Genomic DNA, 72089 nt, shown 5'->3' with positions numbered 1-72089 from the left:
GATATGATGCAATAAAGTCTGATTTTTTTTAAAGTATAAATTTAATATTGACAATGAAGTACATGTATTTTTCTTAATTGTTATTACAATATATGAAAAACTGAAAGATCAGGGTTTTTTTCTCGATGATTCTTAATCAGCTGAAAGTTCAGTTTTTAAATGAAATAATTATTTTTTTTTAATACATATCATCTCTGAATGGCACATTTAACACCTTAAACAAAACAAAATACAAGCACATTAAGTTTGCCTTATTTGAGAAAAACCATTACATTTAAGTTAACCACTGTTCTATAAAAGTAACCCTTAACTAATAAAAGAAACAAGCACAACCTAACCTGTTTAAGAAAACTGTTGTCTTATGTCCTATACAACTTAACCTTGACCTGAACACACACATACAGTTTCTGAGTTGCTATGTAAGTCAATCTTGACCAATTGTTAAAACCCTTGCTACAAGAACAAGCGAAAATTATATTGTTCCAATCAGCAGATTAGAACTTTACAAAAAATCTTTTGTACCTGACACCATTCAGAAATGGAATTCTCTCAAATTAGAAGTTAGGGAAGCAACGTCTCTCAACATATTCAAGAAAAACATTACTGAAAGTATTCCTCAACCTCCAAAATATTTTTCATTTGGTAAACGCACTATAAATATATTACATACCAAGTTGAGACACAACTGCATTTTGAACTATGATCTGTATAGAAGAAACGTTATTGAATCACCCAATTGTATTTGTGGTAAAAAGGAGGATGTTTATCACTTTTTCTTTGTATGCAAGAATTATGTAAATGCAAGAAACAATCTTTTTGAATCACTTTTTAATAGGCTTGAAGAAACAATTTTAATTAACTCACATTTGCTTCTTTGGGGTAGTGACAATTTGTCTTACAATACAAACTGCTTTATTTTTTCAGCAGTTCAAAAGTTCATTAAAGAGTCTGGAAGATTTAATAATTAAATTCCTTTTTGCTTTTGCTTTTTATACTGTATATTAACATTATCTACTATATATTTGCAATTACCAGGTACTTTGTAAATGTATGTCTATGAATTTAATTATTATAAAGTCAATAACTATAAGTAACATGTAATATTACATGTACTATGACAATTGTATATATTGTATGTATTATCATTAGGAGAGGAACTTGTAAGTTGTAAGAACTTGTTTCCAATCCTTTTGTGTTATTTACACAATAAAATATGTTCAAATACAAGAACAAGAACCTTGACCTGTTCAAGTAAAACCTTGACCTGTTAATAAAATTCCTTACCATTTTTAGGAATAACCTTGACCTATAGATGTAGAACCTTGAGCGTACCTATGATTTCTTTGGACACAGTTGGTGTTGTCCCCGTTTTCTTCTTGTCCCCGCCCCCTGTGGACTTCTTCTTAGATTTACTCTTGATTATCGCAGGTTCTGGGTTAGTCTCCATTGCCGTCACCTGAGTCTTGTTTCCACTGTCAGCAGGGGAGGCTTTACCGGACGACGGGAATCCGTCCTTTAGAGACTCGTAATGGAGGAGCTTCCGTAACAGACACCTGCCGTGTAAAGTCTGGCATTCAGAATCTGATGTGTCAACAGTGTGGCCACCATGTTTACCATGACATATATATTAATGTTTGATTTGCAAAAGGAAATCTTGGGGATAAATATATTAATGTTTGATTTGCAAATCTGGAGAATAAGAAAGCTCGTCTGACAAACTAAAAGGATGTCTTGAGAGACTGATAAAAAAAAGGATATTAGATGCATGGTCAATATTCTAATAAAAGGAAAATAATAAAACTTAAGAAAGACTTTTGTTTGAATATTTACTCTAAAATCTGCTTTTACAAACTAACATTGTAGTCAACTGTTTCTTTCTTTTGCAGATTTCAAAAACGCATAACCTCAATCTAAGAAGTTGCTTGTAAAAACACATAACCCTTGTCGTCTAAGAAGTCATACCATGATGGCATCTATGCAGTTGAAAATAAAAAGAATAAATAAAGAATGCTAAGACATAAAAATTAATGCTTTATTCCATGTATATTGTTTATTGTAGGGACCATGATAGAGTTTACCTTCTCTCTTCTTTAGCTTTAGCAATCTTTTCTTCAACATGGATCACTTCATCACAAACAGATGCATTCATCTACAACAAATGATAATATCTGTGTTAAAATCTTTTAACTATAAAACAAATAACAATATCTAACAAAAGTATAAAAACTGCCTTTATCCATCAGCTGTATGAAATACATGTACTAAACATCAGTCTCTTGAATATTCTCTCTACATACACAAAATCACAACTCATTTTTGTTTAGGTCATTCTGTGAGGAACCTTAAGAATACTACAAACTCTCTTAATTAAAGAGCTGGTGTTTCCTCCCTTTGTGTATCTACTAACAGTGGCAAATCTCCTCTATGAATCTCTGAATTTAACAAGAAGTGAACCTGCATTATGGCAAGCATTGCATTGTATTTTGTCCTCTATCATGCTTGACATCAATCTTCTTCTTTTTTTTTTTATATTGAGACTCTTTTACAATTTTACATATATGGTACATGAAAAATTAATATATAACATAATATTATGCAAAAGAGTTATATATGATAGAGAAAGAAAAAAAGAGAACAAAAGACAGACAGGCAATCACATCATGTACATCAAACATAGATCAGCTATGTATATTTTACTTCTATTAATAACTGTAATAGATTTTGGGTTCATAAGTTCTAAATAATATCTAATATATATGCTACCTACAGAAAAACACAAATTGCTTTCCATTCTCTTTCATATTCTAAATATTTGCAGTTTTTTAATAACATAAATTTCTGAATAAGGAATCTGTCAGCAATTATGATACTTAAACTAAAAAAGTCAAGTTTTTTCAATCTTCCTTTTTCAATAACCTGAACTAATGCAACAATTAATCAGCAGATAAAACCCTGTACTGTATCTATGCTCTGATTTAATGGTCAGTGTATGATGCACATCAATGAAGATAGAATGTACACCGAGTCCAAACTTTATACAGTACATGTACTTACAAAGTCCAATCTTTATATGATACTTACAAACATCAGGTCTTTCATGACTCTCTTGAGCCGCTTCCATCGTTTGTAATACGGATTCACTGGGGCTGGCCTTGTAACAGTTGTTGCTTTTCCTCCAACCACGACTCTTCAAATATTCATATACAACTGTGTTAATTTTTCTGCCAAAGTGACTGATTTACACAATTACACAGCACAGCGAAACCATGGTAGATTGTAGATTTATGAATTATTGTGAAAACCGGGGGATTCTACATTTAATAATTTGATTAAAGGTGGCATCATGCAAATGGGTGATTATGATACATGTACTTATAAAGATACCTGGTTGCAGGAGATTTTTTGACAATGGTCATCCCCTGTGGTTTTTTGATGACTTGTGTGAGTTGAGGGCGACTGGTCCCTGCCCCACTAACCAATGGTCCCTCTTGGGACGTCTTTAACAAAGAGGTTCTAGACGCATTTCGCAACTTAAAAAAAAAAAAAAATTAATATCATTTGCTACATGAACTGCTCATAATTCTAATGAAAATAAGTTAACAGTTATATCCCTTTGTGTATCCTAAACATATGGATTCTAGATTATTATCTGACTATCAATATATATATGTTTACATTTCTCTGTGGTAGAGGTAAATGTGTAAAGACTGCTACAGTTTCCTAAAATAATTTTTTTATAGTATAGTTATTAATTCTACTTGTACATTGCTCAGAAACAAGATGATCAAATCTCTCTTATTCTACAACATTGAATTCGAAAGTCACTAATCACTATTACTATATGTAAATATCTCATTATTACAGAAATTGTAATAATCAAGTATAGACAATATATGATTAGTGTCTAAATATATTGGCAACATTTGAGAAAAAGAAAATACATGTAAAGCAATGTTTTCCTTGCCTTTCTTCTTGTCCCAAATATTGCTTACCGGTATTTATAAAGTTTCAAGACAGTGATCATTTGTTTTGTTCCTCCTGTCTCATACATAAGTATTGTTTTTTTTTTTTTACTTTTTTCATAAACACAAAGGCTGTCGGTATGATATATTCCTTACATGATTGGAAGTAAACTTAATATGGTTTTAATATGTGCATGGTCAGTAAATTTCATATGGGGGCTTCAGCTCTTCTCTCACCCCGAATTGGATTTAATGCATGTATAAACCATATTAGGTTAACTACAACCCATGTACATGTAACTAATGGTGAGTAAAAAATGGCACCTGTTTAACAGGTAAGAAACTGCAACTGCCTGGTTGTCCATCCAATTTTTTTTTCAGACTGGGAGCAACAGACATGCAGCTAAGGTAGGGGGTATAAATCATGAAAAATATACATAACTTTATGTGCCTGTGTTTGGAGAGTTAGTTAAAAAAAATGTTTTCAATTTTTCAAATAGGCCACTTCGAACTTTTAAGTGGTCTGCAGCTTTTGAATACTTATTATATAAAGGGGTTTAATGGATGGTGTGCAGGGACATCTCATCCGCTTGGTTCTTTAATACATATATATAAAAAGAAAACGGGTGTATTTGTCATACATTGACAGAGAACTGACTGATAAGATGTGGAGAGGAAAGAGCAACATGGCATCTGTAGTAAAATTTTGCAATACTGAGTATATATCATTGTTCAGTCTAGACGGACTCCCAAAACGGAGTCAACGGAAGTGAATTTCTGCAAGCATTTTGGACTCCGTTTTGGGAGTCTACGCATGCGCACTGGTACAAAATATGGCGATTTCTCGATGAAAACATGGGGTCAACAAGAAATCGTCTTGCAAAGTGCTGCATGTGTTGGCAGACTTCTAACATGTTTTAAAAGACCCAGGATATAATTTACTATCGATCGTATTTGCACGAAATAGGGGTTTATTTGCACTTAAGAAAGTTATTTCTCTTCGAAGTTGGACGTTTGGACGATGCTTAAAAAGTGATATTTTTGTGTTTTTCATGGAATTTAATCGTTAATAAAAGGTAAATTGCATTAAATTTTACTTCTTTCGTATTGTGTTACAATTTATAATCACCAAACATACAAATTGATAAGTGCGTAAACGAAAAAAGCTTCGAATACTAACAAAAACTGGTTGCTCTAGCGATGATTAAAAAACGTCTTTTTAGTATCTAAAAAATAGGATCGGTTGTTTGAAAGCCCAGAAAATAAAACAAATTGTCTCTCTAGATTCAATAACTCTTTAAATTGAACTGATAATTATCATCAAAACAATTATAATCACTCGCGGCATTTGCGATGTTAGGAAACCATGTTAAATACATAATCATTCAAGATAATTGGATAATTTAGCATGAAAAAGATTAAAATGAGACTATACTTTTAACGAACAATGATAAATAAACATATCCAAGCGTTAAATTTATTTCAAAACAGTTATAAATGTGCGTGATCGAAGTTTTGGGTGAATTTTTCATTTTAAAAATTAATCTTACGTAATACAAGTAAACGGTTATGAACATATGACATTAACATGACACATTAACGTTCAGACATGTTTTTGAAAGTTTAGATTTAATTTTTGTCGTGTTTTTGGCCAATTTTAGAGATTTATTTAGAACTAAGGGGCATAACTCGCACGTTGTTTACATTAGAAACGCCATTTTACCGCAATGCATGATGGAGCCAAAGACTCCGTTTTGGGAGTTAACTCCGTTTTGGGAGTCCCGTCTAGACTGTTGTTCCTTACAAGCAATAGATTTTACATATTGTTTGCTTGTATCCAATTGCCTGTCTGAGCAATCATTTTTTGTTTAAATCACATTGCTTCTTCCTAGCAATCAGCTTTTTAGTATATGCAGAGGAGCAATTAATTTTATTGAGAGAGTCAGTTTTAGTGTATGAAAATATGAAAGAAGTTAGTTCATGTTTATTTCATTTTGGATTTACAAGTATTGTGCTATTCTAAAGCAGATTTTTAACTGTAAATAAACTTTAAACTTAAAATTTAAATACTCCTGGAGTATTATTTCAAGAGGATATATAGGAGAAATGAGATAGGAAAAAAGAGATTCACAGAGAGTTATTTCCCTTAGACCTTTGGAAAGAAGTTACATATGCAATGGCCAATGAGGTAATTATCTGGAAATAGTATTAGTGTTCAAGGACGCTAAAGCATATAAATTGAACATCAATAAGCACAACGCTACACTCGAATTTCCTCTATCTCATAAAAAAAAAGTTTGCGGGTCATGAGATTCTTTACCTGGGCGGTCTTTCCTGTCAAGAGACTGATATGTCGGGATACATTTTCCTGTGAAGTTTGCTTGCTCAGATCGGCCTGATACTGCTGAAGAAACGCTGAATTCTGACTGAAAATCTTATTCGGGTCCATTTTAAAATACTCGGAACTTCTCTAACTTGCCACAGTCAACTCGTGTCCATACCTTTTCGTACCCACTCCGATTGACGTGCCCAAAACGATGTACCCTGACATTAACACCATTAATATCAGAAAATTGTTTTTTCATCATCTATTTGGTTGTATTATACATGTAATTGTATGTCCTTCAATATATCTTTTCTAAAATATACATATTTACATGTGTACTAGTACACATGTATGTTCGATGTATACAACGTAAAACCGGCATTTATAACATATATATCTTTCAATAAAAAATCTTATTGTTCACACGAGCGTAAATCTTAGAAACGGAAACCCGACACAAAATGTCAATTCTTCCATTAAAAGCAAAATACTTACAATTTATTGAGAACCAATATAACCAATATTTTAAGTAAGTTAAGTCTGTACAAATTCAGATGGAATATCATATGATCCGACGAATCCGGCCCAATCAGACAACAGACAAAAATAGATTAAAAGAAGCAGATACATATTTCACTAATTTAAATTACATCTTCAATTGTTAATGAGTGTATGGTGTAAAATAATTAAATGTTAATTTCCTAAGGGAAATGACACCAATCACCTTTGTAGCCAGCATGTGCAAATAAATTAACAGAACTTACACTAACAGTATAAATTGAGGAGCTAGATCCCAGCTATTTGTCGGACAAACAAATTCACGAGTGACATCAAATCTTTCAAAAAAAAAACTTGGCATTACTTGGACAGGCACAGAAGATGTCAGGAGTACATCGTTAAAAAGCGTACACAAAATATGATATAGAATCCCACCACATTAACAGCATATTAAACTTTCCTATTTAGAAAGAGAAAAGCATTTTACAACAACAATGCAATCGATGTTTCAAATATTTTTAATTGTTTATTGTATCAATTTCTTTTTTCTAAGAATAAAATAAATTCTGAACGAAACTGCAGCTTTGAAAAGAAATTGCAGTGTTTTGCATTTCCCATGTCTATCCGAGAGTTATTGTCCTTGATATATTTCTTTTGCGCATGCAGGCCTGCATGTGTATGTTTTCTTGAGTCATTATAATATTTAATTCAAGTGTAAAGCATTCGAATACTGTTCCCGTCCATGGGCGTGAAATTTTCAGACAACAAACAGATACGTATAGATAGAGCTGATAAACATCAATTCATGCACCGATTACTGACGCGTAAATTTAATAAAAAAGAAAATGAGATATGAATGCTAATTCTGATTGTGAAGTAATCGATTTAAAACAAATATATTTTATATTCATTCTGGTTAAAAACTGGTCTGAACTTTTTTTAAAGGTTTTTTTTTCGTTTAAAACGTGACTTAAGAAATTATACAATAAATTACTTTTTCTCCCAGCAAACATTTGTCTTAAATTTAAATATTGAAACTTAAATTTTGAATGGGATTGCCTCCCCAATTTTTACGGGGCATGAAAAAAATGTAGTGAAATATAGAAAATTAACATTGGAATAGAAGTTTTAGAAGTTTTAGTATTACCCCCCCCCCTTTCCCCCCAATTTGAAGGTCAGTGGATTTAGCTTTTTGGTTTAGATAACTTTTTTTGCTGTCAAGATTTCGGGTAAGTTTTCCCCCTCCCCCACTTTTAAAAACGATGTTACGTGTCTGTAATTGAATGTAACGTACTCGTATATGAAGTGAACATATTTTGTGTATCGTAAAAAACAAAACAAAAAAATTATAACTCATTTCAGTTCTTATAACTAAAAAGTTCTCTTCATTACACGTACATGATTGGTTTGAAGCTGTTTTCATTTCCCATGAAAAATATGATACAAAAATGAAAAAGGAAATAAGATTATACATAAATACGAATACCAGAGAGATAGTTATGTAAAACGATACGATGTGAAGCAGTTAGTTAACGTACTGCTGGTGTTCATGTACAGTTTTAATTCCATAAAAGTCAGAGCACATATGAATTCCACATCCAAAGTGTCTGGAAGACCGATCCCCCCCCCCCCCCCCCCCATGCTCCATTAACAGTATATGTCTTCTTTCATAAAAAAAAAAAATAATACTAGTCTTTGATATTTCAAATGTGTATGAAAAAATAATATTCAAATTAGACAAACAAAATTAATGTATTTGAAAAAAATAAAAATAAAAGATAATAAATAAGTAGATAAATAAATATATTTTATGATTTCATTTGAAAGAGCACTCTAAGTCTTGGATAGTCTGTCATACAGTACACCTTCACTAATTGAGCAATTTTAAAAACTACACAAAAAATTGCAATAAATCTTATTTCATTGCAAGTGAAATAAAATGATAGAAGAGAAATGAACAGACAACAAACATCCGTCTTCTTTAGAGCCTGGAATAAACCAAATTTATATCCATGATTTCAATTATAAATAGTGACACCCCGATATGTCGAATCGGTCGACACCGGGCCATGATTGATATAAAGATAAGACGGCAAATTTCCTCCGTAGTCCTTGGCTCGTCTTTAATGGCTGCTGATTTCCGAAAGCTAAGTGAGAGTGAAATATACACGAGCAGCCGGCATTTCTCGCTGCTATTATTTGTAAACTTTTCCGGATTTTGATGGCGCTTTGATGACAAGCATCAATATTAATGTGTAACTTAGTAGCCGGTCCGCTTCCGATTTCCTTTGCTATCATCTGCCTCAAGTTTGTCGTTTTATTTGAAATTTTGCAGCATATTTATCGCTACATGAATATTTGATAAATTTTCTGGCATCGGTATTTTTTAGTGTAAATAATGGAATCGTGGACACGGCAACAAATTACATCGGACTATCTGAATATATACATCATTTCTGATGAGTGATCGGAGGTACACCTTTTGACTTTTGTAGTTAAGACACACATCAACCTTTCATTTAGAGTAATTCAAGACTTCTTGGGAAAATCTCTTGATTGCTCTCATCAAAAAATACTCTTTAAAAAAGGTTTGCATGAAATAGTGAATGATTTCAACTATAAGTGTTTTTACGATTTTATAAAGGAATTAAATCGCGGTGTATATTTTAAAAAGGTTCTTTTTTTAATGTCTGAGAGAGAGAGAGAGAGAGAGAGAGAGAGAGAGAGAGAGAGAGAGAGAGAGAGATAACAAACGTCTAGCAGCGAACGGACGCAATACCTGATGCAGAATAAGCACGGCATAAAGTATAGATTAACATATGGTATATATTGTATCAGTCCTTTGGCGTAAACACTCCAATGCTCATATCTAAACTCAAATAAACTTACAGAATTATATCATATTAACAATGAACTGACGATATGTTAAACAAACATTTTAGATATTGTATACGGAAAACGTTTATGAACTTCAAGTTATCTAAAAACACCTATGTTTACGCAATGCAATAGTTTATGTGAGAAAAAATTATATATATTTTCCTCCCCCCCCCCCCCCTTTTTTTTTGCAATGACAATGCACCTAAAAAATCAGACTTGATTTCTCTATTCATTTTTACATCTAAGCTAGTGATAGCATTGTCCCGAATGTTTTACGACGAATTGCCTTGATCAAACATGAATAATTCCAGCAATTTCAGTAATGTAATATCCCAGTATGGCATTAAAAATAGACCCTACCAAAGCCATAAACTCCTATTAAAGGATTGAAGATTAAGAATGCAAGATCACGTGATCAAGGCGCGAAATTACTCGGAACTCTCTTAAACATTTTCCTTGATCAAATTAATAAAAGAGGCAGGGATATCATAATCAGAATGGTTAGTTGTTTAACCCAATAAGACAGCCATTACTGTGTGCTAACAAAACACAAGAGAACGCCAAAGTTAAGAATCAATTACGCTTCTCCTCTCTGTTAACACTTAGCCATTTTCTCTGCCATGGCCCAAGGTGACAATTTGCCTCAGAAACCGTTAAAACAACTAAAGACATACGCCGGGGCTTTTGCATTAATGACCAAGAAGTAGAACTTACAATTTCTCATCCCTCTGCCAGGTGAATGAAGACCCTTTTATGAAGATACTAAATTCAATTTTGGGAAATGACAATTTTCTTCATGACGAATTTAATGTCCGAATTGGAAATGACGGCAGGCCATTTCCTGGAATGGGAATTCGCCGGCAAAGAATAATTTCGTAATACCCCGTAGAGAGTTAATAAAGATCTTCTTTCCTTCTACCATTAAATTTATTTCGATGCTCGGAATACAGATAAATTGCAACACTTTAACGCAAAGTTAGATTGATACCCAGTTTCTGGCGCGATGCTAGTTAATGCTGTGGACCCCGCCTCGGCGATTTATTACGTAAAGTGTGCTTCTCATGCATGTTCATCAATTCATGGGACCATTTTTTGTTAAAATAACTTTTCAATATGTTTGGTATAAAAAAATGAAGACAAAGATCAGAAATACCGATAGAAAGTCGACGGATTATATAGAATTAACATTATTTTGATCAATATGAAAGGCGTATACATGTATACAAGACTTATAGAAGTATAAGAGTTTTTTGATTGTTTATGACATTTAAATACAATAATACCATTGATATATGTTGATGTTTTACCTCATTGAGATAATGTCTAAGTCCATCAAGTATGTTGCATAAAAGCTAGAAATACCATCAGTTAGGTCCCATGGGAGGGTAAAATTTAACTCTCAGGGTATGTTTTTTTTTACGAATGAACTTTTTTTATCATATAATGTAACATTACAAGTTTCAGATTTTTAAAGCGATATTATCAGTAAAAATTAGCCGAACTCCACGTTATATTGAATATGGAAATATTCAGCCATTAAAGAATTCTTTTTTTAAGTGCAAATTCCCAAAGGAAATTTAACTCTTAAAGTTTTTGGTTTTTCTCTTATCTTAGAATAGAAAACGGTTTTAAGCTGTTTTTTCTCAGAATTTCCTCGACTCACTGGCTCGTAATGTTATCATTAAATTTCATAATTTTACTTTTCAGATTTTATCCTTAGAATTGTTTTGTAAAACAAGTGAAACTTTGTACATGTAATTATCTAAAATAGCTAGTATAAGAATTTAAAACTATAATATCTAAAATGGATTTTTTGATTCTTCATTATGAAAATTAAAAGATAAGAATGATCATCCCAATTGTAACTGTTATCGAAATGCTGCATTCAATTCCTTCATATTAAATTCTATAATTTAAAAATTCTAAAACAAAGTTGTGAACTAAGCGTAAACGTGTGCAAAACTGCGTTGCTATTTAGGCGCGGGGGTGCGCGAAAAATAGGGATCCGCATTGCCAGTACTGTAAACACCGGTATAAGGAATATTACAGAGGCTGGAGGGTCAACCAATATATATCAGAGTTATCTTACAATTTAAGTCATAGTATGTTTTTTAGCCCTTTATTTTTATAGAGTTAGAAAAATCCCCATAAAATGCAGTCAGTTTCCCATATCATTACACAAACTCTTCTTTTCAAAAAGATTAATACAGTCCAGGAATGGTCACCACCACCCAGGCCTTTTAATGTGATAATCAGTTTCACGCCATCTTTAAACTCGGTTAAATCTTACATAGACCTGGCAACTGCTCTGTTATGTGGCACCAAAGAAGAAAACAAATTACTATTTGTGTGATATTTTAGTTAGAACCAAAATCTATTACGAAACAGTTTCACGGGGTGCGCAAAAAACTAGGGTCTCCATGTATTGTCTGCAATCAACAAAACGGTAAACTGCCTCCAAAGTTTTCTGTCCACATATAAATTGCAATGTAGTCTGTTGTCATAAAAATTCTAAACTTTTATCAGTTAAAAAAGGCCCTTACACCACCCGGTGACAGAGGGAAATGTAAAATGTATTGACAGACGCACACAGAGGGGTGTAGAAATATATCGAAAAATGGCATCATTAAATAAAATGCCAAATCTAAAGCATGTTTAATTATTGAAGTAAAATACAAGTACTCGTAAATGTATGTTTATATACTTTCACAAAATCTTCAAACAGTCAAACTCACGATAATCAGCGCGAAGTATTTTTATTTAGTGGAACAATAGATTATTTATAAAACGCAAAGACACTTCTTCAAACATGCGCAATCCTAATTTATAATTGAACAATAAAAATCGGAAAGACGAGATTTATACCGCACACAAATGTTATTAAGCGTCATTTCATTTTATGTAAGCGAACACGCGGAGCTCGCTTTCACTTTTCCAGATCATAATTAACTTCTAGAAAAATAAACGACATTGATTTTGTTCATTTTCAATTAAGAATTATCTGAAGAGATGTTTATAACCGACAGCGCCTGAGGTGTTCCGAAGGCGACCCTAGATTTCGGCTGTTTGCGACTTCTGCGGAGAAAACCCAGATGAAGCGGCCGGGGATCTGTATCTCCTCAATATAATTTAAAGGGTTTTAATAGTCGGCACTCATGGCAAATTTACAAGTGCTTACGATAACGTGATTGAATGTCCAAGGGCTTATTGATCATTAAAGCTGCAAGTCAAACAGATGTCCAATTAGTCAGCTCCTATTGAGAGTAATCTTGTATAGGCGGAGCCTGTCTTAGACTTCAGAGTCGGGCACGCTCCTGGATGGCGTTTAAGGGCCATTGAATGAAGTTATTATTGGGCAATCTAATATGATAGAATTTGACGGACCCCGTTATTCGTACGTTAAGAAGTTTATAGGGTTATTGGATTGTGTCTATCAATTTGGCAATCACGGTCAACTCTGTCTTCGAGAGACCAAGAGATCGTGAGAGGATGGATCTTGTCACTGGGCAAAAGAAAAACCAGAGCCAAGTCCGTACAATGAAGATGTACTCAAAAGTCCCGGAATCTCGGGATAAAGAAGAACAAAAATCCGAGAACCAAAAGGATGGCGCTAAAAGTGACAAGTCCAATGTCATAGAAAACAAAGACGAAAATAAAATAACAACCGTCAAACATTTACGATTTGGAATTGAAAACATTTTACAACAAGAGAGTAAGGCAGTGAAAACAGAAAGACAGATTCGTGAATCAGTGAGCCTCGGACTTAGCGCTGTGTCCGGATTCTATGGTCAGCCATTCTCCCTACAGAAAGGAGGCAAACTAGGCACGTGTTACCCGTACTGTTCGGAAGTTGTGTTGCCATGGAGAGAAACCGGAAGTGAAAAGACCACCAATTGTCAAAGTAAGATTTATCTTTATCTATCGAAGTTGTTTAAGACTCAAACTTTGTTCACACTGATATACATGTGTTTGTTGACATTACATTACACGTATAACCTTTAATTCTAATTTTTTTAAAAAATTATTCAAAAAATTTATCTCTTTTTAAAAATATAGTATACAGTATATTTCAGCCACATGCATACCACAGTTTGTTTTATAATCACGATTACGCGTGAATATGCATGAACATGATATCATTTCATCAACCAAAATATAGACATAAAGCTTTTATATTGTTTGGATTATGAAACAAGAAACCGGCAATTTTATGCTACTATTTATAGTAACAAGAAGGGTGGGGCACCCCTACCAGAACCGGACACCGCCCAAACGGAAGAAGCCGCGGACCTCGTTCTCACGGATGACCATCATAGAGCTGGAGAAGCGCTTCGACCGACAGAAATACCTGGCCTCATCCGAGAGGACAAGTCTCGCCAAATCTCTGAAAATCTCGGACTCGCAAGTAAAGACGTGGTTTCAAAACAGGCGAACGAAATGGAGGTTCGTTTTCTTTTTTACTATTCATTGGAAAAAAAAATATAAAATGTAAACATTTGCTATGTTTTGCATAATTGATACTTTATATTGATAAAAAAATATTGATGCTTAAAAAAGTGACCGTAATTTTCAAAGAAAACTATGTCAAACTGCTGTAGATATACAAACCACAACCTGATCATGCATGGACATACATGTATCCTTATTTACCTAAATTATTTATTTTATTACTGCCATTATTTTTTAATCAGGTAGCAAGGTTCTGTATTGTCATACTGTAAAATTTAACTTTGAATTTGGTGGGTTGGAGTAAATTCACAATTCATCAAATTTCGTATTTTCAATACCTATTTTACAATTTTATGCAAAAAAAAAAATTCCTCAATTTGCGTATATCCGTGAGTTAAAACATATTTTAGAAGAAATTTGTCGACGTTTTAAAGCTATGTTTTTTTTAGGAGACAAGCGGCGGAGGAGAAAGAGTTGGAGAGACAAGCGGCCTCGCGTCTGCTTCACGTGGCGTCCGCCATTAACGGCTTCAGCGCTCCTAGCCCCTTCGTCTTCCCAGAGAAAAACAAAGACAGCAGAACCTGAAATATCAACCACACACCGGAAGTACATGTACTTTTGGCATTCTAATATCGGACTCGGCAAAGAACAAACTTATCATCAACGTGACGTTTTATTTATCTGTGTTCTACGTCGACCGGAAGTGAACATACATCGAGGCATCTCACGTTTGTTGTCTTGGGGTTTTATCACTAAACGCCTCTGACAGCGAGTCTGAAAAAAGATTTTTGAATTTTTTATAGTGAAGTACCATTCAAACGATGAAATCGTGGTTTATGTACTGCGCATTCAATACATTGTTGTACTCACTGAGTTTATCCTGAGACAATACAGCTCTGTTTAACCTTTTGACCCGACAAGGGTGTGTTTAGTTTACAAGTTGCAAATTGTACAAATTCTTTTTGCAATGTATGGAGACATTGCAATGAAATCCGCTGTGGTATATAAATAATTAATTCGTCTGGTATCTCATCTCTTTGCACCTTACAATATAACACAGGAAGCCAGGCCTAGGAGAAGCAAAGCAAAGGAAGATATATACATATACAGTACATGTATATATATAATGTGTATCTAGATAGAATACAAAGCAACCAGGAATGAGTTTGTGCAAGATCACTTGTATATATAAGCTTATTTAGACCATAAAAATACTGTTAAATGAAACATCAAATATATACCGAAGTCAGTTTGTTGGAGCTGGTATTTGTAAGAATTGATACTAGGATTATTTCCATTTTTTCTTTCAGCAATTTTCTGTGCATGGTACCCATTATGGCGGAGTTGCTCGCCAATTTTTGATGACACTAAAATGTTTTCCATCATAACTTAACCAAATTTGTATTCATCCAACTGAATACAATAGCTCAAAAATCAATGAAATCAATCAAAACTATAAACACAAAATCCCGGAATAAAGTGCGAGCTGGTTTTGGTTGAGATGTACATTCGAGTCATGTTAATGGATGGTAATTTTTTGAATAAAAATACACTGCCTAATTTCAGATCTTTTTTTGCATTCTTATTTATAAATGTTTAATATTATTACTCTAAATCAGGCATTATGTCGATTAAGAACGTTTAAGAGATACACATGCATTACGAAACACAGAAAGAGAGAGAGAGAGAGAAAAAAATGCACATGGTTACAATGAGAGTACTATAGTATTCTGCGATATGCGGTACATTTTATCATAATTAATTCTTTTTCTTTGAAGAAAAGGACAACTAATAAGTAATATATATATATATATATATTTTTTTTTTCGGAATTAAAAAAATAATGTTTAAATTATACCTCAAAAATACAATTTCAAAAATGCGATTTAAAAAAAAAGCTATTTGATAAAACGGAACACGTGCACGATCTTAGATTTCACGCTCACGCAGCTAGAAACATGGATAACCAAATCTCATGAGCTACAAAGAAGCCTAGTCAGGGCCCCGCCCCCTTCCCGTCATGCCTCGGTCCCAAGTGATCAGCTTGTCTTCGGTCCGTGTTAAACGCTCCCCTCGGGTCTCTTCTCTACGTTATCCCCGAATCGACGATGTCTGCAAATTAAGTTACCCCAAGAAATTAATCAGTCTCCCTTCCAAGTGGGGTAATATTGGATCGGCCGGACGGAGAGTATCTACAGCCATTTGTCAAGATCAATTTGAATTAGTTGTATACATTGCCGAAAAACGTTCCCCAGAGATCGACATTTAATTTTATATAAAGCGATTTGCTATATTCAAGACATCCATTAGATTTGCGTAAAGGTCCGAAAGTGTATCAGGACTTACTCGCCGCAATATTTGATTTTAGAATTCTCCGAGGGAAAAAGTAAATCATTCTTTCCTAAATATTTGTAGAGTATAGATATCAGATAAAGCGAACATTTTGTTGGGGACTAAAGGCGCGAAGTCTGTAGACTTGAGGTCACAGACGAGTGAAAAACAAAACAATCAGTTTAGCGACCCTTTTACTTCAATCTTCAACCCCATCTATATTTAGAAGAATAAATCTAAAATTCGGTTAGGAGCCTTTTTTTTTAATAAATCGCATGCTTCTTGATAAAATTGACAGTCCTGTTTTCTTCATCAGTGTTATTACAAATCTCTCTAAATCTCTCTCTCTCTCTCTCTCTCTCTCTCTCTCTCTCTCTCTCTCTCTCTCTCTCTCTCTCTCTCTCAAAGCAGTTCAGTATCAGCTGTCCCTTGGTTTTGGTGATTAATTAAAGCAAAAATGAGTTAAAAGGTTCACAAATTAGGGAAATTATGAAACCCCTGGAAACTGGAATTAACGGCAATGGAATTAAGGGTGTGAAACTGTTCTGTCTGTGCAGAGAAAGGAACTGGCAGATCCTTTACTGCTCTCGCTTCTCCAAAGATAAATCGTCTAAAATGGAATTAAAAGTCTAAACGTTCTTTAACTATATATAGATAATTCGATAACCGTGGATTTCTTTGAATACAGCCTCACTTTAGATGGGGGTGATTAACAGAAGTACCCACCAGGGGGCGCAGAGAGGTGTCAAACGGGCCCCCGGATATCCCATACAATTAGTTTGTATCTTCTCAAACTCAGTTATTCCGTTTTATGCTTTACACCTTTACAAAGACAAAATTTGAAAAAGGGAACAACAATTTTTTGTTATAATATAGATAATACAGTTATACAAAAAACCCAATATATTTCATTCACAAAGATGTTCTGTTCAGATGTCATAGATCATAGAATATATAAAGTGCTTGTCACTTATTATAAAATTCACTTTTTATACACGGTTATACACTTTTGTATAATTTAAGAACAAAAAATTAGTTACAGTCAAAAGGAGGGGAAAGAAATGTCAAAGCTCTGTAGAAAATTAGAGGGAATATCTCTATTTTAATGCTAAAATATTTGTCTTCACTAAATTATAGTTTATAACCAGAAATATCAACTACATAAATGCAATTCATTTTGTGAATTATGCTTCTTGCAAAAAATACATTCACGTTAACGCTTTTTAAAATGAAAAATAGAAAAATATATTCCGTAAAATTCCACATGCTATTTTGCATCCATCCATATGTAAAACCCATTAGTAGTACATGGATCATCAACAAACATTAGACTGAATCTTTACCTACTGTCCTTTGTGTTTTGATAACCGCTTTCTTTTGGTGATCAAAAGTACCATGTGTAGCATTTTTTGGGGTATATTCTATCTAAATCCTCAGCAATACTTAGTAAAATCTACAGAGAAACTGTCGTCATACATCGGCCGAACCACCTTTAACAGTTTAAGTAAACAATGACTATCTGGATTATCTTTTTTACACGAGGATAAATAGCGCGGGACGGCGTGCTCGAGGATCGTGTGTCAGAGACCAACGGGAGATCGTGAGGGGCGTGGTCCAATGCCGAGTCACGTGGTAACGCCAAATGTTCACAAAATACAACTTTAAAGTCATTTACTTATCTCTGAAAATTTGTTTTTTAGATTGCTATCTAGCGAGATAACAATTTCAATTTTTTTACGTCCAGAAAAATTTTTTTTATTTGAATAAATATCACTTGGGAACATGCAAAAAATATCACCATCGAGTAGATATTGATTTTCATCAATTGCTACTGAATTTGATCAATCTATCAATATTTTTATTAAAAATTAATTTGCTTAATACAAGAATGAATCACACAGAAAGAAAGAAATTCCATATCCACACACCGGCGATCAGTAACCCTGATCCAACGTCCGTGGGGTCGACAAATGACGCATGCGCTTCTTAATGAAGTTTAAAACGGCTCTTGTTGCCTTACGGAGGGTAAAAAAAGTTAAGTATCAATTAAACAAATAGAGATACACGAGAACGGTCGTGCAACAATTTAATCGAAAATTGGGGAATCCCCGGGGATCAGAGGGACAAATTGTTGACGATTATAGACTTTCTCCACGACACGCATTCCTATAGAAGAAGCAAGAACTATAGATTTGTCTTAAAATTCCCCGCGAGACTTTGTAAAAAAAATCCTTTCTTGCGTGTAAATGAAATAAATACATAATAGATCGTCTGAGAGTCCGTGCTAGGATTGCGATCTCGTTTGTCTGTTTATGAGTCTTTGACTTAAACCTTTTGCCTCTCTGTACAAAGTCAATTGTATAAGGCGTCAAATGCTTTCCGTTCGTGCAAATGAACCTATCATCGAGGTGTTAAAGTGCTTCTTACTGGATGCCACCGAGACTTTTTTCGCAAAATGAACAATTGTAATCATAAAGTGAAAACACTAATAGCCATCAATTGTCTGAGGAGAGATCGCCGGCCGACTGTGGCGGGAGATTGGTTATAGGGGCCGCGGCGGCCAGCACTCTGATGCATGACCACAGCAGCTAGGGGAGGAAAACGGAAAGAGATGGACACCACGTGCCACGAGTGACCGCTCGCTCCAAAGACATTTAAAACGCCCAGGAGATTTAAGAGAAAATAGAACTGTAAAGAGGACTCGGTCCCGGGGGTGAACAGTCTCATTGACTGTGATTACGGGGTGACATTGAGCGTGATTTTAACCCCATCTGCACGGCAAGAACTTAAAGAAACTCCATTATTCAATTAGGAAATGGCAGGTATAGAAATAGTCTCATGAAGAGTTCGTTGTTTCATTTCCTCTTTACTTCAGAGCATTTTCTGTGCACCTCAATTCCCATATCCGAGCAAAAGTATTTTGAGATACTATATTTTTGTGCCGATCTTTTCACAATTTAAACAAATACAACCATTGTAACACAAAAGAAATGTCTACTAGAGTCTTGATACTATAGAAGATATTTACGTATAATGCAACAAATGTTAAAACATTACTGATTGTTTACTACTGTAGCATATGGTTTAATTAAATACTAATGCAAGGTACATAGCTTTGTGGAATGTACTCTTTGAAAATTAAATTACAGTGCGATGGTGCAATGTATGTAAAAATATCATATGAAAAGGATAAATTTCGTATTAATCTTTTATACATCCGAACATGCAATTAATTCAAACAAACGTCCGTTGTATCCTATATAGGGGAAAAAATAAATGATATTATAATCTGTAGATACTACCTACCATGTGTATTTAGTTACTGTTATATAATCCTGGATCTATTTTTATCAGTAAAGGTAATTTTTTTTTACCACTTTCCCTTTGATAAAATGTTAGATATGAATATTCTTATGTTTCAAAACATAAGTAAGTGCTTGAATGAAACTTAAATTAATTGAGTTGAAATTAGAAACCCGTTTATCAGATTTTATTTCATTATTGGGGTAAATTCCATTTTATATGCCGGCCACAGAAAGTTGGCATTACAAAGCATATGGATACATGTATATATAATAACAACAAACATGTTTTTACTCCAAATTCTAGATTTAAGTCTAATTTGGATTATATCCCTTGACTTAGGTAACAAACTATACAGTGTATAATAATTATGTGATAATGTCGGACACAAATATCTTTGGTGTGTTCGCGTTAAATATATAAATGTCAGTCGCGATAGCCGGAAAACACGTGTAACGATTTGGTTGACACCTTATTTCCAAAGGTCCGACCTATCTCTTCACGTCTAATTACTTTTACCACGTTCTAGGCGGAGTGTGAGAGTCTTAGCCAATCAGATTACTTGTAACTGAAGCTGGTAATCTACCTCAAGAACATGAAGCCGTTAATGAAGTTTTAAAGTAGATATCTGCTTTCAAGATAATATGATTGAAATGCATCTTGAGTCTCAGACACCTCGCTTAATTGTTATTAATTGTTCGGATCCTTTTTCATTCACTCACGAATTTCTTAAATCAATGTAGCTATTAGAGCAAAATGGACGCTGAAAAAGAACGCTTGTCACCTGCGATGGCTGAAAAATCTAAGAACAATGTTACAAACAATAACGAGTCGTCTAAATCCCGGCCCCAATTATCGTTTGGAATAAGTCGGATTCTGAGCGACTTTGGGGAGAAAAGTGAGAGCGTGGATTCTGACTTGGAGTCGAACGATGACACGTGTCCAAAGGGAGACGGTGAGAGTGAGAAACAATCCGGGCACTGCCCACCCTTTCCTACCCAACTTTTACCGGGTGCCTTGTCAGCACCCCCTGTCGGTTACTGTGGGTATTCCGGCCAGTTGTCCATTCACCGACCGCATCCCATAATTCCCATGTTGACTTCCTATGGCATTTCCGGGTGGCTCGATATGCGAAGAGACAGATTCGGTGGTGAGTGAAGAAAGTTAATTTTCTCATTAATTAGATTCATCTATTAGTTAATTTTGATAACTTTTTATTAACAAAATGTGCATAAAAAATTGGTAATAAAAATGCTCTATGTAAAAATTTGAACTTTTGAATATACCGAGATCACACTGGGTTTTTTTTCGACTTAAACGCCCGCTTAAATTGTTTTTTATTTGAAGAAATTATTATTTTTTAAGACAAATTCAGATCTCTATAAATATGTTTGAATTGAGGAAAACTAAGAAGCACATTAATTTGTCATTCAATGCAAGCTTTTGACATGATGTTGACATATTGGTAAAGATACCCAATGTTGCACCAGTGTGTTTGTTTTTATTTTCCGCGAGCTCCACGCACTTAAAGTAAACACGGTGGCGCGTTTTGAAGGCCCCGTCGTAAACACACGACACATGGAGCGGGTCTCGGCGTGAGACGTGATGGGGTGTCATAGCTCACTCGCTTCATCTAAAGATGGCTGCCGAGTGATGTCCTGATATAATTCAACCATTGTCCCCCTCCACCACCGCCGGTGGGAACCAATTCATTTCGCTTATGAATTAGCCTCAGACTCTGAAGTTTTTAAGATACACGATATATATAAAAATTCACGATCTCAGCATTGAAATGTTAAATGAGATTTATTTTTACATGTATTGGAAATGCTCTTATTGGTTGTGAAGTTTAAGAACATCTTCTCTTTTTAAATGAAGGGGTTGGGGTGTTTTGATGTTCTAGTTTGAATATTTTATGGGTTTTTAGGACGATAACATTATGGTCAATATTTCTAACACACATTTTTAACTCAGGTTTTTAGAGCTCTATTATCTGGTTAAAGAATTTAAAAAAATGTGTTTACACAGTATAAAACTGAATTTTACATAGATATATATTTATTTAAACATAAAAAGGACCTCGTTAGGGTTAAGGCTACTAAATTAGATATTTGAAAAATTGGAGTTAAGTTGGTTGTTTATGCCCAGTACTAGAAGTCTAGAAGGAATGTTTTTCTCGCCTTGAAAACATTTGTTATTTAATACTTCATCAGCCAGATTGCGCCATTAATTTGCCGTGATTTAACTATTAATTCTGATTAACACGGGGTGTTCAGGTCGGTAATCAGATTTTGTCTGCATAAAGAAGTGTTCAAGTCGTCTTCTCTTTTTATTTAAATGAAATTGCCAGAAAAAATAAAATTACCAAGAAAATACGGTAATCTTAATATCCATAGAATAAATTAAATACATCATTTCTTACTTAAATCTTTTTAACGAGGTTTTCACGACACAAATTGAAGTTAAGATTTGAAATTAATGTGAAAAAATTAATGTAAAAAAATTATATATTTTTGTATAATTCTTTAAATCGACCAAAATAATTAAAAATATATAAAATGCATATTTTTCTTATCACATATTCTTGCCCGCTATTTTGTTAAGCACACTCTGTAAAAAAAATTAACATTTGAAGATGAATATTTTTTCAATCAAATTGAAATATTATAACCCAGCAAGTTTGGAATATAATTATCACATGTATGTTGTCTAAATTATCTTTTAACAATGAATTCTGTTCATTGAAACGTTGTGCAGTCGTTGCCCAGTACAAAAACTTATTCATACATAAGCGTGATGAACTGTTCTAAGCCTGTCTTAAAGATCGCCCCTTATTATTGAGTTGACTAATTAATCACAATTAATTAGAGGGCCCCAGAAAATACATGTAGCGATTGGTTTCTTATAAAAGAGGATGTTCTGCATGATGTTTGGGCACGCCTATGATTTATTTGATAACTTTTGATAAAATGTTTTGATTTTCCTTTTGGAAATGTGCAACACTTTAATGTAACTGCCTTTAAGCGACAGATTGATTTGAACCAATCAGAATGAACTTGTGGCGGGGTACTGGGTGACGTCATTTCAGTTCATTCACCAATTAAAACCTTATGAATAATGAGAGGCTCAAAACGTCACCATGTCGTGTACAATGAAGTACTTAGGTGCTACTAAGATATCTGATGAGCGACTATGTATAGGAAGTATAAGTACACACTGAGGGGACACGAGTAGAGAAGGATGTGGCCACTTGTGTCCCGTACTAATCAAGCTGTGAGATGATGGACTTTGTCCTCACCATACAATTGATAGTATTGATACTTAGTCTATTGATTTATGTACTGGCGGTCAATGGATCACTCAGGAAACATTCATATTTCTATATTGATATATACTGCATGTCTGTTTAAATTTCTAATAAAAAAAATGTATTGATACATGTTAAACTCATCATGTTAAATGTTCAGACCTTTTTTTCATAGGCTCCCTGTAAAATATAAAAATTGAATACATATAGCTCGAAAGCACATGTTAATCTAAAGTTAAAATGTTAGTAATTTAGTAATCCGAAAGTTGAAATTGATGCATGATTATGGACGGTATGGTTTGTTATATTAAAATAAAACAGATCAGTTTGAAAATCAGTTAAATTGTTTCTAACTTTTAACAAACTGTAGACCCCCCCCCCCCCCCAATAAAAAGAAAACCCTCCAAATTTATAAATACGGCCATTAATTTGTGTGAGCTACAGTGTATTAGCTTCTTCTGGATTTAGGAGAGTTAACATCTGGTGGATTAGGATTTAATTCTTGTTTTATCGTAAAAGATGGCTGTTGATCAATTCAATTATACAACGAACCAACATTTAGAAGTGACGTTAAACGTTTTTAGCTGTTTTAACTGAAAAGATCGTGAATTGAAGGGAAAAAAAATCTTAAAATTTGTCAGATCTACTTCGTTGTTTGGATAAAATCAAGTAACTTATCTTAAGTGAAGAATGAAATCCATTGCTACAGCTGACTTAACTTATTATCATATTGTCTGGGTTGGGACAACTTTTAATTAGCGTCAGAGATTTTTACTTGATAATGACTGATATAAGACTCAACTTACATATGTACATGTAAGAATCCCCTTTTTGCTTTTATTAACGCATGTTCACGGGTAAAATAGGCGTGTTTGAACTCCGGGCAGATTTATCGAAGAAAGAAATCTTCAAGTTTCGCGCAGGCAACTTTATATATGTTACTGTCCTTTCCGATATAGTTCATTTTATCAAATAAAATATACAACATGACTAGTCATGGTGTATATGTTGTATATTATATTTGATAAAATGAAATATATCGGAAAAGACAGTACGTTGAATAAATAATCATTTTTGTACGCAGAAGGCCATACGAGTACACTTATAAAAACACCAACACAAACTAAATATGCATGAAGTTAAAATTATGTACAAAATACAGTGTGTTAAGGAGGACAGACAAACTCATAGATTATTAAGATAAACAATGACATACAAGGTGTTTGAAGTGTTTAAACCTTACTGACATAATTAATTATTATCATTATTGACTTAATTTCATGAAAAATATAATATGAGGTCTTGTGCACTACCTACTGTGCAGATACCATTTACTTATATTTGATAAAGCACTGCATTTTAACATAAAATGAAATTTGTTTGCAATTTTTGGTTCGTAAAAGAAATCTTTCGTTATATAAGATATTAATCCATTTGTCATTCTCTACTTGAAGGCGGTAATTTGCAGTGCGAAATTTAATAATAGTTCTGGAATTTTTAGGCATTCTAAAAAAATAGTTTTCAAGTCCAAAGTCTATTTCAAAAGCTCTTGAATTACGTATATAGTATTTTAGATTCAACGATTGTAGAAAGCCATGCGACAAGGGGCGGTGAAAATGGGAAGAAAACAAAGATAGGGTGAATAAATGGCGACCGATTTATCACAGCATTACTTAATTTGTGGAACTTTGAATGTAAACAAATTTCAATCTTATTGCTTGTATGTTTCAACACGTGGTTTCATGAATCAGTCAGGAAAAATTACCCGTCCGACTCTCCTAGAAGTTTATACGCCATAAACTAATTTTTTGTGAAAAAATCCTTTTAATGTTTTACACTTAGAATTTTAAATGTTTTTGAATAACTCTGTACACATCTTGATATCATCTTTTCTAGTGGATTATAAGAGTTTTAAAATGCAAAGGAAAGTGTTTTCCCTTTTAAAACAAAGTTTTACTCAAAGAAAAAAATTTAAACTAACAATATAGTGAAACAATTATTAACAGAAAAAAACAAACCAAAAAACCCATAATGATTTTGTGGTGAATTTTTTTTTATAAATACATTACATGTAGGTAAACCATTAGGTATATTCGTCAGTATGCAAGGGTAAATTCCTAGCATCTGTTGTTATATATTATGTCTCTTTGATGTAAATACCTTTAGATTGAGCATGCATTATTTTATTTTCCCCGTCAACATAATTATCAATTCAAAGAAAAAAATGGAATTTGAAATTTTCATTTTTTTAAACTAAAAAAAAAAATGAATTTCCGTCTCTCTATTGTTAGCATTATCTAAAATTGTTATAAACTGGATTCGTGTTAGCTAGTCATGCACCGGTTGCAGTTTAGTTTAATTTTCAAGTAGATAAAAAATTTAAACGCTTTCCACATACTATAGAATATGTACTACTTTCTTGATGTCGCATTTTGAACTTAAATGTGTTCTAAATAATCAAGTTAAGCATTGTTAGTATTATCCCTTATTCTGAGGAGAAAGAAATTAATTGAAATCGGTTTTTATAATTAATCGGTGTAGAAGGAGTTTGGCAACTTATACAAGTGACAGTGTATAAGAGGGATAGGGCCTTCAACAACTGATTCTAATGGCCAGTAAACCCTCCTTGATTCAAAACATTTCTTATTTGTATGTTTATTTTTTTTCCTGAATATTTCCTCTTATAAAGAATCTTTCTCTATAATAGATCAATTTGATTACAATAGTTTCTACGAAGAGAACAAATCAGTTTGAATCATAATTACAGTGAATGGCAAAAATAAGTTACAATTCTTACATACATACAATTAAGAGAGGATATCAGTTTCAATTATAGTTACAGAGCGCAGTACAGTTAAGGCGGTCAATAAAAATATGGGCAAATTTTTGTGATGAAAACACGTATACTTTAGTTAAACTGGCATGTCCTTTATAAAATCAATAACAGTCACTCAAATGCAATATATTTCTAAAATATATATATAACAGTACAATGTTTTATGTTCATAGTGGTCACGTGATATGGCAGTCGCATGGTACAAGCAGATGTATTCATATGGAGAAATCACGTACACTTTATTCATGAGCTAAATGCCACGTGACACTGTTCTCATGTCTTCAAATTATCTCCCTTAGGAATGAAAATTACATACCTTTTATGTATGAAATTTGTGTGATTACGTCAAAACTTTAATTTTTTAGAATGAGAACATGTGTTGGGGCAATGCATAGATTATCTGTGTATGTTTTTGTCACCACAATCAGTGATTCGCGCTTCAAATTCACTTTGAATGCCTCTCTATCAAACCATTATAGATAATCTAAAAATAGGACTATACCAGCTAAAATGAGTAAATAAATAAATAAACAGCTAAGAATATCAGCTTGAAACAGAATAGAATTATAACCTGAAAAATCTCATTCAATTTATAACGAAAATTCTTAAATAGAAATATGCAATATGCCTAATGATTCAATATAAAGCCTAAATGCCTATATAGTTGCAAGTCCGACAGCGTACTGAGAAAGTCTTGAAAAATGCTAAATTGAAAGTAAAAAGGAACCGACAAGACTTTTAAAATTTGAGTCAAGATTTCTGACACAACTAGTTTGCAATGTAAACTTTGTAAATATATGAGAAACTAATTTACCTATGTATGGCAAGTATTTTAAAAATAATTCCAAAATCCCTTCATGACGTCTTTCATCACTAAAACACACTTTATTCCTACAACGCCCCGCTTCGATTTTTCAGATTCAAAAGGAACCGCTCTCTCAATATCTAATGTAAACAAAACAAGCACATTCCGATGCCGGATGTAGTAAATGAGAGAACCAAATGAGGAGAAAATATTTCCGAAATACTTATTTTTTAAAATTTGCGATTTTTCTCATTCCTTTCTATATATTCTATTGTACTGAAAATTGCCATTGTGATAACAATATGGCCGCTATGCAAATTAGTAAAATGTACACCATTTCTCCATATGTTGTGGTTTTGAGGTCATTTAAAAAATTCAATATTGCAAGGGCATAATCATGTCAAAATTCACAACTGAATTATGAAATAACTTGATGTTATATCGTAGATTTTGAAAAACGGTGCGATTTTTTTAAGATAAGAATATTTGTTAGTAGAACCGTAATTTATAATGCATATGTTGAATAATTTTGAAGGTCACAGGGTTAATTTCATTAAAAAATAATTAATTTATAAGATTTTACAAGGATCGTAGAAGTTTTTAAGTTACATAGCATATTTCAAATTCACATGTAAAAGTTTGTCGGGATCAGGTAAGTGTATGCCCTTGCAATGAAGTGATTTATTTAGGTACTCAGATTTTAGATATACGATATTTTATACAAAACCGAGGTGGCTTCTTTATACGATGCTTACTTTTAACAAAATGAAAATAAGACTATATAGGTAGCATTCTACTAATAATAATTTTGAACAAGATATTCATTTATACTTTTCCGTTAATGTAGGACATTTATTTTTCTTCGCTATAAAACTGCACGATAGCCTTCAATGATTTAACTTAATGCGTCATTTTGAAGCATATGACGTCATATTTTGTAGTACAGCGAGAACGACATCTCGCTTATATTTCAGTGTGTACGATATAACGGACATCAAAATTGTAAGTAATAGCATTTGTTGTTTTTAATTAAAAGATTAGTATAAGTTAATTTTAGTAATAAATAGATTAATAGGTACTTTCGAGGTTTGTAATATACTGTGATGTCATAATGCACATTTCCCGTACTTTTTGTCTGAACGGAGTTTATTGACAGCCTTAACTGTGCTGCGAGTAGAGAAGATATACCATATTTACAGTTTCAATGTTTCTAATTTTAAAGTGCACAGTGTAGTTATAGAAGTTAGAATGAAGAAGAAATCAGTTACAGTATTCAATTTTATATAAAAAAAAATGATAAATAAAAAATATAACATCTGCGATATTTTTACAATTTAGAGAATTTGTTAAATTCTAGAGAATGAAGAATTGTAGCTAGAGAAAAAAAATAGTTACAATAGGCACAAAGTTGTAAGGATACAAATTGTTAACATCTTTTATAATGTACATAACCAATTCAATCTTTTCAGTTACACGTAGGATCGGGCATCCTTACCAAAACAGGACGCCACCCAAACGTAAGAAGCCCCGGACCTCGTTCTCCCGCCTCCAGATCATGGAGCTGGAGAAGAGATTCCACCGACAGAAATACCTGGCGTCCGCCGAGAGATCCACCCTGGCCAAGGCGCTCAAAATGACCGACGCCCAGGTCAAAACCTGGTTCCAAAACCGCCGGACCAAATGGAGGTAAAGAGAAGTTATCAAACATAGATATACTGTAGATTCCTTATTTTACGCGAGTACTTAATTCCGCGATTCAACGATTTACCATCAAATCGCGATAACATAAAATCGCGAATGCCGAAATTTTATCTTACTTTCATGTTGTTTACATGTGTCCCAAAATTAAAAGCGAGATTTTAAAATTCGCGAGACGGGCTTCTCGCGATTTTACGCGGATATTAATTCCTCGCGTTTAATTAGGAAATAACAGTACCTAGTACATTTACAGTGTTGTGTGTTAATACGTCAAATTGTTTGTAAGTAGCAATCTAAGTTGGGGATGTCTGAATAGATTTTATTAAATATTATAATGATTAAATTCAACGTTTACAAAGTTAGGTAGCAACCATTCTATAAAAGTAAATAGATCTACATTGATTATTTATAGGTTAATGGATTTTTTGTCACTTTAAGAATATTTGTTAGAGAATATCAATTCTTCTTTATCTTTTTAAACAGACTTGGATTGATTCTTCTAACTTGAAACGGGTTAAGGTATAATTAAAATACCCGTATTCTCATTTTTCATACTCAAATGAGTACAACGACTTATATATCTACCGAGTTTTATATACACTATACAACCTTATTTCTATTTGCTTTCATTACCTCGTAAACGCAATTGCTCCAGCAATAATGTTTTGTAAAAAAAATAATGTCAGGTCCAGTGCGAAATATTGCTTGTTGCTTGATTACCGAACATGTTTCAATCCTTGTAATGTCTTAAGAAATAAGCAGACATCTGATATGACATATACCGTGATGTAAGCTCACAGAATCTGTAGGGTCTAATTGTACCGTTCTCCGGGATTTATTTCTGTCGCCCCGTGGCTATCTGCTATTGATTTCCGGTAAAATACTTGCAGTAAATCACTCCGGGTCTTAAATTGAGAGTCATAAAACTACTTTGTCATTTCTCCTAGTATCAATGGCTACTTCATCTTTTGGGGAGTCTAGAGATTGAGGCAATATAAGTTTGTGTTGGGGGACAGGCTGTGCAGTCAGAGCAGAGTTAAATAACAGACCTTATTTTAAGATCTGGCTGAGTAAGTTAACAGCATATGGTATTGCGTTCATAATTTAACATGAATGCGTTCATAATTTAACATGAATGCGCATTGTCAGTATTTATAATTGATGTTTGTAATTATAATTTATTAGATATTTTAGGATGGTGAAAGGGTATATATTGTGTGTCTATCGTACATGTATGTAATAATGTCATAAACAATTGCATTGATTTAAAGCAAAATGAATATGTTTTTTAAAAACCGCCAATATTGAGTTTTATTGAATGACAATAATGAAAACCTTTGCAAATTGTAATGAAAAGATAACTCTAGGACACAAAATATAACATTGAGAAATCAAATTTAAAGTAGATTGAAACATTGACAGAACGATCGTTCGTTATGCGGTAACTGACAAGTTTAATATGCTACGATATTATATTTTTGTGTTATTTCTATAGTTTATTCAGCGACAAAAATAACACACAGTAATATTTAGACAAACCATACGATATAATTCACCAAACCTGATCTAATAGCATCCAGTAACGGTAAGTCAGACTTCCGTCGACTTTTTGTAATGTTTGTAGAACTCTAATTGTTTTTGAGTCGATGCCAGATGAAATCCTGAATATTTCTCATATTTTATTTAGGAATTCATATAGTGTTTGAATAAATATGCACAGTTATTAACATAAACAGTGCTGTATTATATCCATTCGAGAGACCGAACATTTTACAGGAACAGTTGCTTTAGCTCCAATCAAGTAAATAGTTCGTTCATGGGTGATGATTGCGGTTTTGACAGGATTCCGTTAAAACTGAACACATGGTTGCTTCAATGATAAGAACAAGCAATAAAGACTTAAACACAGGTCTTCATGATCTGCCAGCGAGTCAAACAGATAATGAGTAACTGTAAATTTAAATTTATACCTACAAAGATCAAATACTCACAGCATAACTCTAATTTGAAGAGACACAATGTCATAAAATTTGTTTTATTTTCTAATAATTAGTAACCTGCTTTGCCTTCATCTATGATTATTTCACCCACACCATCCATATCATGTTTCAAAAGGTACATACTATCGATGTACAACTACATTCATGCACACATAGTCAGAAATACGTGTACTAGTATAGACTATAGAGAATAAAACTACGTACATAATAATTCAGATCATCATTTAGCTACAAGAAGGACGGAATGAATTTTTTCTAAAAACGCACACACCTGTGAAGGTCATTTCAGTTAAGTTTCACTATCTTACATAATGAAAAGTATCTGGTTAAATTATAATAACTAGAATTTAAGTTAGTTTCTTCCACATAAAATTGTTTACATTGTTGGTTAGGGTGTGTTGCCAATTACTCTTCTTTTATTAGTTGTCTTTTGTTAAGGTAATGTTAGAGTTAGTGTTAGAGACAAAATAGGAAAGAAGAGTATACGGCATTTAATTAAAGAAGTAGCAATTGTTTCCGATACTATCATAAAAGTAACCTGTTCTTCTGTTATCTGCGGCAATGAAATATCAAAGATCTTAACATACAGAATATAATTCACAGAAAATAAAACAAACATCTGATTCAACAAAACGGCAAATGCAAATCTCCATCAAGTAAAAACGTCTGGATAGGAAATTTTTATATAACCCCCCCCCCCCCCCCCCCCACACACACACACTTTTAAAATCTGTGCCCCACAGTGCACTCCATGTAAACCCAGGTCTACAGCGATTTTAAATTACTACAATTTGTATCTATATGTACATGTATGATAAGTTACACGGAGAATACGCACAAGTACTACATAAAGTAGTATGTAAATATTCGATATAAGTGGAATTAATTATTGTTCAACCTAGAAAATTTATTTACTATTTTGAAAAGTTTATGAAATATGATATGATAATGATAATTATGAACCTAGTTGTAGGGATATAAATCCTACTCTGTAATGAAATTCTTGTATTAATTGAAAAATGTTATAAAAAGAAACCTTTTTTGACAGACGACAAACGGCAGAGGAGCGTGAAGCGGAGCGACAAGCGGCCAATCGTCTGATGCTTAGTCTCCAGAACGAGGCTAACAAGACTATCTATGACGTCAGAGACCCTCTGTGTATGAGCAACTCCTCCCTGCACGCGCTCCAAAACCTCCAGCCCTGGATCGACGAAAACTCCCAATGAGGCTCAATGCTTGTGTGTTCTTGTTAATAATTGGTACATGTTTATCTATTATCTAAATACAAACATTCCTCTATCCACATTGTACTTTGCAGTATGTTTCTGTTATACGTGTATATACAGGATATGTACAGTATAATGTTAATACTAAACTATATCAGCTATGAATAGCGGTACATATGATATATTATCAATATACATATAAATAATATGATATATTATCAATATAATTGTACATATATATAAACATGATATATCATCAATATAATTGTATATGTATATAAACATATGATATATCATCAATGTAATTGTACATATATATGCACTACAGTAAAGATAGGACCACCACCGGCAGTTAATCCCATGATATGTGGGTCATATATTGAACTGTGTGAATAAATCAGAGATATTGTAAACATATATTTACCGTTTATTTTTAAATCAAGATGATGTATAATACTGTATGTAAGAACCTAACTTCGTCCAAAGTTTGTCGTACATTTTAGAAATAAACAGCAGTTTTTAAAGTTCTCCGGGATAGGAACTTGATCGGTCACGTGATCAAATCATGTGAAGCCCGAAAAGTTCATATAAGGAAACATACTTGCAAATGTAGATAATAAACACTTAATATATAATTAATAATCATAATTCCATCCACGAATTCACACACTCGATACATGCATCACATCTGTCTTCCTTATTTGTTAAAGATAAAATTAAAATCATGTCATACATGATATCCTTATCATAGAAAAAAAATTAGTAGCATGTGTATATTGAATTCATTCCTTATAATATAATTTTTAATATAAAGAAAATACGGTCATTTGACCTTTAAAATTTTAATTATCATAAATTGTTCAAAATGCAAACGTAAAGTAGGGAGAATTATTACGTTTTTGACGATAGTCTTATTGTGACGTTGGCAACATTCTTTGTACGATATTTTTTCTTCACTATCAGAAAGAATGTTACCACCAAAAATAAAGGATTTCATTATTTATGAAATTAATTTTTGGCGGATGATTTTAGTTAATACTTTGTAACACTTCTGCTGTAAATATTTTTACTCATACAGTGTATGTAAAAAAATGTTGCAACAATAAATGATTTGACTGACGAAATCGAAAAAATCCCAACAGCTTTTATTGGAGGCAAGTGTCCTATCGAATCGACAATAGGAATTAAATTTCCAGATTGAAGACTATAACACTTCTTGGTTAATACGTCTTAGTTCAATAGATATTTACGTTGCTGACAAGAGAATAGTCAATTATTGTTCTAAGCGGTCAATTATTATTGCTGCAAGCGGCAATAGAACTGATGCTATTTCCATTGTTAAATTACAGCTCCTGACAGATTAGCTAACAATTTGTCCGGCTCCCCGCTCTTTCGGCATCAAAGACAATTCCACCGTCAAAGACAACAGCGAATTTGTCACTGCTATCTGAAATAGGGTCTTAATTATTGATGAGATTGGGGACATACATCTTAATGCACCGGGCTAATGGCTGACAGCGAGCTGGGGGGCCGGATGGGTGTCCCGGGGATCGCCCCTCTCAATTTGTGGTCCTGCCAATCAGCGCCGATCACTTGGACCCAAAACTCGTGACACTCCCTGGTTTATCGTCATCATCGCATCAATCATCCACAGAACCCCCCCCCTCCCCCCTCCACCGTCACTGTGTCGTGTCCACAGACTCTCCGAACCCTTCTTTACGAGAGTGGTTTTTTTCTTATTTGATGGCACGGTGTTCATTTTGTAATTAATACCTTCTATGATGACTTTTTATATGTGCGTTTTATAAATAAAGTTAATTTTTTTTAAAACCATGATCTATTAATTAAAAACAACAGATGAAAACGATGGGCAATGCATTATCTTTTGTTACTATAGACATATCTTTTTCAATATACAACTGTAATCGTTACAGCGAGTATGTATTGGAATTCAGTGGTGCATTGTGATGTGAAATGGTCAGCAAAGAAATATTAGTAATTTACACATAGTCCGCGAACTAGGTATGACTGATCCCTCTATTACGTCACTGACCGCGGATGAATACAAAAAAGCTTACATCTTTACACTCCTTATTAAGGCAATATTTTCAATTGCACACATAACAAGAAATACATTATTTTCATATAAAATTATAAAACACGCGTTCAAATAGGCAAATGTTTTTATTTTAGGAAACTATGGTGGCATATTTCTGCTATTAAAATAATTTAATCAACATAGCATATCACGTCAAGTCGAGATAGCCATATCGTCAAGTCAAGATAACTTTCTTGTTTCTCAACAAACTCCGACTTCTATGTTGTCCAGTCAACATAAGCTATTACGTTTTGTTGCGATAACATTTCGACAAGATGAGATAATTTATCTTGTATCTTGAGTGAAATTTGTTGCATTTGCAAATGCTGCCATCCACAAAACGAGATATTACATGTAGAACAATTGTGTATTCGTATTTCGGAACTCATTACTCAATACCCTTAAGTTTATAGAAAGGCACGTGCGCGTAATCAAAATGAAATATACCGAACAGCCCGTTAATTAGAGTCTAATTAATTATCTTTTAATATTTGATCTTCAGTTGCAAATTCATATCTGAATCTGTAATTAACATAAATATATATTCAATTCTTTATTTCTTTAAGCTTTACAGCTTATCAGTATAACATATGTATAACATGAGGTGGTAGTGTACTTACAGGAGAACTTGTGCACGTACAGATAATAACATTTACTGTTATATATACAGGTTGAGAAAACAAAACAAAAAACTACAATTATGTAATACAGTTGTCTCTTAATAACATACTTTTTGAGATTAATTTGCAAGATTACAGAGATCTTTAACATTGTCAGTATTAAAAAGTTGAATTAATTTAAACATACAAGGTTTTTTATAATAATATTCTTTCATGTATAATCTGCGCAATGTTCTGTATAGAGGACAAACAAATAAAAAATGGAATTCATCTTCAACACTAGTTTTGCAATGTGGACAAAATCTATTTTCTCTATTTGTGTTATTATACCTGCCAGTTTCAATAGCCAGGCGATGTGACGATAGTCGTAATTTAGTTATATATTTCTGTAATTTAATGGGAATGGATTTTATTAAATTGTATTGAAGGTGTATACCATCGATAAGATATTTGTAAAAAGAACATTTTTTTGAATTTTCAACATTTGCAAAAATATCTTGTTTTGCCTGATCAAAAATTCTTTGTTTTACAAGTTGTAAAATACCATTGTTTATTTTTTGGTTAGTCCATATATATATATAAAAAAAACGAGGTCAATGAGAATTTTCTTTACATCGAAAACCCAGTTTTTATAACCGTGTTCATATATATAAATATGATGACTTTTAGAGCTAAAGACACATTGAATAAAAGTCGGATGACGCAAGGTTGATATTGAACTACATATAAATTAAATTAATCATACGATCAAAGATTAAAATAATACTTTTTAAAAACAATATCCAGAAAACCACTTAGGTTTTCATTAGATATAAAATCAATTAAATATATTAAGGTTAAATAGAATTCACCAAAATAGAAGCAAATGTAAAAACAGGTTTATTTTTCAATTCTTAGCATAACACTTTCAATATCATGTAGTTTAAAGTATTTGAGACAGTGCAACTTTATAAATAAGATGAAATGTCGCAAAATACAGTGTGTTGTTAAAGGGAAAATAAAACATTATATATAAATTTGTTATAACTAAAGAAAAATTGCAACTAATTACGGGGTTCTAGTAGTAAAATCTTGTTTTCTAAAACCGTTGCGATTTAGCCGGTTACTTTTATTGAACATCTGTGTTTTATAATAGATATCTCATCTGTATTTTTTATAAACCAAAAAAGCAAAGGAAACTATGAAAACCTAGTCTGATTTCTTTTATTACAATGTCGGATTTAATGACGTGAAAAGGAAACATTAATGATATCCCAAGTTAGGGAGGTATTGGATTTGTTTCCAAGTAGTATATACATAAGTATCAGCAAATCCAAGATTTAATAAACAAAGCATGATATTGAACCATAGATGCATGTATATACTGAAAGAATAAATATGTATATCTAACAAACTACATGTATTATTAAAATGTAAAATGGAAACCCACTAAAATTAAAGTCGATAAAAAAGCTCAGTGACATGAATAGTGATTACAAATATTACAAACATAGGGCCATCTTTTGGTTCCTGAGGATCGGTTATAAATCAGAATCATCAAAAATCGAGGTAGCACAACTGATTCAAAAAGACACATTTGTATAGGCTAATAGACTATAAATACTACAAAGGACATAAATAGAAAAGTACAAAATACGTATACAAATGACCTAAAAATTACATACAACAGTGTAAAAAGTGACATTTTTGTAAAGTAAAATATCTATCAACAATCAATGATATGTAAATAAAAAATATATTTTTTCAAAAAGCAACAAATAACACATTTTGGGCGGACATTATTTTGTACAGTAACACAAACATATAACAACGCGGATTATAATTCAAACTGCGTGTAAACCATTTTCTTAATTACAACAATGTTCAAATTGCACTCACAACAAAACAAAAATCCTCACAACACGACAAAAGTCTACACAGCCTGGTCAGAGGTGGACAAGAAATCCTTGAGGGCTGTGTACTTGAGGATCAGGTTGCTGAAGAACTTGTAGCTGTCCCTCATGATGATGTAGTCCCGATCGTGGTTATCGGACCGTGACATGGTTCGGTACCGCTGGTTCATGGCGAACTCTCTCCTGGCGTAGTGCTCCTCGCTGACCTCGGCGTTTCGGGTCCTCAGAGCGTTTGAGAGCACACAGAGCAGAGACTTGATGTTCCGGTAGATGGCGTTGAGCGCCGGTAAGAAATAGCTGCTCTCGAAGGCCTCCTCGTCCCAGCGGGCTTGTTCTATAAAGACCATTACCACCGACAGCTTTTGGTAGTCTGTCAGTAAAATGTCCGTCAACTGAAACCAACAGAATACAGCATTATAAGTAACGTTACATGTTGCAGAAATAGAAATACAACCTCACGTGTGTCCCACGCTGTTTATCAGTACGCAAATACATGAAGTGACAAAATAATGTATCTATTCCGAGCTATAACTCCTGTAGTATATTGTTTTTCACCTTTGGATTTTCCAAAGAATCCTATATTTGTATTTCAGCCTCATCTTCTGCCCAAGTTTAGATATTTGTTTTTGGAGGGGGCTGTCGGATTATCCAGAGGACAGCATAGGAAAAATGCGATTTGATAAGTACTTTTATTAATTTCCAATAGAGCAAGGGGGAAGTGAAATAATTGTGTGTAGTGTCAACACGTGAGGAGCACGTGTAGAGCTTGTTTCCGCTCTCTAACGCAATGAATGAAATAGATCACACTTAATTTCCAATATCTATACATAGGGACTTTTTGGTGTTTATGTTTTGAATCCCCTCGACATTTTGTAACTGGTACGTATGTGTAAATATTGGTATCAATAAACAACATTGGGTTTGTTAAATATATCTATAACATCTAGATAGAGAGAATGCTGCTAGTTTCCACACTAGATTATTAAAAGTTTTGTAAGATCATTAACAGACTGATCGGCGTTGTAGGAAACAAACAGGCGTTGACTTACGTTCATTTCTGAGATCATGCGCATGGCTCCTCGGAAGGCGGGGGCGGATGGGAAGCCGTCTAGTTTTATGTAGGGTGCGTCCAGGTTGTTACAGCCACCCTGAGAAATTCGGCCCGAGGTTGTCTGTAACAAAGCACAGTAATGTTGACACTAAGCCTTAGCTTGACCCTAAAAGCTTTAAGTTGAAGTAAAATGTATTTCCTTCTTGATATCAACGGTAAATAAAGAGTATTGACATTATCAGTGTATGGTATTCAGTGATAAAAAGACTTTGGAACTGAGCATTTTCTTTAATTTTTGAGTAATTACCACATGAACCCGAATAACCCGAAGGTCAAATAACTTTTTCAATTCTTATGTCTTACTTTACAACTCAGGAATAATATAAAGTTTTGTTGTTCTTACGTAGTTTTGTTTGAGCTCCTGAACTTTATCCCGGGCCTCTTTCATCTGGTTGACCAATTCTCCCAGGGTCTGAGGAAGTGACTGAGGGGGTGGGGTGTCGTTTCGCAGGAAGTCAGGGAGCTCAGCCATGGGGGCTTGTCTGGGGGTCCCCACACAGGGGTCTCTCCATTCCTCGTACCGAGAAGTCGGGACCGGGCTACCAAAGCTTGCCATGGGAATCAGTATCAGAACTAGGATCGTTAGTTTACCTAGGACACAACAACAAGAAAAGTTCACTTACTGATAGATAGTCAGTATACACACTATCATACTATATATAGGTCGTATACTGGCGCCGTGTTAAGTCTCTTATAGATACGTGTTTATAAAATAAAAAAATGAATTGTACCGAAATATAATTTTTTGAGACTATGTTATCTTTCTTAAGTCTTTAACCTCTGATGTTTTGAATCAAAATTAAACAGCAAGAAATGTGACAAAATCATACTGCTTTACCCATTGTGTATTCTTGATCAGTAATCGATTAATAATGTTGATCAACGATATTGTTTTATATATAAAGCTTTAATATGCATCCGGTGTGATTTTGATTGGCTCGGATACAATTCATTAAGTTTCCTTAATTTGCATCCGCTTAAACTCCAAGTTTCCCCAACGAGTCAAGCCGACATGCTGTAGGTATCGATGAGAGTTGCCTGAACCGCTGGATAGAGAGGGGAATGAGAATTTACATCAAGTGTGCTTTTTCATTGTTTGTCTAAGCATCTTGTATTGCTTTTCCTATATACTGATAGATGTTTGGATAAAATGTCCCAACTCTCCAAAAAATCAAATTATTTCGGCAATTCATCCAAACCTAATTGCACAACATTTAGATTGGTAAGCTGTAAATTCCTAATTATAGTTATCAAATTTTAATTCTATAATAAGGCAGTAAAAGTTTTTTTAACTATAAATTTTTAATTAAGGCAATTTAAAAAAAATTGAAAGCTTTTAATGGGAATAAAAGATTATACAAAAATCATTTTTTTGGTTATAAAAACCATAAGGATTTTGTGAGAGAAAAATAATGACTAACAATTTTCTTTCAAAAATGTCGCTATATTTTGAATTACGGAAAATATTGTTTGATAAAAATTGAAGTTTGTCCTCGAGTCATTTGTGCATGATTTTAACTTTTTATAGAACTAAATTTCGTGTTAAGCGAAATCTGTCAGAATATTAACAATTGAACACAATTCGGGTTACAATTTTTTTTAAACTCGTGGCTTAGAATATTCATTTTTTAATGTTGACTACTTGTCGTAAATAAAACAATTTTCATATTTGCCCTAGAACGGTTTTAAAAATATTGAAAAATAAATAAACAATGAATAAAGTATCAACAGCTTTTTATCAAATTGGAAAGTTAAAAAGAATTGAGATATTTTCAAATTTTGATCATGATTTAATAAAAAATCTTCATGAGAATTTGTGAAGATTACTCAGTAATTTTTCTAAACTGAAATAGCTGTGCCTAAGTTTTCCCGGCGGGATGGTCAAGTTGGGGTAGGGGTGTGGTTGTGTGTGTGTGTGTGTGTGTGTGTGTGTGTGTGTGTGTGGAGGGGGGTGGATAGGGGGTGTAAGAACAGTGGATACTTCCGGCGTTTTTAGCGTTCAAACTTTTCAGAAAGCTTCAATTTCCTTTTTATTTGACGAAATAAGAAAATTTAGTTTCCTTTGATTTACAGTTAGGCACGTGTGTATGATAGATCTGAGAAAGAAAGTAGTCTGGAAACAGAACCGGGAAACTAATGGACATGTGAACAACGTCCCGAAGGAAACATTAGTTCATGTACATGGGGACTAGAGTATTGTCTCATTCCTACAGAGGCCGTCATATGGAATACTTTCCCCTCATGCAGCACTGAATCACTTGGTAAATTTGCGACTAAAGATAAATTTTCCAAAAAAAAAAAAAAAAAAAAAAAAAAAAAAAATTAATAAATACTAAATCTACATTATTGACACTTGTTGCCTTTTTTTAGAGCTCATAAAAAACACTCTACATATTGTTGACAAGCTATCAATAACTTCCAGTTTTGACAGGAAATGTTTTCAAAGTAAGCGTGTTGAAACTGACACATTATTTATGACTAAGTTTAGAAGAACCATAATTAAAAAAATACATTATTAAGAGTCGCAATCTTTAACTTTCAGATGGTATATTCTTTACAACAGTTACGAAGCGATGTTTATCAAAACAATTGTAAAGAAAATGAAATACCGAGGATATTCAATTGTGGATAAATTATTGGTTATCAAGGTTGTCATTGTGTTTATCTTTTTTTCTCCGGTCAAGCCTAAACTGTATAATCTGTAATATGTAATGATGATTATTTGTACGTTATACATTGTGAGTAAACGTCACAGAGACAACACCAATGCACCATCCAAAGTGTCAAAACTGTTAGAACCATAATACACTTGTTAGGTAGGAATTTTAATTCAAAACTTAAATTAACTAAACTAATCATTAATAGAAATTAATAAATAGGCCTTCTATGTGTAAAACAATTATTCTAATACATTGAATAATGTAATGAATAAAAATAAACGAAATCAGCCTCAATTAAACAAATATAATATTGACATAAATCAAAGTTCCTTCATCCTAAGTGAAGGCATTTACCCACTGAGTCTTTATCTGCTTTAGATAAAAGAGAGATAAATCTAAATCTAACCCTCACAAATAGTATTTCAATCTAGCTTTGATCAATAAAAATTAAATGTAACTTTTCATATTTCACCTGAATACAGAATTATCTACAGACAGTGCATCACTTCGAATAAAAAAAATTATTATGTTATCTTATGATCAAAATATACAGTCTGATATAACAGTCTGTCCTCCGTAATTCTTTTTCATCATATTTTCATTGTACATATGTATATATTTCAAATATATTGTTTATTTATACTTATCTAATATTTATTTACTACCTATCTATTCAATAATATCTATTCATTTATAAAATGTACCTTTTACTTTTAAACTGTATATAATGATTAACCTCATGTACCATTTCATAGGATGAGTGAATAAACTGAATTGAATTGAATAAATTCACATTTTACCCTTAAACCTTATTGTGAATAGTTAATGAGTTTGCCAATTACTCAGAAAAAGTCCCAGAGTGAGAAGTCAATTTTGTTGATTCTAAAGAATCTGATATTGTTAAATTGCATCATTTTTTCCTCTGACATTTGGGGTATATAACATTGCAAATCTATTGGATAAAAGTTTAGTCTCAAGATGTAATGTCGCATTACATGTAAGTAAATTTACTATACATGACCTCAATTGTAAGGTTGTATATGGTTCTACATGTTAGTGATAATACGATAAAGACCCCGAACTACTCAATGAACGAGACCGCTAAAATGGACTCTGGTATGCCCACTACTACATCTTATGTCCTGATGATTCTTATCGTAACAGGAAGGGAGAAATAGTGAGGGACCAGACCGGGATTCTGACCCAGACCTTCTGAATCTTTAGTCTGGTGCTCTATAAACTGGGCGATTTGGAGCCGATATTCGAGCCGGTCTGGTCGTCACAATGTAATGACCTTATATTCGGGGTTATTAATTAATGCAAGCAATTTTTTTAGATACTAGTATTACTTAGTAGTGTCTTCTTCTGGGCAAAGCTTGCAAGCATGCATTTCCTGAATTGTACAGAAGATGGCACACAAGAAAAGGTTAAAAAATTTTAAAGAGAGTTTTGCAACGCAATCAGAGAATGTTTTGTGTAAATATTAATGTACATGTTGTAGAGTTGTTAGCTAAGGGAACTTTTCTGCATTTGACCTTCACAAAAATGAATTTTAACTTTAGATTGAAAGGTAATTTCGACACATGTATATATACATAGTTTTCCGTCGCCATGTTCATCAACCTCCTTATGCTATCAAATCACTGGACATAATTCAAACATGTACACATGGCCATCTTGGAACTGGGTTAATTGTGCTTTGTGAATGTAGTGGGAACAACCCCTCTTCCGCCTATATACGTATATAGTTTGACGTTCACTGTCAGAGTTCAGATTCTGGGCCCCGGCAGGTGAAGAAGTACTACTTCCGTCAGAACAGGAAGTGAAATGGATGCTAGGTATGCAGAGGAAAGAACCAGCGCGGATTACAAATGCAAAACTACGATTCCGAAATTCTATTGAGTCCAGAACATGGAAGCAAAATATTTGTTATAACAAAGAGCTGGTAGTTTCTAGTACTTACCATTTTTCAAACCCAACTTATATTGAACAGTTAACTGTATACATGTAATCCTATTTGGAGCGTTGATAGGTCAAATGTAATTGAAATAAGATATACTACGGAGCAATCATGTTGTTTGGTAAAGGCGGTAGTGGCAGTGTATGGATATCGTTTTGGGGGAACGCTCATTTACTGGGGGTGGATTCTGTGGACCTATCATTGTTTGGGGAGGGGGATTAACGTAATATACACTACAGTACTTGGGATTAACGTAATACACACTGTAGTACTGGGGATTAACGTAATATACACTACAGTACTGGGGATTAACGTAATACACACTCTAGTACTGGGGATTAATGTAATACAATTTGTTAATTAACGTAATACGCACTGTAATATTGGGGATAGTGTAATACACATTGTAATTCTGGGGATTAACATGATATACACTGTAGTACTGGGGATTAAACGTAATATACACTATAGTACTGGGGATTAACGTATTACACACTATAGTGCTGGGGATTAACGTAATACACACTGTAGTACTGGGGATTAACGTAATACACACTGTAGTACTGGGGATTAACGTAATATACACTGTAGTACTGGGGATTAACGTAATATACACTGTAGTACTGGGGATTAACGGAGTACACACTATAGTGCTGGGGATTAGCGTAATACACACTGTAGTACTTGGGATTAACGTAATACACATTGTACTACTGGGGATTAACGTAATACACATTGTATTACTGGGGATAAATGTGATACACACTGTAGTACTGGGGATAAATGTGATACACATTGTAGTACTGGGGATTAACGTAATACACACTTTAGTGATGGGGATTACTGTAATACACTTTGTACTACTGGGAATGAACGTAACGTAATACACAATGTATTACTGGGAATTAACGTAATACACAATGTAGTACTGGGGATTTACGTTACATATAGTTTTGTTCTGTGGATTAACGTAATACCCATTGTAGTACTGGGGATTAACGTAATATACACTGTTGTACTGGGGATTAACGTAATACGTATTGTATTACAGGGTATAATTGTGATACACACTGTAGTACTGGGGATAAATGTAATACACATTGTATTTCTGGGGATTAACGTAATACACATTGTAATACTGTGGATTAACGTAATATACACTATATTGCTAGGGATTAAAGTAATACACACTGGAGTACTGGGGATTAACGTAATACACATTGTAGTATTGGGGATTAAAGTTATATATAGTGTTGTTCTGTGGATTAACGTAATACATGTTGTAGTACTGGGGATTAACGTAATGCACATTGTGGTACTGGGGATTAACCTAATATACACTAGTACTGGACTTTTCTTATTTTTAGTTGGAGAGAGTGGTTGTAAGAATATTGGGATTTCCCTCATACATCGATCGTTTCTGCGGTAAATGCAAAAATGTATTGGTAACAAAGGTCAGAATACTGAGTGTGTGTACATGTTAACAAAGGTCAGAATACTGAGTGTGTGTACATGTTTATTGGTAACAAAGGTCAGAATACTGAGTGTGTGTACATGTTTATTGGTAACAAAGGTCAGAATACTGAGTGTGTGTACATGTTTACAAAGGTCAGAATACTGAGTGTGTGTACATGTTTACAAAGGTCAGAATACTGAGTGTGTGTACATGTTTACAAAGGTCAGAATACTGAGTGTGTGTACATGTTTATTGGTAACAAAGGTCAGAATACTGAGTGTGTGTACATGTTTACAAAGGTCAGAATACTGAGTGTGTGTACATGTTTACAAAGGTCAGAATACTGAGTGTGTGTACATGTTTATTGGTAACAAAGGTCAGAATACTGAGTGTGTGTACATGTTTATTGGTAACAAAGGTCAGAATACTGAGTGTGTGTACATGTTTACAAAGGTCAGAATACTGAGTGTGTGTACATGTTTACAAAGGTCAGAATACTGAGTGTGTGTACATGTTTACAAAGGTCAGAATACTGAGTGTGTGTACATGTTTATTGGTAACAAAGGTCAGAATACTGAGTGTGTGTACATGTTTACAAAGGTCAGAATACTGAGTGTGTGTACATGTTTACAAAGGTCAGAATACTGAGTGTGTGTACATGTTTGCATGACTGATCCAGATATAGACGTTATCAATTTGCACCGAATTTTTCATTGTATAAAATTTTGTAAACTGGCTTCATGCATGATTTTTCGTTTCATACACCTCTCACTTTTATTATTAAAAAAATTGACCTAAGAAGAATGTTTGATTTCCGGGTAACAGCGAGTAATTGTAAACACCTGTATTTAATAATTCATGAATGGAATGATTTATCGACAGCATACACGTACGCAGTTTTGATAGATGGGTTATCAAGTAAATAGGATAAACATCTTTGGATATACAAAAATAACACAAGGCATCGGTTATTGAATTTTCCAAGGAAGCAGGGGTGGGGGGGGGGGATGGAGGGTCCGGACCCCTCGATCCCATCCCCCTCCTTCTTCTAGACCCTCGCACGTATTGCATCGATATATAGCAATTGTGCATTCTATAAACGATGGATGCGTTCTAGCAACGAGACTACATATATCCTTTCATTAGTTTTACATAGATACTGGAAAAGGGTCGATGTATACATGTCTTCACGTCCAGAGGTATTTCTTGAACGTGTGTGTTACTCACCTGGTGATTTTCCCCTGGAAGTCAATTAATGGGGACTAAACTCCTGTATATCGTCACATTAACACTTTTTGTTTGGAAAGATATCTGGGTTAAATTCAAATCTGTTCTAAAAACGGAATAGCCCATTGATTTTTATCTCACAAAATATAACATAAATGTAATTGACATTTTTCTGCTGAACACAAAGATATACAAGTATACATGGATATCAACAACACATGGCGGCTCCAAGACAGACTCTTGCTGAATATAAGGAAAGAAATTAGAAGAATATTTACTTCCCTGAATATCAATGTATGGCTACATGTAGCATTGATTTAAATGTAGTTTTGAAGAAAAAAAAATCAATATCAAAAAAAAAAATTTAGTCGACGTGTTCCTGCTAAAAGACTTTTTTCTTCCTTAAAAAGTTAAACAAACTAATAATGATTAAAATTAAAAAAGGAAGAAATGTAAATAAATTTTCATTCTTGGTACATGTTTATTTTTTTTTGTTGATTTACCGTGATTTGTATCTATCTATGTGTCTCATTAATTAATAAATAAGGTGTATTTCTACTTTTATTCATATCCCCATCTATAAATCTGAATGGTTAAAATACCTGAGAGAGAGAGAGAGAGAGAGAGAGAGAGAGAGAGAGAGAGCGAGTCCATTGCTAGTAAATTCATATGCTTCATGTTTTTCCTAGAACACTCTATCTTATATGATATATATATTCCAAATACAGCAGGAAGAATAATTATGGGCGCCAGGATCATTTCTTTATTGTTTCAGAGAAAATTTATAAGGAAAATGTAGAGGAGGGCGCGGCATCCAAATTCTGAGAAAATTTCGCGCAATCTACATCATTGTAATTGTTTTGATATTTTTTTGGATAAGGATTATAGCGCGTCATTCGTTATTTTTTAACACATTTAGCTTCATAAGTTTCGACAGTGTATATTTAGCTATATAACTGGCGTGGGGTTTTAGATAACGATTTGAATGAACGTGATGAACATATTTTACAGCTGTAGAATGGGTAATTTGAGAGAACAACATTTTTTTCCTGTCAAAGGATGTAGGGGTGCTAAATGCTTTATTGGGAGTCTAGATTTACCACCTGTTTTATCATACAAACTTGATTAAAAGACAGCTTTAAATGCGATTTAACTAGGAGTTGCAAACTCTGAATTCTTTATATGAATCCTACTTGTTTTAATGGTTGTTAACCGGCATCTAATTAAATGGTTCATTGACAAGTTTTGTGGCATTCTGTGTTGGAGGAGGGTATACAAAATACTTATTAAGGTGATATGGGACATCTGTCGATATTAATGTGGTTAAAATACATTAAAATTAGAATACCTTTACCGGTTAAGAATTTTTCTTTTACACTATTTAACTAAAATATAGCTTTTGAAAATTTTTGGAGACGTAAAAAAAAAAGAAGAAAACAAATCCTCCGGCGGGATTTGAACTCATGACTTACATATTCGTAGTAAACCATCTAACCCACTGCTCTCTGCTTTTAGTTGACTATACTGAGAATTTTTATATTTTCAAATTTTGATCATGATTTAATAAAAAATCTTCATGAGAATTTGTGAAGATTACTCAGTAATTTTTCTAAACTGAAATAGCTGTGCCTAAGTTTTCCCGGCGGGATGGTCAAGTTGGGGTAGGGGTGTGGTTGTGTGTGTGTGTGTGTGTGTGTGTGTGTGTGTGTGTGTGTGTGGAGGGGGGTGGATAGGGGGTGTAAGAACAGTGGATACTTCCGGCGTTTTTAGCGTTCAAACTTTTCAGAAAGCTTCAATTTCCTTTTTATTTGACGAAATAAGAAAATTTAGTTTCCTTTGATTTACAGTTAGGCACGTGTGTATGATAGATCTGAGAAAGAAAGTAGTCTGGAAACAGAACCGGGAAACTAATGGACATGTGAACAACGTCCCGAAGGAAACATTAGTTCATGTACATGGGGACTAGAGTATTGTCTCATTCCTACAGAGGCCGTCATATGGAATACTTTCCCCTCATGCAGCACTGAATCACTTGGTAAATTTGCGACTAAAGATAAATTTTCCAAAAAAAAAAAAAAAAAAAAAAAAAAAAAAAAAAAAAATTAATAAATACTAAATCTACATTATTGACACTTGTTGCCTTTTTTTAGAGCTCATAAAAAACACTCTACATATTGTTGACAAGCTATCAATAACTTCCAGTTTTGACAGGAAATGTTTTCAAAGTAAGCGTGTTGAAACTGACACATTATTTATGACTAAGTTTAGAAGAACCATAATTAAAAAAATACATTATTAAGAGTCGCAATCTTTAACTTTCAGATGGTATATTCTTTACAACAGTTACGAAGCGATGTTTATCAAAACAATTGTAAAGAAAATGAAATACCGAGGATATTCAATTGTGGATAAATTATTGGTTATCAAGGTTGTCATTGTGTTTATCTTTTTTTCTCCGGTCAAGCCTAAACTGTATAATCTGTAATATGTAATGATGATTATTTGTACGTTATACATTGTGAGTAAACGTCACAGAGACAACACCAATGCACCATCCAAAGTGTCAAAACTGTTAGAACCATAATACACTTGTTAGGTAGGAATTTTAATTCAAAACTTAAATTAACTAAACTAATCATTAATAGAAATTAATAAATAGGCCTTCTATGTGTAAAACAATTATTCTAATACATTGAATAATGTAATGAATAAAAATAAACGAAATCAGCCTCAATTAAACAAATATAATATTGACATAAATCAAAGTTCCTTCATCCTAAGTGAAGGCATTTACCCACTGAGTCTTTATCTGCTTTAGATAAAAGAGAGATAAATCTAAATCTAACCCTCACAAATAGTATTTCAATCTAGCTTTGATCAATAAAAATTAAATGTAACTTTTCATATTTCACCTGAATACAGAATTATCTACAGACAGTGCATCACTTCGAATAAAAAAAATTATTATGTTATCTTATGATCAAAATATACAGTCTGATATAACAGTCTGTCCTCCGTAATTCTTTTTCATCATATTTTCATTGTACATATGTATATATTTCAAATATATTGTTTATTTATACTTATCTAATATTTATTTACTACCTATCTATTCAATAATATCTATTCATTTATAAAATGTACCTTTTACTTTTAAACTGTATATAATGATTAACCTCATGTACCATTTCATAGGATGAGTGAATAAACTGAATTGAATTGAATAAATTCACATTTTACCCTTAAACCTTATTGTGAATAGTTAATGAGTTTGCCAATTACTCAGAAAAAGTCCCAGAGTGAGAAGTCAATTTTGTTGATTCTAAAGAATCTGATATTGTTAAATTGCATCATTTTTTCCTCTGACATTTGGGGTATATAACATTGCAAATCTATTGGATAAAAGTTTAGTCTCAAGATGTAATGTCGCATTACATGTAAGTAAATTTACTATACATGACCTCAATTGTAAGGTTGTATATGGTTCTACATGTTAGTGATAATACGATAAAGACCCCGAACTACTCAATGAACGAGACCGCTAAAATGGACTCTGGTATGCCCACTACTACATCTTATGTCCTGATGATTCTTATCGTAACAGGAAGGGAGAAATAGTGAGGGACCAGACCGGGATTCTGACCCAGACCTTCTGAATCTTTAGTCTGGTGCTCTATAAACTGGGCGATTTGGAGCCGATATTCGAGCCGGTCTGGTCGTCACAATGTAATGACCTTATATTCGGGGTTATTAATTAATGCAAGCAATTTTTTTTAGATACTAGTATTACTTAGTAGTGTCTTCTTCTGGGCAAAGCTTGCAAGCATGCATTTCCTGAATTGTACAGAAGATGGCACACAAGAAAAGGTTAAAAAATTTTAAAGAGAGTTTTGCAACGCAATCAGAGAATGTTTTGTGTAAATATTAATGTACATGTTGTAGAGTTGTTAGCTAAGGGAACTTTTCTGCATTTGACCTTCACAAAAATGAATTTTAACTTTAGATTGAAAGGTAATTTCGACACATGTATATATACATAGTTTTCCGTCGCCATGTTCATCAACCTCCTTATGCTATCAAATCACTGGACATAATTCAAACATGTACACATGGCCATCTTGGAACTGGGTTAATTGTGCTTTGTGAATGTAGTGGGAACAACCCCTCTTCCGCCTATATACGTATATAGTTTGACGTTCACTGTCAGAGTTCAGATTCTGGGCCCCGGCAGGTGAAGAAGTACTACTTCCGTCAGAACAGGAAGTGAAATGGATGCTAGGTATGCAGAGGAAAGAACCAGCGCGGATTACAAATGCAAAACTACGATTCCGAAATTCTATTGAGTCCAGAACATGGAAGCAAAATATTTGTTATAACAAAGAGCTGGTAGTTTCTAGTACTTACCATTTTTCAAACCCAACTTATATTGAACAGTTAACTGTATACATGTAATCCTATTTGGAGCGTTGATAGGTCAAATGTAATTGAAATAAGATATACTACGGAGCAATCATGTTGTTTGGTAAAGGCGGTAGTGGCAGTGTATGGATATCGTTTTGGGGGAACGCTCATTTACTGGGGGTGGATTCTGTGGACCTATCATTGTTTGGGGAGGGGGATTAACGTAATATACACTACAGTACTTGGGATTAACGTAATACACACTGTAGTACTGGGGATTAACGTAATATACACTACAGTACTGGGGATTAACGTAATACACACTCTAGTACTGGGGATTAATGTAATACAATTTGTTAATTAACGTAATACGCACTGTAATATTGGGGATAGTGTAATACACATTGTAATTCTGGGGATTAACATGATATACACTGTAGTACTGGGGATTAAACGTAATATACACTATAGTACTGGGGATTAACGTATTACACACTATAGTGCTGGGGATTAACGTAATACACACTGTAGTACTGGGGATTAACGTAATACACACTGTAGTACTGGGGATTAACGTAATATACACTGTAGTACTGGGGATTAACGTAATATACACTGTAGTACTGGGGATTAACGGAGTACACACTATAGTGCTGGGGATTAGCGTAATACACACTGTAGTACTTGGGATTAACGTAATACACATTGTACTACTGGGGATTAACGTAATACACATTGTATTACTGGGGATAAATGTGATACACACTGTAGTACTGGGGATAAATGTGATACACATTGTAGTACTGGGGATTAACGTAATACACACTTTAGTGATGGGGATTACTGTAATACACTTTGTACTACTGGGAATGAACGTAACGTAATACACAATGTATTACTGGGAATTAACGTAATACACAATGTAGTACTGGGGATTTACGTTACATATAGTTTTGTTCTGTGGATTCACGTAATACCCATTGTAGTACTGGGGATTAACGTAATATACACTGTTGTACTGGGGATTAACGTAATACGTATTGTATTACAGGGTATAATTGTGATACACACTGTAGTACTGGGGATAAATGTAATACACATTGTATTTCTGGGGATTAACGTAATACACATTGTAATACTGTGGATTAACGTAATATACACTATATTGCTAGGGATTAAAGTAATACACACTGGAGTACTGGGGATTAACGTAATACACATTGTAGTATTGGGGATTAAAGTTATATATAGTGTTGTTCTGTGGATTAACGTAATACATGTTGTAGTACTGGGGATTAACGTAATGCACATTGTGGTACTGGGGATTAACCTAATATACACTAGTACTGGACTTTTCTTATTTTTAGTTGGGGAGAGTGGTTGTAAGAATATTGGGATTTCCCTCATACATCGATCGTTTCTGCGGTAAATGCAAAAATGTATTGGTAACAAAGGTCAGAATACTGAGTGTGTGTACATGTTAACAAAGGTCAGAATACTGAGTGTGTGTACATGTTTATTGGTAACAAAGGTCAGAATACTGAGTGTGTGTACATGTTTATTGGTAACAAAGGTCAGAATACTGAGTGTGTGTACATGTTTACAAAGGTCAGAATACTGAGTGTGTGTACATGTTTACAAAGGTCAGAATACTGAGTGTGTGTACATGTTTATTGGTAACAAAGGTCAGAATACTGAGTGTGTGTACATGTTTACAAAGGTCAGAATACTGAGTGTGTGTACATGTTTACAAAGGTCAGAATACTGAGTGTGTGTACATGTTTATTGGTAACAAAGGTCAGAATACTGAGTGTGTGTACATGTTTATTGGTAACAAAGGTCAGAATACTGAGTGTGTGTACATGTTTACAAAGGTCAGAATACTGAGTGTGTGTACATGTTTACAAAGGTCAGAATACTGAGTGTGTGTACATGTTTATTGGTAACAAAGGTCAGAATACTGAGTGTGTGTACATGTTTACAAAGGTCAGAATACTGAGTGTGTGTACATGTTTACAAAGGTCAGAATACTGAGTGTGTGTACATGTCTACAAAGGTCAGAATACTGAGTGTGTGTACATGTTTACAAAGGTCAGAATACTGAGTGTGTGTACATGTTTGCATGACTGATCCAGATATAGACGTTATCAATTTGCACCGAATTTTTCATTGTATAAAATTTTGTAAACTGGCTTCATGCATGATTTTTCGTTTCATACACCTCTCACTTTTATTATTAAAAAAATTGACCTAAGAAGAATGTTTGATTTCCGGGTAACAGCGAGTAATTGTAAACACCTGTATTTAATAATTCATGAATGGAATGATTTATCGACAGCATACACGTACGCAGTTTTGATAGATGGGTGATCAAGTAAATAGGATAAACATCTTTGGATATACAAAAATAACACAAGGCATCGGTTATTGAATTTTCCAAGGAAGCAGGGGTGGGGGGGGGGGGATGGAGGGTCCGGACCCCTCGATCCCATCCCCCTCCCTCTTCTAGACCCTCGCACGTATTGCATCGATATATAGCAATTGTGCATTCTATAAACGATGGATGCGTTCTAGCAACGAGACTACATATATCCTTTCATTAGTTTTACATAGATACTGGAAAAGGGTCGATGTATACATGTCTTCACGTCCAGAGGTATTTCTTGAACGTGTGTGTTACTCACCTGGTGATTTTCCCCTGGAAGTCAATTAATGGGGACTAAACTCCTGTATATCGTCACATTAACACTTTTTGTTTGGAAAGATATCTGGGTTAAATTCAAATCTGTTCTAAAAACGGAATAGCCCATTGATTTTTATCTCACAAAATATAACATAAATGTAATTGACATTTTTCTGCTGAACACAAAGATATACAAGTATACATGGATATCAACAACACATGGCGGCTCCAAGACAGACTCTTGCTGAATATAAGGAAAGAAATTAGAAGAATATTTACTTCCCTGAATATCAATGTATGGCTACATGTAGCATTGATTTAAATGTAGTTTTGAAGAAAAAAAAATCAATATCAAAAAAAAAAATTTAGTCGACGTGTTCCTGCTAAAAGACTTTTTTCTTCCTTAAAAAGTTAAACAAACTAATAATGATTAAAATTAAAAAAGGAAGAAATGTAAATAAATTTTCATTCTTGGTACATGTTTATTTTTTTTTTGTTGATTTACCGTGATTTGTATCTATCTATGTGTCTCATTAATTAATAAATAAGGTGTATTTCTACTTTTATTCATATCCCCATCTATAAATCTGAATGGTTAAAATACCTGAGAGAGAGAGAGAGAGAGAGAGAGAGAGAGAGAGAGAGCGAGTCCATTGCTAGTAAATTCATATGCTTCATGTTTTTCCTAGAACACTCTATCTTATATGATATATATATTCCAAATACAGCAGGAAGAATAATTATGGGCGCCAGGATCATTTCTTTATTGTTTCAGAGAAAATTTATAAGGAAAATGTAGAGGAGGGCGCGGCATCCAAATTCTGAGAAAATTTCGCGCAATCTACATCATTGTAATTGTTTTGATATTTTTTTGGATAAGGATTATAGCGCGTCATTCGTTATTTTTTAACACATTTAGCTTCATAAGTTTCGACAGTGTATATTTAGCTATATAACTGGCGTGGGGTTTTAGATAACGATTTGAATGAACGTGATGAACATATTTTACAGCTGTAGAATGGGTAATTTGAGAGAACAACATTTTTTTCCTGTCAAAGGATGTAGGGGTGCTAAATGCTTTATTGGGAGTCTAGATTTACCACCTGTTTTATCATACAAACTTGATTAAAAGACAGCTTTAAATGCGATTTAACTAGGAGTTGCAAACTCTGAATTCTTTATATGAATCCTACTTGTTTTAATGGTTGTTAACCGGCATCTAATTAAATGGTTCATTGACAAGTTTTGTGGCATTCTGTGTTGGAGGAGGGTATACAAAATACTTATTAAGGTGATATGGGACATCTGTCGATATTAATGTGGTTAAAATACATTAAAATTAGAATACCTTTACCGGTTAAGAATTTTTCTTTTACACTATTTAACTAAAATATAGCTTTTGAAAATTTTTGGAGACGTAAAAAAAAAGAAGAAAACAAATCCTCCGGCGGGATTTGAACTCATGACTTACATATTCGTAGTAAACCATCTAACCCACTGCTCTCTGCTTTTAGTTGACTATACTGAGAAAGAAACTACTTATATAATTACACTTCATTTTATTGTTTATTTCGATAAAAAAATACGTCACAACATGGACGTGTACAACACCACCTTAATACTCCAAATCCTGGTTATTTTTACAAACACTGATGATTGTGAATCTATATCAAACACAAACCTACCTCTCTCTCGATGCACTATTTATTTTGACAATAAAAATAGTATTAATTTCTTATGACCCCCCCCCACCCCCCCCCTAATTATTTCCCTCAATGTTTGGTGAATTGTGTGAGTTTGGCGATTCGTGTATACATACGATGTATATATAGAGTGTTTTAAGGTAATGATCCATACGTCACAAAACAACGTCTGACGTAATTCACGCGTTATTACGTCTTTTCCGTGCCCGATCTAATCGAGACCTAACGCTAAAAGGTGTACATTTGTTTCAAAACAAAAAAATCAAGCTGACCTAGAAATTAATTCAAAACAAATCTATTAAAAATCCTGAAAACTGCAATCAATTAGCCTATTACTCAGCGAAATGAGAAATTGACTGGGTTGTGTCGATTGAGTACTCGTTTTGAAAATACATACCGCTTACTTTTGACCTGCATAAACATCAATTCATTACAAGGTTGAACTTAATCCAATTCTTTGAACGTTAATCCCTGAAGATGCATAAACATCCTGACCGAGATCTATATTCCAGTGCATAAGGGAGATAAATACACAAGGGGAAATAATTTGACTTATTTCATCTATATTCTATATTCGCTTAGCAACGAGCATAGATATATTTTCCCACAAAAAATGTTTTTAGAATTAAAATCATGCGCTTAAGAAAAGTTATTTCATTTTAAGAACAGTCTTTAAAACCAGTAAAAAAAAGTTGAATAGAGGTTTTGTCTTACAGGCATATATCAGGTAGTTAGCATTATCCAAGCGTGGGACTGCAATGTCTAAACACCGATCTCGATCCATAATATTTACCGATATCCAAAGATACAATCTTTTGCGGACTAGATAATACAGATTGATCAACAGTTTGTTTAAATCATGTTTTCTATTTAACAATAATCTAAACATTTTTTTTAGAGTGATGGAATAATAAACCTATGCACAATTTAATTTTTACGGATCTTTTTTCAAAATATATATTTTAATGATTTTTACCAAAAATACGCCCATTGTGATCCTGAAAAGGCCGATCCCTTGGGTAATTTTATTTCCAATTGATTAAGGGCGTTAATGTGTAAATAATATCAAAATTTTAGAGAATTCTGTACGTAAATAAAATGATAAGAGCTTAAATTCTCTTTGAACATTTATTTCATTTTATCTCATTTGTATGCAGATTTATCTATTTTTGATAAATAAGCAAGTGTAACATAAAAATTTTTGTTTTGAAATAATAATTCCTTTATTTTACATAGGATATAAGTCAAAAAATTATTTTGTGAATTTCTAATTTCAGACTTAGGCTTATATTCTTTATGTATGAAAAAGCGCCATTTTCCGCAATCGGTTCTATTTTTAGCAACGACCCTAGCTTTTATAATACCGATGGACCACCCAACAGGATAAAATTTGATGAGAACATATCCTCAGATTCATGTTTGAAAAATATGAAAAAATTCTGTACGCATTTTATTTATCTAGTGGGGTATGGACCATTACCTTAATGTACATGTTAAGTGTTCACTAAACAGCAATGATAATGCAGGCGAACGGTTCATAAATATTCAATTTAAAATAAATATTAACTACGTAATAAATAAGTCATAAGATACACGAAGGTCTTGGATACGTTAATCAAAGAAATCAGCCTTGAGAGTTCGTTGTGCGTCACGACTTTCACATGCAACGCAAGCGACTTCTTGATTTCAACGAAGGCCCCAGTCCAAATAGCAAAGGAATGCAATAGAATGCAATAGAATGCACGCCCCCGCCTCAATAAATTTGGCCATGTTTATTCATTAAACATATATGTAAGTTTTTATACATGTGTTACCGAATATCGCTGGAAATTTGTTCAGAATTACCCGTCAATTCAAAGCCCTTATTTGTAAGGTGTACAGGTGTGAGTTTATACAAATAAAAATAAATAGATGCATGCGTGTGTTGTGTGTGCGTGTGTGTGGTTTCGGTGGGGGCTCGTGGCTGTTCAGGTAAATCAATAAGGGAATTACCCGCTCACGCGATATTTTCATAAACTTAATTATAGCTGCAAGTTTGCAAGTATAAGGGGGCAGCTGCCAGGAAGAATTAAGAGCACTGGGAAAAATGTCATACGGGGGAAAAAAAACATTGTTAAAACCTAAAGATACATGAAATGTATGAAACACACGACAAAATTCAAGGCTAGACGTTGTCTGGTGATACGTTTCTGAATTAATTTATAAAGGAGATAACATTAACATTGATTAGCATTGTCTTTTGCTATAACTCGTTATACTTTAATAATTTTTACACTATCCATTGGCTCGTCTTTTTCTTGTAAATGTAATATGTCATGGATTTGTCTGTCCTGGAGTCTGAATCAGAAATATACATGAAATGTATCTGTATACTAGGGTTATATAAACTCCTAACGTATAAAGCACCGTCTATGGGAGACTGACCGTGGGTTTTAGACGTCAAGGTTGACGATGTAGAATGTACTGGGTTTCCTCTATCTGGGTTTAACATTGTAATACATGTACCATGAGTTTTGATGCAATTCAAACCAATACTTATTAATTCAGCATTGATCTCTGTCAGTGTCCATGAGTTATTACCCTTTGGATACGAGATGTATACAGGCACTTAGCATCGGGGAGGGGGGGGGGGGTACAGGGAGGTGGGCCTATGACATAAATATTGAATTATCACGTACGGAGTTACACCCCCCCCCAACGCAAACACTTTTTGTGAGTATGTAAAAAATTTAAATGAATATAAGGAAATTAAGAATGAATTTGTAGTTATAATAATTTGTAGTTATAATAATTTGTAGTTATAATAATTTGTAGTTATAATAATTTGTAGTTATAATGAGTTTACCTCTTCCTCACGGATTAGGAGTGTCATGATTTTGTTGGTGTGTGTGTGTGTGTATGTGTGTGTGTGTTTTTATGCTTGCGATTGTAACGAAACACTGAACATTTCTATCTTTATGTCGTGACCCTTATGAATAATTGACCCCCAAAACAACGTTTTACAGTTGTATATAAAGAATATTTTAAAAATGACACACAACATAGAGTAAGACGTTTTACTCTGTGTTGTCTTTCATTTTTAATTTTTTTTTATATAAAACCGGATACTGATATTTTTTGGATTTAACTATATACAATGTATATATAAATATATTGTATTGCATGATTCTACTTTAGCATATTATTTATGTCGCTGATTTTTGTAGATATTGAGAGAAATTAACATTCTCTGATGGTAATACATGTGCCTCCTCCCCTCCCCCAAAATACACACACATACAAGGATGATTACTAATGTTTCATTATTTTTTTATCAAATTAAATTTTTTTTATAATGAACAGTAGTATAATATACAATGGACCGTTTATATCAATATCAATATAAATTACCGGTAATATTCCATGTAAATCTATCATGTGTTTTACCCATACTATTGGGATCGTAATACTGTGTACATGTATATACTTATATTGCTATCAACTAAATGTCAACCGATTGAATTTATTTATTTACATTTTTGTCATTTTCAGTTTACACGTTTTGACCTTCATTATTAATCCAAAGGGGTTAAAAGAACGGTAACTCGTGTAGCTGTACCGGTGTTTTGAACATGGGTCGCACTCATTTATCATTTTAAATATTTAAAGACCTAATCTCCTCGAAATCGATATAGTAAAATACAACGACAACAATGGCAAACTACGCGTAAATCAACATAGAATGGGCGGAGATAGCCGCTCCCATAACTCCCACCCTACAGAACTCACTTTCGCTTTGGAATATTGGCAATCGGGGGGTCTCTTGACGCATTGAAAGTAAATTGTTCTGATCTTTTCTTAACCTAATAATTTCCTCGGATATTTTTTTTAAACTTTGGCATAACAGTAATCTGACAGTAACCAGACGTTAACCAGACGCGCTCGTTTATTATTTATTAATTAATTAATTAATTAATTAATTAATTAATTTATTTATTTATCTGTATTTTTTTAAAGTACTGTACATGATTTATGCATGCATTTTCTTTTAGTTCACAATCAAGATTCCTTAGTTTCACAATAATTCTGACATTAATCCCATCTTTTAACACTCCATCGTCTCAAGCCACGGGTATTGCACATGGGCCAAGCCCGTTATAACATTAATTTCAATGTAACCATAAATATGGTTTACATGGAAATTAATGGTAAAACAGGCTTGGCCCCCGTGGGGTTTAGTGTCCATGATTGAATGGACAGAAACCCGTGGCTTGAGACGATGATTACACGCCAGTAACGTACATGTATGTTGACACAATGTTTGGAGAAATGAAAGATGTATACTCTAATCATCCTCTGTATTTTATATTTTTAAACCATTCACATTGAATTTAGTGGTTTATAATTTCAATTTCAATGGTGCAAGAACGTCCCCAAGTTACAGAGTTCTATTACATAGTTTACACATAGCTAGCTGTATAGATTTAAACATTGATGGTGTTTCCCACTAGTATTTTTTTGATATATTTGACCCGTGATTACTGATAGCGTGGACATATTAAGACAAGGTGACATTCATCCTCAATTTTGGATCTACAGAACCCACATATTTAGTCATTACGCAAAAGATTTCTGGGGCGTCCTTTTGTCTATGGATAAATTATGTGATGATATTCTGATTACTGAGTTGTTTTCTGTTAATACAAGGAATGGGTTTCAGCAAAAAATATTGTAGTGAAAATTGGTCAATGATGTCTTTATCTAACATACATCTAGATGAACTATTGATATCTGCTATACGATTTTGCACAAAAGGTCAATAATTCTTGCTTTATACATGAAGGTAAAAAATTGCTTTTATAACAAATTTTGTCTTGGTCATTCCAGATGGAGCCTAAACCAACTTCAAACAATCTGTCCTTGATATTTGACACCCAGTTAAATACCTTTTTTCAATTTTGTACACATTCTAAACGGTAAACGGTAAACGCAGAAATGCATGGGTAAAAATATGTCAGAATTTGTCAGCATGTCAGAATACTGCATGTGTACAGGTTTGCAAACTAGTAATTGATCCAGATATAAACGTTATCAAATCTGTCCCGAGTTTTTAATTTCATTAAGTTTTGTAAACTGACTGCATGCATGGCATTTCGTTTCATACACCTTTCACTTTTACAACAAAAATTGTTTGACCAAAGAAGATTGTTTGATTTCCGGGTATCAGCGAGTAATTGTAAACACATGTACTTTAATTATTCATGAATGGAATGATTTATCGACAGCATACGTACGCAGTTTTGATAGATGGGTTATAAGTAAATAGGATAAACATCTTTAGATATACAAAAATAACACAATACATCGGTTATTGATATACTGCATGCGCAGATCTAGAGAAATTTTTTACAGGGGTGGGTACGTTACTAATTTTACTGCATTGGTGCTTTTTAAACAATTCTCAACACGTGAGTCACTTTGATAATTTGGAAATGTAAAAAGTATTATTGATTTGAAATTGGAAATATTGTTTTAGAAGAAAAAATAAACAAAAGGATGAATGAATAAAATAAATAAATAAATAAATAAATAAATAAATAAATAAATAAATAAATAAATGAGCACGATATATACGGAAATGTACTGTCTACACATGCAGACTATTGCTTTATCAATGAAGTTGCTTCTCTTTTCACTTAAATGTAAACAAAGAGCTTGCAGATAAAAATGTAAAACTGGAATGAATGTTTTTTAAAAAAAATTACAATTGAATTATCTTATCAAAATTTCAGACAAGTAAAACATGTTTATATTAAAATATGTGTTTATTTATTCTCATTATAATGCAATTCATTATGATAAATATTTATGGAATACAGTACAAACATTTAAAGGAAATTAAATTTATGTCCCCCGCTCCTCCCTTTAAAACACCAGTTCAAACTTTACGAGTTTGGGTTTACCTCCCCCCCCCCCCAAAAAAAAAAAATTAAATAAAAAATTGGGTCTACATTCAGCCCCCCCCCCCGAAAAAAAATGAAAGAATAAAAAATCCTTTAGACATATTTGGTCAATAAAATCTGTTCCCGCCCAATCCACCCTGTCAGATTTAAACACCCGCCCAATCCACCCTGTCAGACCCGCCCAATCCACACTGCCAATCCACACTGTCAGATGTAAACATCCGCCCAATCCACCCTGTCAGATTTAAACACCCGCCCAATCCACCCTGTCAGATTTAAACACCCGCCCAATCCACCCTGTCAGATTTAAACACCCGCCCAAAATTGACAAGAAGGTCACCAGGAGTGTTAATATTTGCCCCCCCCCCCCCCAGCCCTAATGCTTAAATCTAAAATTAGTTAGCGGTAGGGTGTTGAAAAGTATGGAAAACGTGTCACCGATTTCTCAGTATTGTTATGCAATAAGGTGGAAAGAAACTCACTGAGGCGGGATACGCATAGACTGGTGCTTAATCAGTTCACCGAGGCGGGGTACGCATAGACTGGTGCTTAATCAGTTCACTGAGGCGGGGTACGCATAGACTGGTGCTTAATCAGTTCACTGAGGCGGGGTACGCATAGACTGGTGCTTAATCAGTTCACCGAGGCGGGGTACGCATAGACTGGTGCTTAATCAGTTCACCGAGGCGGGGTACGCATAGACTGGTGCTTAATCAGTTCACCGAGGCGGGGTACGCATAGACTGGTGCTTAATCAGTTCACCGAGGCGGGGTACGCATAGACTGGTGCTTAATCAGTTCACCGAGGCGGGGTACGCATAGACTGGTGTTTAATCAGTTCACCGAGGCGGGGTACGCATAGACTGGTGCTTAATCAGTTCACCGAGGCGGGGTACGCATAGACTGGTGTTTAATCAGTTCACCGAGGCGGGGTACGCATAGACTGGTGCTTAATCAGTTCACCGAGGCGGGGTACGCATAGACTGGTGCTTAATCAGTTCACCGAGGCGGGGTACGCATAGACTGGTGTTTAATCAGTTCACCGAGGCGGGGTACGCATAGACTGGTGTTTAATCAGTTCACCGAGGTACATCTAGTTACTGGACAGTTTATGTAAATGGATGTAGGACTATGGAACTAAAACGCTAGCTTAACTACAATTAACATATATACCGACAAGAATATCTACACAGAAAAGTTCACGATTGCGTTGACTGACACACACTGCATGATAAAATTGTTTGTTTTAACAATGAAAAAAGAATATAGAAATTTAAAAATGACCCCTTTTTACTTTGCAGCATGAACCCCAAATCAAGTTTTTGGTGCAAAAACATCACACAGCCACTATTCATCTAAGTAATTTTTATGTATTTAGACACATAGGGGGAGGAATTACATAAATGCAATTATATATATCTGGATGGTCAATGAACTATAGGTTTGTCCCAAGATATTTATGCAGCACGTTTTCTAATCAAAATACATTAAGTGCAATTGAAATAGATGAAAGGAAACCTTCCAAGATATTTTTTTTCATACAGTATCATTTTTCACTCGGAAAAATTCTCAGGAACGAAAACTGATTTCTTGCGTAGAATTATAATGGGGAATGTTGACATCTTTTCTCCATTCGGAAGTCAATCGGTATACCTCACACAGTTTGTCAACGCTAGTATCATCCGGGTCTGTTGTAATACAGAATCCCCCGGTAGACATCTCATTATTTAGCTGTGTATTGTAACCTGATAAGCTAGAGGGGACGTTTCAAAGGAGAGGTCTTGGAAATTCTTCATACATTCGAATACACATCTTTAGAACCCACATATTTTAATAAATACTGAGTAATTAAGCAAATTGTGAGTCGAGGATATCTTGGCAAAGATTATAAGAAATAAGAACCAGAAAGATCATATCCCCATTTACATGTTAACTAGCAACTTATTATATGCGTAAATCATTACTAGTCTATATAACTTAAACATTGATGCAATAAACCTAAAACAAAATTAAGAAATTATGTGGGCATAAATAATTTCAAAGTAATACGTTAAGTTTATGAACCAGATTCATTGTTTTCAAGTGAGCAAGCCCTTTATGATATATAGAACATCTGCTTTCAGTTTTAATTAATCATATTAGTTTTTGTCAAATTATTCTTTGTACTCGTAATTCAAATCATTTTAATGCTTATCTCATGCAGATTAATTTTACAGAATTAAAAAAAAGAATTTTCAATTATTATTTTTATTATAATTATTATTAGTGTTATTGATGCAACAGTAATACAACTGAGTATTAAAGAATGCATGCATCTTACCTTCAAAATAAGATACATCCATATCAATTATACACTTCCTCTTACCTTCATATGTATTGTTTCTGGGTCACTAGGATCAATATTCAATCGTATCGTCCACCCTTCGTGTTGCACTCTATCTAGAAATATCTTGGCCGAGTTACCTTGCCAACCACTTGACACATATACTCGGTATAGTAACATTGTCACCTTAAGCTGTCAGCATTACATGTTTGTCACCTTCTTTCATCATTGATGAAAACGTATTTGTGGATTCTTTTGCCAGAAACAAATTAAATTCAAACGGATTCAAACGGAACAAAACAAAATACAACAGCCGCGATTTTTTTTCACGTAGTATTATTTCGGCATAAGCAAAGTGTTATAATCGGTCAACTTGTGTAAAGTTGTGTGTCTGTATATACATGTACTTCCGTAAGATATCATTGGATACGAGGTAGCAAATTAGAGAAAATATTATCTTCTCTTAACCAAATCATAAATCGTCGCTTTTCATTAAGATAAATTTTTTTAGAGACATTTAAATGGAATGAGGAAGTAAATATACAGGTAAGTTCTTCCTACTATAGAGATACGTGAATCGTCGTGTAGAACGTTATAACCGCTGACCTATATCTGTAGTTAACCTATAACCTCGGAATAACGCGTTCATTCCGCAGCAACAGCGACCGGTCATATTTGGCATCGAGGGAATTACATGCCTTGGTTTAAAAAATGATTTGAAAAAAACCCCACTTTATCTATTTACTAACACAAATATGAAATATTTATAGAATATTACGAAATTAAAATCAAATTCCTCAGTTCATAGTTCAGAAGTTGGACAAAAAAGAAATGGTGATGACAATTACCGGTGAAATAAAAAAAAACCATGACTTTATCTTTTTCATTTGAATACAAATTAAGAGTCCTTCACACACTTCGGAAAAGTTCTGCATACAAGACCATTCTTCTAGAATACTTAAAGATATTGATTTTTAGCATGTCTTCGACTTAAAAATGACAGTATCAATTTTGGGCAAAAAATCAACTTTAGAATTTTATCGCTATTCATGAAAATAAAAGCCCCTGCAGTATTCGAACTCGGGACCTGGGGGTTGGTGAACCGATGCGCCATAGAGTTAGACACCAGGGGGTCGTAACACAAAGGGTACTTAAGTCTAAGACAGTGCTTAAGTAGGACTTATGTACATTCTTAGACTTAAGTCCGTAACTAGAAGAGTGCTTAGCTAAGACAATTTACCCAAAACTTAGGCGGCCGGTAGAGGTGACTTAAGTATGTCTTAAGTATTGTTTTCACACATTTAGAAGTTTTATTGTTATTAATTATTTAAATTCAGCATATGATTACAGTGTATTAAACACATGATGATATTTACACAGAATGAATATCTGAATATTCACCAATATAAATTTTTTGATTTGATTGATATAAATATTAATAGTGGTCGTAATAATCTGTCACATTTTCCATAAACTGGTAGTATGCACGTGGACTGCTGAATAGGTTGTAAACACGTAATGGTCGGTTTACAAGGAGTAACTGCTTATATAAACTCACAAAACTTGAGAAACTAAAAGAAGGACGTTCAAAGACAGAAAAACCCTTTAGCGATTTTTAAAGACGACAACTGCCTCATTTCAATATTTCGACTTAATGAAGGAATTATACCCAGGTTATGTGAATTGCTTTATTGGTGAGGAAAGAGGAAGAACAAAAGATAAAAAGAAATCCAGAGGTCACATCAAGTTCCCTGGGACGACAATTGCTTTTACCATTGTATTACACACGTACCATCTTTTCAGCAGATAAATTATCCCATTCTTTTGTCATATCATGTCATTTAGACCTTTATTTAAGAAGGCAATCAATAGAAATCAAAATCGATATATAGTTCAGAATCTAAAAACATCAAAGACATAAATTTTTTTTTACCAAAATATCCATTTATTAATAGTTTGTCATAATTAGTCCGAGTTGTGTTTTGTTTCTTAGTGTGTCTTTTCTATCAAGCATAGACGCACTTTCTCATTGCTAGAAAGTTGGGTTTCTTAAGGCTAGATATAATGAAAATCTTCCTTACCTAAACCAAAAAGGCAAAACACTCAATAATGCAGTGCACTCTAATGTTGAAATAGATGTGAAATAGATAGTGATGAGATAAATGTTTATTAAATACAGTTGTATACGCACGGAAAACGTTCAAAAAGTCCTTGTTTATAGAAAAATGATGAATTTTGCACATATTGATTTTCATCAAATGGAACCCCCCCTTTTCCAAATTGCTGGATCCGCCTCTGAGCAGGACTTATGTAGGTCCTAAGATTCCGCCTAAGTCCTACTTATGACCCTACTTAAGTCAAAATCTTAGCATGCTTTATGTTACGAGCCCCAAATGTTGGAGATATAAACTGCTTCACATTTCGTTAAAATCAGCATGCTGTGACGCACTGTCATAATAGGTAGAAGTCACGGAGTGTCGAGCATCCTTAAAATAATCCATTTTTATCTCATATATTTTCGGCAAAAAACGTCTAGCCCTTTTGGTTTAAGCTAAACAATTCTAGAAAATATCTAAATGGCAATGATGAATAGGGACTGTTAAAAGAAAATGAGCTGCGTATTTAAAAAGATTTATTTTGCAGCAGAAAATCATCTTTTATGACAATTCCGCACTAAAATTAAACTTTCATAATGAAAAAAACAAAAACAAACCACACACACACAAATAAATAAAACAGCATTTACTTCGATCAGACTAATGGTTAATAAAATCTGGATTCATTGAGCGTACGTAGTTTACAGTATAAGGTAATAAGGTATAAAAATACTTTATTTTATAAAATAATGAATGTTTCCAGTAAAATGAAGATAGTTGTGAGGCAGTTGAAGTTTTTCCAAACCTTTTTCATGCATACGATGGGGAGCGGGTCATGGCCGCCGACATAACATGTGATCGATAGTAATCGTTGAGTTGTAAGTCTGTCTTTTTTATTATACCGTTACTCTTGCTACATACAGAGACTTGACTATTATAATTAACGATGTTGTGTTTCTTTGGTGAAATAAATAGCTATTCGACATCAATAAAGTAAAGTTTTTTTTGTTAGCAAAGCCCTTGAGATCTTAAAATGAATCAACAATATAGTTTGTTCTGAAAATATATTTATTAAAAAAATATACTTATATATATATACATATCTGCATCTGTATAAAATACAATCTGGTTTTTCTTACGTGAGCAACGAAAAGAAAAAAGGGGCTGATGATTGTTAGCTAATATCAACATAATCTGTTCAATTTGAATACAAAGTCGTTCAGTACTTTAAAAATCTGAAAAAAAAACAAGCCAAAAAGTGATTTTGGCATCTGTATCTTCTTGCTGGTCACAAATGGTTCATACTTTACTTTGATTTCTTTCTGAGAGTGTCATTCAATTATTAAAACATCCATATCAAGTTCTTTGGGTTTCACAAAGTTTCCTATATTGTTGGTTTAAAAGCTTTCCATAATTTTCAGCTTGATGAAAAATGACGTAATCGCGCATGAACCGGTTAGCTCTCTCCATTGGTAATTTCATTACCTCCGGCAGAACGTCTTTAGCAGTGGAAGGAACTGAGGTCGAGTTAACATCCATCTTCATGGCTAAACGTATGTCATTTAAAATGATGTCAATTGTTCCTATCATCTTTTTCATCGATAAGTCGTATTCACGGTCAGAATTGATTTCATCAAATAAGACTTGGTCAAGGTATATCTTCACACGGGAGAGGTTCTCATAATCTCGTGAAAAGTCTGGCGTTTTCTGAAAGAAACGAAAAACAAACAAAACCGAGTTGTAATAGCGTTATGAAGAGTTATAGTACGCATTAATTGTAGTTTATACAGAGAGAGAGAGAGAGAGAGAGAGAGAGAGAGAGAGAGAGAGAGAGAGAGAGAGAGAGAGAGAGCTTTACTTACATCTGTGATGTTTTGAGGTAGATTGAGACCAAGAATATCAGAGGACTGGAGGGACTGGATCATCCATCCGTTCACTTTCACACGGTCGCCATTCGTCTAAAGACAAACAGTGCTTGATGTCTTAAGAGTGTTAGTTAAATAAATCTCAACATAATTTTATCCGTAGCATTAAGAAATATCCAAACACAATATTTTATCAGATTTGTGTTTTTTTTAATATAATACACCGGTTGGTAGGAGTACCATTCCCTAGATTCTCTCCATTCTAAGAAAATGCTCCAGTACTCACGTAGTTGGTTTTAAGGTTAGTCGCGGCTCTTGTGAATCTCGTCGCGTCCTCTATCAGCGCTTCATATATGAAGGAATGAGAGGATCCACAGGGTGAATTCCAGTTGGCCGGGGCGCCAAAAGTCTGGCCCAGGCAGACACACAGGAACCCTTTAATAAAGTAAAGCGTGCAAGGTTAAACTCTGACAAACTTTCACTGTCTGATTCTGTGTGCCAATATTCTTATGTATGTAAAAAAAAGAATCATATACATTTTTGAAAACATTTTTAGACATATTTCCAGCTTTTAAATCAACAGTTACAGATATACAGTTTAGCTTACATGTTCCACAAAATGTGATTTCAAAAATTTTCATTTCTCCTATATATATTTGTTCATATACCGTGAACAACTATTGATACTGTACCTTCAATGCAGATGGGCATCATATATATGGCCGAGGATTTGTGTGAGTGTGAGAAAATAATGGAGATTTCAAGGAATGGACACCCCCAATACTCCTTCAGAATGCGATATTCCAACCTCGCTATCGATTCACTACTATTAATGTATGATAGTAAATTTTCCCGTGAACTGAAAGTTAAATTATACATAATTAATGAATAATAAAGTATATCAATATACAAGAGTTTCAGGTTTTTTTTTAATTTAGCCATCAATATTAGAGTGGTATGAAGGAACTGCGCAAGAATTGCGGTGGAGGGAAAACAACGTGATGTCACAACTCCAATTCCTCTGCATATTTGTTTACGTCACAAGATCGTAAAAAAGATCACATGATTATCGACTCCAATTCTTGTTTAGTGTTCAGACACATTACATACAGTATCAGTGTCCTGACTTCCTAACGTAGAACGAAAGCCTCTATCTTCGCCAAAGTGAGAATTCAAACTCTCATATATTATTTTAAAGAACTGTACACACTAACGATGTTGACCTCTACCCGTACACACTGACGATGTTGACCTCTACCTGTACAAACTGACGATGTTGACCACAGTTTAGATGTCGATATCTCTATCTGTACATACTGACGATGTTGACCAAAGTTTAGATGTCGATATCTCTACCTGTACATACTGACGATGTTGACAACAGTTTAGATGTCGATATCTCTATCTGTACATACTGATGATGTTGACCACAGTTTAAATGTCGCTATCTCTTCCTGTACACACTAAGGATGTTGACCAAAGTTTAGATGTCGATATCTCTACCTGTACACATTACCGATGTTGACCACAGTTTAGATGTCGATATCTCTACCCGTACACACTGACAATGTTGACCACAGTTTAGATATCGATATCTCTACCTGTACACACTGACGACGTTGACCAAAGTTTAGATGTCGATATATCTACCTGTAAACACTGACGATGTTGACCACAGTTTAGATGTCGATATCTCTACCTGTACACACTGACGATGTTGACCACAGTTTAAATGTCGCTATCTCTTCCTGTACACACTAAGGATGTTGACCACAGTTTAGATGTCGATATCTCTACCTGTACACACTGACGATGTTGACCACAGTTTAGATGTCGATATATCTAACTGTACACACTGACGATGTTGATCACATTTTAAATGTCGATATCTCTACCTGTACACACTAACGATGTTGGCTACAGTTTAGATGTCGATATCTCTACCTGTACACACTGACGATAATGACCACAGTTTAGATGTCGATATCTCTACTTGTACACACTTACGATGTTGATTACATTTTAAATGTCGATATCTGTACCTGTACACACTAACGGTGTTGACCAGAGTTTCGATGTCGATATCTCCACCTGTACACACTGATGATGTTGACCACAATTTAGATGTCGATATCTCTACCTGTACATACTGACGATGTTGACCACAGTTTAGGTGTCGATATCTCTACCTGTACACACTGACGATGTTGACCACAGTTTAGATCTCAATATCTCTATCTGTACATACTGACGATATTCACCACCGTTTAGATGTCGATATCTCTACCTGTACACACTGACGATGTTAACCACAGTTTAGAACTCGATATCTCTACCTGTACACACTGACGATGTTGACAACAGTTTAGATGTCGATATCTCTACCTGTAAACACTGACGATGTTGACCACAGTTTAGATGTCGACATCTCTACTTGTACACACTGACGATGTTGACCACAGTTTAGATGTCGATCTCTCTATCTGTACATACTGACGATGTCAACCACAGTAAAGATGTCGATATCTCTACCTGTACACACCGACGATGTTGACCACAGTTTAGATGTCGATATCTCTACCTGTACACACTGACGATGTTGACCACAGTTTAGATGTCGATATCTCTACCTGTACACACTGACGATGTTGACCACAGTTTAGATGTCGATATCTCTAACTGTACACACTGACGATGTTGACCACAGTTTAGATGTCGACATCTCTACTTGTACACACTGACGATGTTGACCACAGTTTAGATGTCAATATCTCTACCTGTACACATTGACGATGTTGACCACAGTTTAGATGTCGATATCTCTAACTGTACACACTGACGATGTTGACCACAGTTTAGATGTCGATATCTCTACCTGTACACACTGACGATGTTGACCACAGTTTAGATGTCGATATTTCTACCTGTACACACTGACGATGTTAACCACAGTTTAGATGTCGACATCTGTACCTGTACACACTGACGATGTTGACAACAGTTAGATGTCGATACATCTTTCTGTACATACTGACGATGTTGACCACAGTTTAGATGTCGATATCTCTACCTGTACACACTGACGATGTTGACCACAGTTTCGATGTCGATATCTGTACCTGTACACACTGACGATGTTAGCCACAGTTTCGATGTCGATATCTGTACCTGTACACACTGATGATGTTGACCAAAGTTTAGATGTTGATATGTCTACCTGTACACACTGACGATATTGACCACAGTCTAGATGTCAATATCTCTACCCGTACACAGCGACGATGTTGACCACAGTTTAGATGTTGATATTTCTACCTGTAAACACGGACGATGTTGACCAAAGTTTCGATGTCGATATCTCTACCTGTACACAGCGACGATGTAAACTACAGTTTATATGTCGACATATCTACCTGTACACACTAATGATGTTGACAACAGTTAAGATGTCGATATCTCTAACTGTACATACTGACGATATTGACCACCGTTTAGATGTCGACATCTCTTCCTGTACACACTGACGATGTTAACCACAGTTTAGATGTCGATCTCTCTATCTGTACACACTAATGATGTTGACAACAGTTTAGATGTCGATATCTTTACCTGTACACACTGACAGTGTTAACCACAGTTTAGATGTCGATCTCTCTTTCTGTACACACTAACGATGTTGACAACAGTTTAGATGTCGATATCTCTACCTGTACACACTGACGATGTTAACCACAGTTTTAGATTTCGATATCTCTACCTGTACACACTGACGATGTTGACAACAGTTTAGATGTCGATATCTCTACCTGTACACACTGATGATGTTGACCACTGTTAAGATGTCGTTATGTCTACCTGTACACACTGACGATGTTGACCACAGTTTAGATGTCGATATCTCTATCTGTACATACTGACGATGTTGACCACTGTTTAGATGTCGTTATGTCTACCTGTAAACACTGACGATGTTGACCACAGTTTAGATGTCGATATCTCTTCCTGTACACACTGACGACGTTGACCACAGTTTTGATGTCGATATCTCTTCCTGTACACACTGACGATGTTGACCACAGTTTAGATGTCGATATCTCTACCCGTACACAGCGACGATGTTGACCACAGTTTAGATGTCGATATCTCTACCTGATTCTCCAGTGACGGAGTTTCTGATTTTGTCGTTGAGGCCATAAACTGATTTTGGATGTAATTTATTATATACGTTTGAAATGTCATAAGATCTGGATAAATTCCAATGTCCTTCTCGTCAAAAGTTAAGATGTAACAATTTTTATGTGATTTAGATCAGAATACCAACTTTCCCTATGATTTTTATAATAATTGCATATGTTTAAATAGAGGTTAGGTTCTTTATGTGAGTTTTAATGTCGAGATCTCTGAGTGATTTTAGATGTCGAGATCTAAACGTGAATTAATATGTCGAGATCTCTACTTGATTTTAGATGTCGAGATCCTATGTTATTTTAGATGTCTAGGACTTTTTGTGGTTTTAGATGTCGAGAACTGTGATTATTATATACCAAATTTTATGTGGTTATAGATGTAATTAGGGTCTTCCGTTTCCAACGGAAGACCCTCTTGTTTTTCTTCGGTTTCTTTTTATTAGGGTCTTCCGTTTCCGGAACGGAAGACCCTTTTGTTTTTCTTCGGTTTCTTTTTATTATTATTATACTTTTTCTTTTTTTTCTGACTCCTTTTTTGCTTCATAACTCAATAAGTTTTCAACCGATTTCGATGAAATTTCCGGAGATTTTAGCAAGATATCGTCCCTCAAAGATGTTAAAGTTTTAAAGACAACGTCACTTCCGTTTTGACGTAACGTCATTTTTTAAATTTTTAAAAAGTCATTTTGTCCGGGACTTTTCTCAAAAATGCTTTAAGATAGAGGCTTGAAATTTTCAATGGTTATGATTTGGTCGATTTGCCCCTGTAATGAGGCTATATAATAAATATTCGTCACTTCCGGTCGAAACCGGAAGCGAATCAAATTTTTCGAAAAATTGAATTTTTTGATCAAACAAAAAACGTATACGTAGTTTGTAGAGCTTTTTATGCTTAATCTAATGCTGAAAACCGTTTGAAATTTGGAGGATGCATTACAGAGATATCGGGGTTTAAAAACTGATTTTCCCGGAAATTTTGATGCCGCGTTCTTGGTTTCAAAAATAGTGCAAAATTCACACTGAAAGTAACTTCTTCTGTAACAATTCGTACTGATAATAAAACTTTATTAAAAAAACATAAAATTAGATGCATATTGTAGAGTTTGCAAAGCTAAATACAAAACTTAAATTCGTTTTAAAATCGGATACTGCATTGCAGAGATATCGCGGTTTAAATATTGATTTTTCCGGAAATGTTGATTCCTCGTTATTGGTTTAAAAAATATTGCAAAATTCACACTGAAAGTAACTCCTGCTGAAAAGATTTCGTACAGGTCATAAAACCGAACTCCTTTTTTATATAGTTAATCAGAGTGTTTATTGAATCAATTTCGTTAATTCGGTCGATAATTACGTTGTTAGTTTTTATTAGTCTTAATAGTTTAAATCGAAATAATTATCGTACGATTCACCATGTCAACTCGCCGTGTTTTGACTGCGAACAACAGCTGATAGCGGTGTGTCAGAAGAATGGCCTGCAAGACGGCGATAGTGGAAATTTCAGCTCAACTAACGTATGACAGATTATAAAGGTATGTTTCAATACAGGATATATCGTATTGACTTTTTCTTTTCAAGGTGTTTGTGCACTTTTCAATCTATTCCGACATTCCTCTGACTCTAACCTCCGCTTTTGACGTGCGTAACAATGTGAAAGCGGGCATTTGAGTCAGAGAAATCTCGGGATATTATCTGTCCAATGTATTTTCACGTGTATGTTTTGCACACTGCTCTTTTGAATTTCTATTTATTATCATGTATATGTATGTCTTGTTTTGTATTGAACAACACACCACACACTGTAAAACAGTGCAATTAAAAGGGGTGGGGGTCCAAAGGCACACAAGAGTAGAATGTTGTAATTAGAGTGCATGTTTGCATGATGATAACTTTACCCTAAATTTTTGAATATAGCAGATCTTTATCATATCACCTCCACTTAATGAATTAAAGAACTCGGACAGGCTTGTGCTTAATTAAATAAATATATTTGACATGGTAAATATTCAGTCTAATTAAAATTAGAACTTTTGTCTGGCTCGCCGTTATATATGATTATCGCCTGCGAAAGAGCATGTAAAACAGAGTGCAAGATGAAAAGAACTTTAAGTTCAGATTTTAGGTTAATGTTCCCTGATATTTATAAAACATTCTTCTCAAGATTTGATTATTTCACAGAACAATTGTAAATTCTTTGAGATTAGTTTATCTTTTATATATATTGAATTTTAATGATTCATTTTAG

At 33.9% G+C, this 72089-nt stretch overlaps 5 protein-coding genes and 2 long non-coding RNA genes across 8 annotated transcripts in view; 4 read left to right on the top strand and 3 right to left on the bottom strand.

Moving 5' to 3' along the window:
- Positions 1–6460, bottom strand: part of LOC128182453 (transforming growth factor beta regulator 1-like) — a 9784-nt gene extending 3324 nt beyond the window's left edge. Inside the window, exons 1-5 of the mRNA XM_052851079.1 lie at positions 6283–6460; positions 3385–3530; positions 3082–3187; positions 2079–2149; positions 1333–1553 (exon numbers count right to left, since the gene is read on the bottom strand). Of these exons, the coding sequence (XP_052707039.1) occupies positions 1333–1553; positions 2079–2149; positions 3082–3187; positions 3385–3530; positions 6283–6411 (673 nt within the window). The 5' untranslated portion in view covers positions 6412–6460. The remainder of the gene's footprint in view (positions 1–1332; positions 1554–2078; positions 2150–3081; positions 3188–3384; positions 3531–6282) is intronic.
- A 6450-nt stretch (positions 6461–12910) lies between these two features.
- On the top strand, positions 12911–15136 carry LOC128181084 (homeobox protein HMX1-like). The gene is made up of 3 exons (XM_052849350.1): positions 12911–13567; positions 13893–14109; positions 14565–15136. Exons 1-3 carry the CDS (start codon positions 13156–13158, stop codon positions 14698–14700), a joined length of 765 nt encoding a protein of 254 aa, XP_052705310.1. The 5' UTR covers positions 12911–13155; the 3' UTR covers positions 14701–15136.
- A 5235-nt stretch (positions 15137–20371) lies between these two features.
- Positions 20372–32040, top strand: LOC128181811 (T-cell leukemia homeobox protein 3-like). Its single transcript, XM_052850350.1, has 3 exons — positions 20372–20899; positions 28167–28383; positions 31444–32040. The coding sequence occupies exons 1-3, from the start codon at positions 20506–20508 to the stop codon at positions 31619–31621; spliced, it is 789 nt and encodes a 262-aa protein (XP_052706310.1). The 5' UTR covers positions 20372–20505; the 3' UTR covers positions 31622–32040.
- A 3160-nt stretch (positions 32041–35200) lies between these two features.
- On the bottom strand, positions 35201–62057 carry LOC128181812 (uncharacterized). Of its 2 annotated transcripts, none has more exons than XM_052850352.1 (4): positions 61694–62057; positions 37686–37933; positions 37281–37403; positions 35201–36623 (listed from the first exon to the last, which is right to left on the bottom strand). In XM_052850352.1, exons 1-4 carry the CDS (start codon positions 61713–61715, stop codon positions 36252–36254), a joined length of 765 nt encoding a protein of 254 aa, XP_052706312.1. In that variant the 5' UTR covers positions 61716–62057; the 3' UTR covers positions 35201–36251. The 2 variants fall into 2 exon arrangements, with proteins under 2 accessions (XP_052706312.1, XP_052706313.1); XM_052850353.1 differs by having other exon boundaries at positions 61739–62056.
- LOC128181813 (uncharacterized) lies at positions 37965–39990 on the top strand. The gene is made up of 3 exons (XR_008243369.1): positions 37965–38564; positions 39416–39603; positions 39885–39990. It is a non-coding gene; the product is annotated as an uncharacterized LOC128181813 (long non-coding RNA).
- Positions 62058–64953: 2896 nt separating the features above from the next.
- Positions 64954–66368, bottom strand: LOC128180435 (uncharacterized). The gene is made up of 4 exons (XM_052848547.1): positions 66350–66368; positions 65944–66092; positions 65655–65750; positions 64954–65499 (listed from the first exon to the last, which is right to left on the bottom strand). The coding sequence occupies exons 1-4, from the start codon at positions 66366–66368 to the stop codon at positions 65149–65151; spliced, it is 615 nt and encodes a 204-aa protein (XP_052704507.1). The 3' UTR covers positions 64954–65148.
- Positions 66369–71100: 4732 nt separating this feature from the next.
- LOC128181345 (uncharacterized) overlaps positions 71101–72089 on the top strand; it is a 4441-nt gene continuing 3452 nt past the window's right edge. The window contains exon 1 of the long non-coding RNA XR_008243306.1: positions 71101–71376. This is a non-coding gene — a long non-coding RNA (uncharacterized LOC128181345). The remainder of the gene's footprint in view (positions 71377–72089) is intronic.

The sequence above is a fragment of the Crassostrea angulata genome, chromosome 4 (assembly GCF_025612915.1).
Source record: "Crassostrea angulata isolate pt1a10 chromosome 4, ASM2561291v2, whole genome shotgun sequence".
Classification (NCBI taxonomy): Eukaryota; Metazoa; Mollusca; class Bivalvia; order Ostreida; family Ostreidae; genus Magallana; species Magallana angulata.
This window is presented reverse-complemented; position numbering and strand designations above follow the sequence as displayed.

Excerpts from the sequence above, each read along its gene's own strand:
- LOC128181084 (XM_052849350.1), top strand. The coding sequence starts at position 13,156 with ATGGATCTTGTCACTGGGCAAAAGAAAAACCAGAGCCAAGTCCGTACA. Across the intron at positions 13,568-13,892 it reads AAAGACCACCAATTGTCAAA|TAACAAGAAGGGTGGGGCAC; the intron begins GTAAGATTTATC and ends TACTATTTATAG. Across the intron at positions 14,110-14,564 it reads AACAGGCGAACGAAATGGAG|GAGACAAGCGGCGGAGGAGA; the intron begins GTTCGTTTTCTT and ends TGTTTTTTTTAG.
- LOC128181811 (XM_052850350.1), top strand. The coding sequence starts at position 20,506 with ATGGACGCTGAAAAAGAACGCTTGTCACCTGCGATGGCTGAAAAATCT. Across the intron at positions 20,900-28,166 it reads GCGAAGAGACAGATTCGGTG|TTACACGTAGGATCGGGCAT; the intron begins GTGAGTGAAGAA and ends CAATCTTTTCAG. Across the intron at positions 28,384-31,443 it reads AACCGCCGGACCAAATGGAG|ACGACAAACGGCAGAGGAGC; the intron begins GTAAAGAGAAGT and ends CTTTTTTGACAG.
- LOC128181812 (XM_052850352.1), bottom strand. The coding sequence starts at position 61,715 with ATGGATGTATCTTATTTTGAAG. Across the intron at positions 37,404-37,685 it reads AGGAGCTCAAACAAAACTAC|ACAACCTCGGGCCGAATTTC; the intron begins GTAAGAACAACA and ends GCTTTGTTACAG. Across the intron at positions 36,624-37,280 it reads GCATGATCTCAGAAATGAAC|TTGACGGACATTTTACTGAC; the intron begins GTAAGTCAACGC and ends TGTTGGTTTCAG.
- LOC128180435 (XM_052848547.1), bottom strand. Across the intron at positions 65,751-65,943 it reads CTAACCTTAAAACCAACTAC|ACGAATGGCGACCGTGTGAA; the intron begins GTGAGTACTGGA and ends GTTTGTCTTTAG. Across the intron at positions 65,500-65,654 it reads TACCTCAAAACATCACAGAT|AAAACGCCAGACTTTTCACG; the intron begins GTAAGTAAAGCT and ends CGTTTCTTTCAG.